Raw genomic sequence first — 59,609 nt, 5'->3', positions numbered from 1 at the left:
GGGTTTGGATCAAGTTGTCTCCTGTACGCGTCCAGCCAGGAGTCGGACGCATCGCGACGCAGGCAGCAACGGGCGACCAAGGCACCGTGAAAGCTGCTCCTTCTCTGTCCCCGTTCTGCAGGTACTTGATAAATACGTCTCATTTTAAAACCAAAACACGGCCCCAGTGAGGTCCACCTCCCCTGGCACTGGCAAAGAGCGGGGCCGGCTCTTCACCCCCGGCCGGGGCTCGGTATGTCCTAGCAAGGAAAGCTCGACGGCAGGGACGCGCTCCCGGCTGCCTGGCAGGCGCGCTGCGGCTGCGCGTAGCTGCTGGTCCGCTGCCTTCGGCTCTGTCCTTCAAGCACGGCTCCGCTGAACGCTTTAACCTGAGAGCCTCCTGCTGCCGGGGGGCGAGGGGCGGTCCCGGCAGCTGGGAAGTGGTGTGACGTCAGGGCGCAGAGTGTGGTGATGTCACCTGCTCCGTGTGCTGGGGCTGCTCCCAGGGATCTGTTCCACGCCTGGCTGGAAGCCGCTGGTCTGCTGACAGGATGAATGTCTCTGAGGTGCCGTCACCGTTTATTCTTTCCTGGATGATGCCTGAGGATGGGATTTCTCCTCCTTCTGGTCTGCAGTAAGGAGTAAAGCTAGGACCCCCCCCCTTGGTTAATATTACAAATGATCTGGTGTGTGCATACGTATAAAATCTGTGCAGAAACTATATAGCTGATGAGAAAGGAATGCTCACTGTTGTATTACGCTGTAAAATCCCTCTCTGCGGCGAGACTTGGGTAGGGCTCCTCTTACTCAGGAATTCAGTTCAAAGCAGTTTATTAATCCCTCCAGGCTCTGCTGGCAGAAGAGAGAATTATTGACTCTGTGGCACCAGCAAAGTATCCAGAATCTGTATTTTGTTTAAAGCAGAAACAGTTATTCTTCAACAGCGCCTTATTGTGTCGGAAGGGTTGTGTGACCTTTGGTGAATTATTTTTCCGCTGAAGCGGGAAGCAGCAGAAATCACCATGCGAGAGCGGGAGGTGCACATCGGCTGCTGAGCCACGGAGAGCCGCCCGGGAACGGCTTCCGGGGGCTGGTTCGGAAGGGTCTTTTCCCCATCGGTGCCGCACTCCCCAGGATCGCCGTTCAGAGCGGGCGGTTCTTGAGCTGCCTGCGTGGCACTGGTAGAGCTCTGTGCCGCTGCAGAGCCGGGCGGCTGGCTCCTGGGCAGGAGGGCTGATGCCAAAGGAGGACGTTCACGGCCCCCGGGCCCCCACGCAGGTGAGGTGCTGGGCTGCCGGGGCTCGGGAGCCCCGTGAGGGAGCGGCACCACCAGCACCCGACCAAATCCTTCCACCCCGGAAAAAACGGTGTTGGCCCTTGAAGCCACGTCCGGTGACGCTGCGACTGGTTTGTTACGTTGTGAGGAGGCCTGGAGAGCTGGGGATGTGACCGCGGCACGGCTTTTAGCATCCGAGAGGCAGTTTGTGGGGACACGGCTGCGAGATGCTGACGTCCTTACAGGTACGGTGACTCGCCCTGGAAGCGCTCGCGCCTCGCCGTAGGTGTGGAGGGTGGCGAGGTCGGCGTGGAGCGCAGCGGCAAGGAGATGCAGGTCAAGCAAATCCTTGAAAGGGAGCTGGTATAAAACAAGGCAAAATGGTAGCGCTAATCCCGTGAATGTTCTTTCCTCCTCTGGAAGGTCACTCTGATGCGTACATGTGATCAGAGAGAGACAGTATCTTTTAATTTTGCGTGTTCTGGTTGCTTTCTCCAGTGCGTAGCAAAGCACCAGGGGAGCCCTGAGGAGCCAGCCAGCGTGGCCATCACCGCTGCCGCGGGGACGGGACCACCGGCCTCTCGGAGGTCTGCCGCAACACGCGATTTGTACGCGTTTGCGTGGCTTCTCGTTACTCCCCGAACACCTCCGTAGCTCCCGCAGCAGAGAAACACGGAGATACCAGCACGCTCGGACCTGTTCCTGCTGCCTGTCCCACCCGCGGTGCCGCCACCAGCCGCTGCGCGGGGTGACCCAGGCGGGGCCGGGCAGCGCCTGCCGCGGCGGGGCCCCGTGTGCTTCGGGGGTCGGCCGTGCCCCGCGCGCGGGCAGGGGCTCTGGCAGCGAAGCGGAGCTGCCTGCAAGGCGGGCGCCTCGGCCGGGCACCCGCGCGTCGCCGAAAGCTGCGAGGAGGTAAGTCCGCGTTTCGTCTGTGGCGTAAAGGGGATTCGGCTGTTGCTCCTCTGATCTTTAAGCAGTGGCCGTTAGAGTCATTTCTGATCCGTCAGGCAGAGATATACGTCTAATAGGAAGAATTTTTCTTTCTTTTGATGTTTTATTTCTTTAGTAGCAGATTGGGGTTTTGCCTCCTTTCTCCTCTTTATTTGGGCGGGGGTCACATTACTTTCCTCCAGGTTTCTTTTATGTCTGTCACAGTGTGTGAGGAGGAGAAAATCAGCACCGCTAATTTGCACTAAGGACCTGAGTTAGATTCAAAGGCACGGAGCACTTCAGCAGCGCTTTCTGAAAATAGTTCTTCGGGTTTTGTTCTGACGCCACCTCTAAAAGCTGGGCTGCTTGTCTGATGGAGGGAGGCTTGTGATGCTCCTTGGCTGAATGCATGGGAGCTGGGGTTCGCAGGTGTCTGCTGGACCCGAGCCAGCCACGGGGGCGAGGCAGCCCAGGCTGGAGCGTCTGCAGGGAGCCCGGCAGCGCCGGGGACCTCGGACCCTGCTCTGAGCAGCAGTTCCTGCCTCGCACATTCCCGGCTCCAGGATCTTGGGTGGAGAAGGCAAAACCAGGCTTCTGATCAGTTCTTCTAGCTGATGCTTTTTTTGCTTTCCATTTTTGGCTGGATCAGTTGGATCATGAGAATGTGCTACAAGTGCTAACTACTTAAAACTGGGGTCACAGCTCTGACCTCCAAACCTCCGCTCTGTACCACCTAAAATATCCTTCTTCAGTGGGTTTTGAGTCTCTTGCCGTGCCAGCTGCTCTGCCAGGTACAAATCCAGGCAGTCTCCTCATCACGGAGTGGTGGGAGGGCTGAGGGCCGCTTATTTCCCAGCTTTTGGCAGTTTTAAAGAACGTGTGTAAGCACTGCAGGGATCTCACGAACAGGGGCGTACCAATGAGCTAGCGGGACGGGAAGCATTGTATGTTCTAACGGTAGATTGTTTAAAGCGCTGCTGCTATAAAGTAGCTTTAAACGAGGTGGTTCCGCAGCAAAGGCCCGAGAGCTCCGGTTCTGCTGGAGGTGGTGTGTTGTGCCGGGTGCGCTCACCCCTGCACCGCGGGCAAAAGGCAACGCAAAGCGCTCCTGAACGTGCTTCAGGCAAGAGCAGCGAGGCAGAAAGCGAACCGCCGGCGCGGGCGGCAGCGCTGCCCTCCTGGCTGCCCCGAGGGGGCGCAGCTCGGGAGCGACGCGTCGCAGGCGCGGGACTGTCCCCGCTGCCGTCGGGGCGCGGCTCGCAAAGGGCTGTCGTTCCTCCGGGCGCCGGCACCGCTTCACCGGGCAGAGGCGGCACCTGCGCCCCGCGTGTGCTGGGGCTCGATCCGGTGCTGGAGACGGCGTTTGCCATGAATACGGGGGTTTGGTGGAATCGAAGCGAGGCTCAGCAGTTAGAAAACATCCCTGTCTTCCTCTGGTGTAAATCTGTTGGGCACCTGAGAACCTCACCTGGGGTTTTTCTTGTCTAGCAGCCTTAAAATTTTGGGGACGTGCAACCGTGCAGATTTATCCCCCAAAGGCGGTTGCCCGCTGTGGGAGCTGGGCTGCGCGCCCCAGACGCCCTCGGCTGCGGGTGCTGGCGGTGCCCTGGGTTCTCGGTGCCTGGGGCGCGTCGCGGCGGTGCCGGTGCCTGCCCTGCCGCCCCGCGGGCTGAGAGGGGCCGGGCACCGGCCCGTCTCCGCGCGGGGGGCCCTTCCCTCGCGGGGGGCTCGCTCGGGGCACCCGTTGCCGGCCGGTGCCACCCTCCCCAGAGGCGCGGCTGCGGCTCGGTGCCTGCGGCCAGGACCAGGCCCCCGGAGCGCAGCGCCGGATAGCGATCTCCTTAAAATGGCGCCGATGTGGGAAGTTCATTTGGGGCTCAGGCCTGGAGAAGACGGACGCCCCCCGCCCCTGGCTGTTTGCACCGGTGTAAGGGGTGTAAGATCCGCAAGGATTTGTACAGGATCTTGCAGCCAAATTCCTTTTTGATCTGAAAATCTGTTCTGTTACCTTGATGCCTTTTTAAAGCAGAACTAATGTATTAAATCTAAGGAATCGCCCCGTCTCCTGCGCAGAGCCAAAAGCAGCGTTTGCTTTATAATGGAACGGCAACTCCAAGCGACTACTCGTGTTTTGAAAGTGCTTTGCAGGAGCAGGGTTGTGTGTGTCTGCGCAGCTGCTGCGGAACTGCGCAGCCCGCGGCGGGCGCTGTGCGACGCACGCTGCCGTGCAGTCGCGTGCAGGGAGCGAGGCGCCCGTTCAAGCCGAGGGGCAGAAGCAGCCAAGGGCTTGTGCGCACCAAGCGTCCTCGCATCCTGCTTTTAGCAAAATTTGTGGGTGTCCAGCACCCCTCAAAACCTGTCTTCCCTGTGCTGAAGGTGTCCTGGGCAGAGGAGTCCAGCTCACAGGCTTCTGAAATGAGCTACCCCGGCTCCCGAGCGCTGGATCGGGTCCGGATCTGGCCCGTGAGTGCGCCCTTGCTGTGGAGTGGTCCCAGTGGGACGCGCGGGATGAGGTGGAGGAGCTGGTCCTTGGTCGTGCCGCTTGTGTAAATGCTATTCACTCCTTCTGGGGGACCCTCGGTGGAGACTGGGCAGCGCTCCCGGCTACCGGCCGCCTGCTGCCGGTCAAGTGGCCCCAGAGCCGAAGCCGTGGGCTGCCACCGGACCCTGCAGGAGCGCTGCCGCTTCCCCGAGGGTGTCCTAGTTAAAAAATCGGGAGTCATGATTCTTCCTACCCATCCAGTCCTTCTCCCTCCCCACCCCCCATGCAAAATGCCTCGTTTTTAAAAATCAGACGCATGAGTGTTTTACAGCAGTCTCTCTCTCTGCTGCTGCTCCTCCCATTCGGTACATTAAACCCGGACAAAACGCCCAATAACCCGCTCTTTTTCTGCCAGGTCGTCATGTTACGGCGGTGTCCTGATCCCGCGGTGGCTTTGCGAGTGCGATCCCGACTTGCCGTCTTCAGCTGGGGCTCGCGATCTGAGAACTTAGAGCGGGTTTATTCGCTGTTCTCGGGCGAGCAGCGGCGACCCGCTCGTCCCGCAGCCGAAGAGTTTATCGCGGAGGGGGGGTGCCACAGAGCCGCGGCCCGGGCCGGGACTGGGAGCAGGACCAGGGTCCCGTGCCTGCGCTCGGGCTCCCCGGCCTCCCGGGACTCGCTTCCAACCGAGTGGAGCGGAGTAAGGTGCCGTGCTCGCCTCTTGGCCAGAGACCTCAAAGCTCTTGGGGGAAAAAAAAGGTCAAGCAATACTTAGTGCTAAATATTATCATTCCGTTTGCTTGTAGGCTGCTGCCGGCGGCAAAGCGTGTCAGAAGCAGAAAGCGGGAGCTTTGAACCCGAGCTCACGCTGGAACCTGGCTGGGGAGACGGAGAGCAAAGCCCTTGTTCCCAACCTCGGCGCCGGTGACCCTCCTCTTCCTCGCCGTGTGTTCCCAGCTGCCAAGCAGCAGCCCGAAATCAGAAAGTGCAAATAAACATTCCTGTTTTCTTTTTCATGCAAAAAGTTTTAATGGTAACACAGTAGCTTCCATGGGATGGAATACCGCACGCGTCGGGCGCCGAAAGCTTTACCAAGCCCCGCCCTTCCCCCGTGGTGACCCCGGGCTAGCCGGTCAGTTCGGTACTGGGCGCGTGCTGCAGCCCCGGTCTGCCGCTTACGCCGCTGGCGTATGCGCTGCCACAAACCATTTGGCTCCAATTAATTTAATTAATCTACAGGCTACGGATCTAAACATTAGTGCTACAAACTTAGACAAATAAACTCCTGAAAACTTAAGATGTTTTGAAACCACTGTTTTTCAGTTACAGAAATAAAAAATAAATATCTTGAAGATTAATACAAAACAGAAAATGAATATCTTCGTGTTTATTGACTTCTTTCATTTCCCTAGTAATATGCTAAATTGAAAAAACCTTTTTAAAAAATGAACTTCACGTCATGGAAAAAATACTAAGCGTCACTGAATTTGTACAAGTGTCTCTGAACAATAAACTAAACGTCTGTATTTTATTTATTCCTCCTACCCATCACCAAATAAGAGAAGATTATATATCCTACTATTTCCAAACATATACATGTAAAAATAGTAATTTCCATTTTCTCATTTATAACAACATGGCTGTAACATTTCATTACAACGTTTCCTGGGCTCAGTGCAGAAAGAAGACGACAGAATTCCCTGGTCTGTTACGTGGGGGATCAAGGTGAATTACCTTTTGTTGATCCCTACTGCCTTTAAAATTTATTTCAGCTGGAACTTTGGTATAAATAGATCTTCCTCCCACTTTTATTACACGTACAGTCCTCGCCAGCCTGACCACCGCTGGGTCCCTCGTGTGCCAGCCCACAGAGCGGTTTCCGATCCCTCCGCAACTTTCCCTTGGGAACAGGTACAACGCCATCAGCTTGCGCAAGCTCCCACTGACCCCACCGGTAAGTCCCCGCCGCTTCACCTGGACGGTTTTGGGTTCTAAACGCTGTCATTTCATGACCATTTTGAAATGTTACTTTTTTTAAATGGGGGAGATACTGAGACGTAAGGCAAAAAATCTGGAAAACTTAAAGTCTATAGCTATTATTACACTTAAAACTTGTAGTTGCACAAATGAGCTGCAATAACTATTGGGCAATGAATAAACTTCCTAAAATACTGATAAATGTACATATGAACTTACACGTTCCCGGGCTGCTCCAGTATTTCCAGCTTAAATGTTCTGGGGCCAACGTTCGCATTCCTCTTTCCTAGAGCTAGGGACGGGGCGGTGGGCCCCCCCTCCCGCCGCTCTGGGCTGCGCGGCGGCAAAGCTGGCCGCTGCGGGGGGGGTCTTCAGTAAAGGCGGCTTATTTGCTCAGGTTTTCTTTTCTCAAGCTCATTTCTTGGGTTTTCTGAACCTAGAGGAGATGCTTGGTGTTCTATCAGTTCTTATTTTGCTTTGGTGGCTTATGAAAAATTAAACGTGAGGAAGTCAGGAAATAAGATGCTTGGAAATAAGTGTTCATTAAAACACCCGGTGTTTGACCAAGAATATAGCGTAGAGTGGAAGTCTGAATGCACAGACTTAACACCTTAAAGGTGTTTTCCTAACGTTAGTTTTAGATAAATGGACCTTTACCAAGGGGAGAGCAGGGGTGTTGGGAAAGTGAAAGAAGCAAATCTCTGGTGTCCTGCACACTGTGGTCTTTCACTAACTTACCAGGATTGGGATACTTTTTCCTAAAGCCCCAGGCTCTTGGAATCATGCGATCATGTTAAAAAAAAAAAAAAAAATCCCCTTGATTTCCTTGTAGAAAGAGGAGCCCTCGTGGCTGCAGGAAAAAACTCTTGAGAACGACCGTCAAAGGCTCAGCGACGGGACGACGACCAGACATCCCGGCCCGGCAGGGTCTCGCAGGGTTCCTGAGCTACCCCGGCTCTCCCCCTCCCCGTGGGTGTCCGGAGCCGCCCGTGCCCCAGCACAGCCTGCGAAGCCGCGAGCCTGGCCGTGCCCCACTGCGGGCAATGCGCTTTGTGGTGGCACCCGACAGACGTGGTGCTAAATGCTTTGTGTGGCCCCAGCGTCCTCCTGTACGACTCGTGTTTTCCAACCGAGGGATCGTTAGATCCTCTTTGTCACAGAGCAGGGGCTCGTCCCAGGGGACTTTCTGTGGGCGCCAGCCTGGCTGTGGTCCTCGAGCTCCTAGGAGAGCGGCGACGCAGCAGCCAGCTGCCATCTGAAGCAGCCTTGCAGAATTCCCTCCTGAGCCTGAACATCACCGCTTCGACCTTCCCTGTGGCGAGCGGTGAGAGTCCCCTCTGGGCCCAGCGCTCCCGCTCGCCGACGGACTGGGATGGGAGGCTCCTCCACGTCCTCCGCTGTGTCTGGGTCGAGTTGCTTCTGGCTGGGGCAGGGAGGCATCCTCCGTGTGAAGGATGTGGAGAGAATGAGTTAATGTTACGTTTTCTCACCTCTGCTGCCTCTGCTCGTAATCTATCAGCGAACATGACTGCAGTCCAAGCTCGGGGGGTCGGCTGCTTAAGCACTCCGAGGTTTCTGCCAGGCTAGGCAGGCATTAAAGCTGAGCTGATGAATGATCTGATTTGGGCTCCAATTCATTAACTAATCATAAGAAACGAACAGATAGGAAATAAGCCCAATTCAAGAACTTGTGAGAGATTCATTGTCCCTCTGTCCCTGCGTGCTGCCTTATGCACTGTCCAGAGCTCCTTTCCTGCGCTCTGCTGACGCACGCGATGCTCCGGGCGGGCAGAGCCCGCGTCAGCCCGCCTGCACCTTCAGCCGGGGAGGCAGAGAACAATGTATTTTCATTACAGAAACACATTACTCTGCAGTACGCCTGCAGTTGTATTTTGCCTTTCCCGATGTCGTTTTCTTTGCGCTCTGTGCTTCCTGTGATGGTTTGTGGTAAAACAGACGACTGCAGACTTGGTGGTTCAGCAGGGCCAGGGCTCGGACCAGCCTCTCCGTACCGTTGAGAGCGCAAAGGGGAGACGTCCCTGGTGGGGAAAGGGGTGGCCTTCCCCTGTGGGCCTCCTGGACAGCTTGGGAAAGACAAAACGGGGTCCCAGTGCTGATGTCTAACCTCTCTTCACTGGGGAAATGGGCTGAAGAGAGTCTGGAGGGTGGGAAGGCAGGAGGGGAGTTATATATATATATATAAAAAACATATTATATATATAATATTAAAAAATATATGTATAATATATATTTTTTATATATATAATAAAGAACAGAAACCCTAGAAGAGCTTGCCCACTTCCATGTAAAGCTACCACCCTCCTGCCAACATGTGATGCCTCCCTTTTCATTGCTACCCAATTAAAAAAAGAAAAATTGGATGACAGCCGCCAGAGAGGACAGGGGTTTGGAGCAGATCCTCATGGAAGATGCAGTGTGCTTCAGGTCAGCAGCCCAAAGCTGAAACAAAAAATACAAAGTTTGCTCATGCTCCAAGAACCCGGCATGGTGATTCGGCTCACAGAGTAAAGGTGGTTGGAGTAGTTGTTCCAGAAGAGATGTTTTTAGTCTGGTGCACTTAGAGAATTGCTCCCCGACAGACCCAGTCCATGTCTTCCCCAGCATGATCGGCTTCTCCCTGTAGACAAGGGCCACTTGTTGGGCTGTGCCTCGCTCAGGGCTCGTGGCTTGGTTAGCTCCAGGTTAGCTCCAGGTTAGGTTAGCTCCAGGGGGGTCTGCTTTAGCCTGGGCTTTTGGAAGAAGGGTCTGAGTTCTAGTCCCTCTTCCTTGGGATGCTCCCTGGTGAAATAACGCTTCCAGATGCTTCCTCATAGGTGTTGCCAGGGGAGGAGTGGAGAAGGTGAGAAGGACTTGGTAATTTTGCCCAGTGGGCAGGTATGTCTGTGGGAACAAGATGCTTATTAGAGCTGTTGCTTTAAAATACGTCTTGTTTTCGGTTCTCTCTCCCTACATATTTTGAAGATATTTAGGGCACTTATCACCATAGAAGCACGGAAATATCCTGTGCAAGAGACTGAGATCTGTCTCAAAATAGCTGCCTGCTCTTTTGCCAAAGCACCAGTTTCGCTGTCAGTGCTTCCTTTCCCTGCCATTGCCTGTGACCGTGTGTGTGCATGAGTGTCAGGGCTTTCTCTGTCCCCATCAGCCTGATGCTGTCACTTGTTGTCGTAACGCAGCGGGCTAAGGGCCAAGTCTGGGAGACATTTGTGGTGCTTTTTTGTGTATTTAGTCTTAAGACTTCAATATCGTGTTACGGGCTGAACGGTTTTGCAGGCTTCCCTGTGTGCACGGGTGCTGTGAAACCTTATTGCTGTTTATCTTGATATGAGTGGAAAAGAGGGTGGTTTTGTTCCATGGAAGGCAATATGCTGAACTGATAATGTGAGTGGGATTTGGCTGTTGTGAGCCCAGGTGTGCAGAAAGACCTTATGGCTTGTTAAGTCTTAAGGCATGCTGTGCACCTTTGGCTTTTCCTGACGCTCTTGGTGTCCCCTGAAGCTTAGCACATCTGATAAATCGGGCCAAAGGAGGTGCTGTCTCTCCTTGTATCTGGGCTTTGGTGGCAGGACTGAGGCATGAGAAACTGCAGTCACTTCTGTCTGTTGCTCTCTGGGCTTTTCATTTTGCAGCCCAAAACTGAACTTCAAATTCTTCCTTGTTGCCTGGCCTCACACGCCTGCCTCTCATGGGAAAACCTGCCCCACTTGTAGATTACATTTACCAGGTGACTTACTTCAGCCTGCGCACGGTCCCTGCCAAGCATTCAACTGGGCTTCATGTTTCCTACTGCTCCTTCTTTGCCAGCATTGCCATCTGCATAATTAAGTCTTGTGGAGCTCCAAGCACCCATGCCTCCGTCTTCCGTGAGCCTCATGGGAGGTCAGCTCTTGAAATGCGTTAGATGCTTCGTCCACAGATTACAGGTCAGGTCACACCAAGCCGTGGTCCTCTCATCAGCAAGCAGTAAGGGATCGCATCTGGAGCCAGGCGTGAGCAGGCAGCCCCTCCTTCTCCTCCAAACCCACACTATAAATTACTACCCGAGCTGGTCCTGGATATACTTAATGCAATTCTATTTGTTTCTGAATGTGCTTGGGAGAATTGGAGGTGTTCTTGGCCATACAGCCAGCTTATGAGGCTTTCTGGTTTAGTTTTCAAGGGATGAGAGAAGTCTTCAGCAAAGAACAGGCATGTCTTTGAGATGTTTAACCGTCTTTGAGGTGGCATTGCTGAGACTCAAGCTTGCCCTCTTATTTGCAGCTTGCACCACCTTTTATACCTGGGCAAACTGCACATTTTCAGTTTGTCAGGATTTTTCTGCAGGAGCCTAAATAGTGACAGGGAGCACAGGGTGAAGAACTTATCTGTGCCATTGGTGGTTTCTGTGCTACTGAAAATCCCTGCAGGCAGACGCCAGCTTCCTGCTCCACAAACAGAAAAAGTCTGGGCTGTAGACTAGTAAATTGTTTTACCCATTCCCTTTCCTTAGTTCCAGAAGAAAACGTCCTTCTCTGAGGCTGTGCCAATGCCTCAGAGAGTCTCCGCTGACCGGTGGAGTTAATTTCATGGGCTTTGTACGCAACTAACCAAGGATGAGATTTTACGGCAGCTTTGGACGAAGCACAGCTACCGCTGTTAGGAGATCTAGCGGTTGGTGGTTGTGGCTAGGATGGGAATTGCTGGACTATAAACCAGCAATAAAAACAAAGTGTGAGAAACAAAAGCTGTTGTGCACGGGTTTGCTGGAGAGTGGTCCCAGCTGGCGAGCCGGGCACGGCTCTCCGACTCTGCCTGCTTTTCCGTGGATTCACAGGATCCATCCTCCATCACAGGAGGATGCTTGAAACAGGGTCAGCTGAAAACTGGTGCTTGTGCTGCCGTGGCGGAGGGGTGGTCTGTGGCACGGTGAATGCTGAATTCTGCGTTCTGTTTCTTGGACAACGTTTCATGCAGCTTAATGTAGACTTAAACCCATGAATTCCACATAGGGTATTTACAAAAGCAATACCTGACTGGGTGGGTGGTGGGAAGGAGCTGGAGGGAGCTCACGGGCTGCTTAGGAGGTAGCTGACAGGTAATTAGAGGAAACGGAGCTATGAGGAGAACCAAGATTCGATACCTCTGTCTGCAGAGTCTAAGTGACTGCGGTAATGGCACGTCCCTTTCTATTGTCCCTTTCCTCTCCAAATTACCTTTTAAACTATATTCTGTGTTAAAACTCCCGGACTAAAACCAAACAGAAAAGCAAGCGAGCAAGCAACCTAACAAAAAATCTGAGTGAACCCTCCTCAAAAGGCAACACGAACTGTCAGCTAGGAACCGACTGATTTTGATTTATGGTTTCTTTATCCTGCAGAAGCAGGAAAGTAATGAACCAGTGTTTTGATCTCTGTGGGCTTTCCTGCGGCAGCAAGGAGATCAAAACAAGCTTAACTATTTCTGATGCCTGTACGCTTTCTTCCCCCTCCCGCTCCTTCTCTGGTACCCTACAGGCAGCTTTGCCCGACGCCAAAGAACGTGGGTTTTGTGGATACCACAAGCACCGTTCACGTCTCTGGCAGCAGCCCCCGGGGCGGGGGGGCTCCCCCAGCCGCGCTGGGCACAGCCGGGGCCAGGCCGGGACTCTCCCGTGCAGGGACAGACGCCGTCCTGTCCCGTCCCGCCCCGCTCCCCGGCATCTCCCCCGCTTCTCTGCACGCCCCAGCCTCGCGGGTCCCGCGGCCGCCGGCGGCGCGGGGGCTCGGGGAACACCCGCCCCTCGCCACGGGCGCGGCAGCGGCGGAGGGGCGGGCTGGTGCGGGGCCCGGGGCGCTCGCCCCGGCGGGAGGGAGGAGGGGGCAGGCGCGGGAAGGAAAGCGAGCGGAGGAGTTACCCTGTCAGTTCGCAGAAATGCTGCTGTAGCTCTTCTTGACAGGGAAGGTCAGCTGCCCGGAGAGGTCCAGCGACAGCGCCTTGGGGTGCAGCGCCCGCCGCTGGTGCAGGGGGCTGGAGCCGGTCCTGGGCGAGTAGAGCACGGCCAGCTCGGGGCCCGGCAGGCTGGCTTCGGGCAGGAGAGCCTCCGCCGCGGCCGCCGGCTCTGACCTGCCCCGCGGCAGGCTCGGGGAGGGCTGCAGGCTGTGCCGCTTGGGCGGCGGGGGGCTGTGGTTCTGGAACCTCACCGTCTTCACTTGCTGCAAGGAGAAGGGGACCAGAGTCAGTGTGGGGAAAGCAGCCACTCGCCCTCCTGGCTGGGATCTGCCCTGGAGAACCGGGAGGGCGAGCTGAGGGGGCGAATGGCTCCTGCCGGGGGTAGAGGATGCCTGTGGAGAAGGCTGGGGCGATGTGTGGCATAGAGCGGGCGGAAGAGAGCACCGGGGAACGGCCGAGCGTGGGGCAGCGGTGCCGCCCGGCGCCACATGGGTCTGGGGGAGTGGGCGCAGAGAGACATCACCCGGGGTGGTGGGGGAGAGTGGGGGGGAAGGGCAGGTGGCAGCACACCGCGAGGAGGGAGGGTGGCCTGTCCTGCCGTGCCCCTCACGGAGAGCCTGTGGTTTCTCTCCAGCTGGTGATGTTCCTCCTGGGAGCTCCAACGTCAGCTGGGATTTCAGGGACTCGTGAAGCGACTTACTCTTTGAGTGCCACGGGAAGGGAACGTCCTCACTGGGACAATTTGCAGAATGATTTTTTTCTTTATGAAATTTCCCTCTGGCTGCCGGAGGGCAAAGAAATTTCCTTTCCAAATGGCTCAGCCAAAGCAACACGGGGGAGACGGGGGAAGCTCTGTAGAGACCAGCCCGACGTATGGTCTAACCCCCGGGTCTGTGGCGTTGGCTCATTTGTTCCCAAACTCTCAGGGACCTCGGTGTGATTCTTGCCTGATTTAAGACTTCAGAAAAGTCTCAAGATTCGATCATGTCTGAACATTGGTTTACACCGCAAGAGCCCCTGCAGCATCTTGCCTTTCTAAAGGGTTTACTCTGAACAGCAGAGTCAGCAACACAAGTATCTGATTTCTTAATGCAGGTACCAATCCCGGTGATTTCTATCAGAAGAAAACCTGGCGAGGATGGAGTGAAGCCCTCAGGGGGTTTGGCCCTGGTCAGTACTGGGCTGACCGGGAGACCCCCTGAAGCAGCGGGTAACCGCGGGCCGTACCTTTTCGGCGCTGTTGCGGGAGGTGTCTGGTTTCACCAGGATGGATGGTGGGGCTGACGCCGGCGGCTTTGGAGCTGCCTCGCTCTTCGCTGGAGGGTCTTTGGCATCCAGGATCACCGAGCTGCACACGGAGGGAGTTCTGCTTTCCCCTCCTCTGACCACAAGCCCCGGTGACGCATCGTGGGAGAAGTTTGGCCTCGTTCCTGCCTCGGCCATGCCAGCTCCGGGAGGGATGCTGTGCGGCTGGGGGCTGATGTGCTGGCAAAGCTGAAACTGCTGAGGTCGCACCGCAGCCGCGGGAGGACGCCTGAGGGAGCCGGCAACCTGCACGGGGGTCCCTGCCTGCCCCGGCCTCTGCAGGGATCCGTCTGGGGAGCAAGAGCCGTTGGAAGGAGGTAAGTCAGCAGGAATCCAAAACGGTACAGCCCAAGCAAAGGGGCAGAAGCGAGCAGTGGTTGCAGCCCTGCGCTAGCAGCCCTGTTCACAGGGATGCTGCGGGGTTGTAGCTCCCGGGGACTGCCACACGCCTACCCCCCCGCACCGGGGCTGGGGTGCAGTAACGCCGTCTGCCTCCGTAGCCTCGCCTCGGCCCGCGGCCGCTCTGCTGGACACCGGCAGGGCCAGCGAAACAAAACCCTCAATTCCCCACAGTTGCACACCGACTCATGCCACAGAGATTTTTCTGTCTCGGGTAGGATCGATTTGGTTTCTGAGACCTTGCCCTGCCTCTCCTGGGCTGCAGATACTGTCGCTGCAAACACGGAAAGGCATTGACGCCGAATGCCGGCTTGCACAGCCCCAGCACGACACGGTGGGATTTTCCTGCCCGGCTCCCGAGGCGAGGAGTCGCGGCAGCGCTGCTGCGCGGGGGCAGCCGCGGTGAGCGGGCAGGACCAGGGGCAGCCCCCCGGGAAGGGGTGAGCGGGGTGACCGTGCTGGGTGACACAGGACATCTGTGGTGCTGGGGAGCAGAGAGCGTGACGGGGGCCCGGGGCGCTCCCTGCCCACGGCTTCTTTGCGGAACGCAGGAACTGCCACCCGGAGCCCTGCGGCCGGGCCCGGCCGCCGGCCCTCGCCCTGCCGCGCTGTCTGCCGCTGCTGCGCGGCTGCTCCGTCCCACAGCTGCTCTCCCGCGGGAAGCCGCACGCTTTGTTTCTCCCGCAGTTTCTGGCTGTTCACAAGATTGATTTTTTTTTTTTTTTAAACAGAGCCAGCAGAGGGGAATGAGTCCTTTACAGTAAAAGAACTTTTAAGGTAAATCCAATTTCGAGTCTAAAAACATGGACAATGGCCCTTGCGAACGTGCCCCCCCCGCCGGGGCCCTTCCTGCCTGCAGCAGCAGCTCTGCCTGCAGCAGCAGCTCTGCCTGCAGCGTTGGAGAACATGCCACTTAGTTGCCCAAATACGCTTGGAAATGGTTTCCAAAGCAGCACGTATGGGCTGAAGATAAACCTTGCCAGCCTCGTTGGAAAGAATATAACCATCTGAGCTCCGCTAAACCTTCGCAAAGAGTTTTTCTGTGCCAAGTCAAAAAAAGTAGAATTACCAAAATAACCACAGCTGGGGAAAACCGGTGGTGTGGGAGCCGCGGCTGCTCTGCCAGCCTGGCGGGGGGGTGTTCACTGGGGCTCCCGCTCCCGGCCCTCCCTCCTTTGGAGGGATGTCTCCTACAGTCCTGGGCGCGTGCGAATGAGAAGCACCTTTTGGCTCTTCGTGGAGGAGAAGAAACAAAATAGAGCTGATGTGGAGAATTTTTTTTTCCTCTCAGCTATGTCAAGGCTTTTGACTTCACAATTTCACTGGGTAACTCCTGCTTCTTTTTTTTTGGTGAAGTATCCTTTCTCACCTTCCGGCTATTCATAATTTTATGCAACTTGGATATTTCCAAGCTGAATATTTTTTTTCTTCTCCTGCAATAGAAGTTATTCTATTCTGCAATAGAAGTTATTCTAGTCTCTTGATCATCATCCTGCATACTTTTCCTGATTTTACTAAATTCTTTTTGAATTACCAGAAATACGTGAAGTAGTCAGGATATGAATTTGCCGTAACTCCAACAGCATAGCTGAGTTTTAGTCTCTTATTCTGCGTTCCTCTCTTAATAATGCCTAATAATACTCTAAATTAACCTTTTTTAAAATTGCTTCTGAGCATGCAGTTGGCGCTCTCACAGTAGTCTGTGACAATTCCAAAACCTCTCTCCAGAGCGACAAAAGCTAATTTAGGGGCCAAGGTTGTGTGTATATAATTAGAGCTTATTCTTCCCCATACCTGTGCTTGACGTTTCAGCTACCGTTTTGTGGACTTCAGAGGTTGGATTTGCTGATTTACATTTTCCAAGATCACTGCAGAAGTCCCTTTTAGAGACTGTGATATTGTCTTGGCACAGTTCACACCTTGCTGGAGTTTGTATTTCATTTCCTCTGTTTGCCACATAAGGACACTTTTATGTCTAATGACCTCCCCTATGCTGTTGTTTAAACGCTCTTGGTTAACCACCGCGTTCTGAGCCGCGTTCCCAGGCCTGGTGAGGACGCGGCCATCGGCTGCTCCCCCGGGAGTGAGCCACGCCGCGCTCGGGTGCGGCATGGTGCCGGGGGGCATGGGCGTCCAGCTGGCATCGCCCCAGCCCTGCCTTTCCGCCCTTGCAGGGGGGTTACCGCCAGGCATGGCACGGCTCTCGCCGCCCTGGGGAGCCCTGGACGTCGCCTCCTCCCCTGCCAGCCTGGAGGTCAGGGCAGGTTGTTCTACGCTTAACCCAGTAAATCGCATTTTCCTTCGCCTGCAGCCCCTTGCCCAGCGGCCAGGTAACACCGCCCGAACTCGGCACTGCAGCCCAGCTGCTTGCAACGAGACCCCTTGGAAAGGCGCTTCCCAAGAGCTGGGCTTACAAGGGGCGTGCAGAGGGGCCGCCGGGCGACGGCTTCGAGTCTGCAAACCGGCGTGTCAGCCGGGGCTGGCGACCCCCCTCAGCTCGCCTGCGGCTGCGAGGAGATGCTGCGAGCGCCCCGGGAGCGGCTGGGCTCTGCTTGCCTCGTGCTCAGCCCGAGGCAGGAGCCCGGCCCTGGCGGGGACCACCCGGAGACCTGCCCGTCTGCCAACATGCATTTCTCTTTTTTACAGCTACAGGGATAATTGCAGGCAGCCAGTACGGTTTGGGGGAATGCGTCTGGGTTCTCCCTCCCAGAGCCCCCCCAGGCACTTACTCTTCCTCGTGCTGCCGCGTCCGCGCCGCAGCGATGCCTGTCCCGTGGCCGCGCTCCTCCCGGGCGAGGAGACGGGCATGGGCAGCAGCGCTGGTTTCAAGGCTCTGCTTTGTCTCGGGCTGTTTTCTGAGATGCTCCCTTGAGAGGAGAGCGAGGAGGTCGACAGCGTCCATGAGGTGTACAGGGAAGGCATCTTCGAGGTGGAGAGATTAGATTTCCTGTTTGAAATGGAAAAGAAAATAAGGTGAGACTAGACTTGTGGTTTTGTAAAGAAAGCAGGACTTTGCCCAAAAGGGAACTCAGTGGTTTTAATGGGCCTACTCTGCTCCCAAGTTAGGGCTTTGATGGGAAACGCTATGGACAATACAGTTAGCTCAGGTTTCTGATTCCATTAAAATGAGGGCTTTCACCTTTCTGCACCTGATTTATAAGGGATTATTCCTAAAGAGGGTTAGGATTCGTTACGGTAACCCATTTCAAATGGGACTTCCAGACACCAGCCCTCCCCCGTAATTTGCCCGGACGTGCTCCCTCCGTCCCGCAGAGCCCGGGTTTGTCCCGCTCGCCGCGTGCTGGGTAGCGCGGGGCGGCCGGGTCCCCGGCAGGGGCAGGATTTCTGCTCCTGTCGTCCCGCTGCGCAGCAGCCGCCTCGGACTGTCCCCCTCCCCTGCCTTTCCTAGAGAGGTCACCTTCATGCTTCCACCTGGAGCCACTGAACTGCCAGAAAAACTGTCAACCTTCCCCAGCAGCACCAAATACCGCTCCAGATTCCTTGAGAGAGTTGGCCCTGGTGAAGTCCCTTTGCTAACTGCTCAGAGGAGGAAAAAAACGTTCCTCGGATTCTTCCTTACCTTTCTGGGCGATGGAGGAATGATTTATGGTTTAATAACTGAGCAGCGATTCAACAAATAACTGAGGCATCAATTTATTATGAAGAAATTTCCTAAGGAGGATAGAATAGCAGCTCCAAAACCGGTGCTTATGGTTGAAGCACTTTATGAGGCTATTTAGGGTGGCTGGGCTGTGCCCTCCGTTATTTGTTCGCTGTGTTTATCGGTGAGGTGGGGCCGCAGTGTTATTGGAGGCGATATGGTGAAGAACCGAGCTGGAGAGACAAAGACTAATGGCCAGCGCTCTCGAATGCAGGGAGTGGGCAGGGGAGCAATGCTGGGATTAAAGCAGCACTGGGACCTCTGGCCCGAACGGAGAGGTTGGGCAGAATAAAATATAAGCAGGGAAAGAGAAGCGACGGGGCAGAAACCAAGTGGCAGCAGGAGTATCTGTGAGCGCAAGGGGAATTTTTGATGTGTCACCTGAAGGCTTTCAGGGAGGCAGAGGCTGAGACGTCCCCAGGCGTCCCTCGGTGCAGCCCGTCAGCCCTGCGCAGGGGCACGGGCAGGCGTGCGCGCGGAGGCCGTCCCCGCCGGCCGCGGCTGCCCTCAGAGCAGAGCTCCCTGCGCCCACCCGTCCCCGCTCCCGCAGCCGGGCTGGACCATCACAGCGAGTTTCCAGACGTGGAAACCCTGCTCCAGATAACGAAATCACAGTCCTGGGAGAAGCGTCCGGACTTATCCCTGCTTTCTATCTGCAGAAGCAGAGCACTACATTTCTAGCTGTTCTTCGTTTCTCTGCCTGTCCTGAGCATGTCTCAGGGGAACTAAGGGCACAGGCAATTTTTTTTTTCTCTCCTGAATTGTATATTTTAATTATTGCTCTTTCTAATGCATGTCTGTTTAGTTAGATCAATGGCATCCAGTGCTTAAATGCCTGCTGTAAAGACAGTATTTTAACTCTAAAAGAGCCTTCAGCTTGTGGTTTCCTTTCTTGGCAAGAAAGAAAAAAAAAAAGACTGGAGTCATCCAAAAGCAATAAAGGCAAGTCCCAGCACAGACATGCTGCCGTTCGTTCTGGCTCCCAGACTAACCCGTCGAAACGGGCCGGTTGTGTCACCTACAGATCTCTGCCAAAGCTTCTGGACTGAATTAAACAGTCACGGGAGAAGCTGCTGATGCCTCCGACATCCCAGGTTTAAAACAAGCGGATGAAGGCTGGTGTCGTGCTGTTCGCTCACCCGGACTGCCTGGCCCCTCTGAGGGGAACGCTGCTGGCCCCCTCCGCTCCCTGACCTCTCCCTGCCACAGCAGCCGCTGCTGGAGGGAGATGCGATTCCCACGTGGTGCGTGCAGCCGAGCCAGTACACGGAGAAAGGAGAGGAGCGGGAGCTGGCGGGTGTCAGCCCGCCCAGCCGGCGCTCCCTGCCCCTGTTAGGGCTGCAGGAATCCCTTGCAGTGATTTCTCTGCAGGAACGAGAAGACCCCAAATCCTACATGTTACCCCCTCCCCTCGCCGCGCGTTTTTGTTTCACGTAAGAAAAACCAGACCTGAAGAGGGGAGCGACGTAGTTGCTGGGGAAGATTCCCACTCTCCCCGTGACGAGGGACATGCCTCGCAGCCAGCCGTCGTGGTCTTTCCCAAAGACGCGGACCCCTTCTCCCTTCTGCAGCTCCAGCTCGTCTGGCCCGTGAGCCACGTAGGAATGGAGAGCCACGCACCTGGGGAGACGAGGGGTGAGGGAGGGACGGCAGTGACGGCCCCCAGCCCAGCCAGCTGGTGCGCAGCCTGGAGCCCCTGGGTTTGGCTGTGCTGAAGAGCTGATGCTGCTGGCTTTGGGTGAGCGGCGGCTGTTTGCCTGACGCCTCTTCAGCCGGCACTTGCATCAGATATTTGGGTGCTGCCGTTATCGTGGAGACAACTCACAGGGAAGAATCTGCCCGTAACTTCAGGCCAAAGGGGATATGAATAAAAGAAGCACCAACAGGAATGGAGAACAAAGCAGATCTCGTCGATGGTTTCTGTCCCAGAAGTGCCAGCCAAGCCAGCCAAGGGCGACAAGCGTTAGGGAGGAGAAAGCTGCTGTTCTCCACCTCACACGGTGAGTGCTCCGTTGAAATAAGTGATTACGGGCTAATGTGTACCTGCCCTAAGGCGAAGCAGCACGGAAGAGTGCAGGTACAATGCTCTGTCCGAGCGATAGCATCAAGAATACATTCAGCACTTTGAAGTATGTGGTGAGCCAGAGGCCTTGCATCTGCCTGCCTTGAGCATCATCTGGAGGTGTTCGGAGGCGCGGGGAGGAGCACTGCTCAGGCAGCAACGCGCGTGTTAACCCTGTCTTCCTCCCTTTCCTCCTCCTCCCGCGTCCAGACCCTGCAGAGACTGACACTGGGACTTCAGTCGCTGCCACGGGGGCCTTTGAGAATAAAGCGGACAAAGGAGGAGGCAGATGGCTCTGCTCTGGGCTAGTGAGGAAACTGGACTAGAAATTCATTTTAGATCCCCTCTAGACCCCTCTGTTGTGATTCTGGGACTATGAGTAAGTAATGGAGCTTTGTTCTCCATAATGAACCGTGTGTGACCACACAGCAAAACAGGAGCAAAAGAAAATGGCATATTTTTCAAAACTTTCCCCTATTTGTTCTTTAAAGAACTGTGGTTTGTCTCCAGTGTAACACAATTTAATTGCATTGTTGTTTTTTTTCAAGGGGAATGTGATCTGCTCCCGAATATTAACGAGTTACAGACCCATACAGCAATTATCAGATCTTGTTTAAGAAACAGAAACAACAGACTAGTTGTCTACGTAGTCAAGGACGATCCCGTAACTTTTAAAAAGGTTTCTCTCTCCCTGCTGTTCAGAACACTCACTTGAAAGTTTGACTTGAAACATCTGCCTTTTTAGAAAGTGACTTCTCCTTCTGTTACTTGCACAGACCAGGTGAGGTTCAGTGTAAGGGTGTTCTAATTCTGCAACAGTTTATTGCTTTATACAGGATTCATCTTGAAGGGCAGGACATGCAGATACTGGTTTGATATTGTAGGGTTGGAAAAGGAGCTGGGCAAAACAGGCACTGGCTGATTGAACACTTTAACACAATCCTCATTCTGAACATAATTTTTAGCTCTTAGGAGTTTTCTTGTGCTTAGGATTAAGTGTGTGCAATAGCCTTGGATGACCTCTGCTAATGCATGAAAATAGCAAATACCATGAATGTGGCACAGATTTATAGGTACTGCTCATGCGTACTGATGTTTCCCCAGGTCTGGCTCCATACTGTGGAGGTGGTAATTACCATGTAGACAGCTTGTTGCTATTTTGTTGTTATTGGGTAGGTTATTACAGTGCCAGGGTGATGAATCTTATCTGGAGGAATACAAATCATCACAACATATTATCTGCAAATTTTAACTCTGGGAAAGTTTTAAGATTGGATCATTCAAAACACCAGTGACCACCACTGCCTTACTTAAATAACTAGAGGCACTTAAGGAGTAATTAGTTTCTTTATATTAAAAAAATTAAAATGTCCTGTTGACAAATGGGCAGAACTATATAAATAGTTGAGTGAGGTAGTAAGGTGCAAGGATGGTTCACCTGCTGGAAATATAGGTCAAAAAGTTGATCATCGTAATTTGGATGAGGGAATGATCAGAATTGATCTCAAGTGTTTCCAGTAGTGTACCCAAATTCTTCTATATCCCTTGATTTTCCTAAATTTAATCTTTGAGTTCAACTGTGATAAGTCTCTGTGACCCCCTGCTTAGACCAGCCAAGGACATTCCTACGTGGATCTGCATTTGGGTCCGGACACACGGGAGCTGCGCTCTGGTCTGCCTTTACCTCCCGGCTCGCAAGAACCTTTGGCTCGAGCAGCCTCGGGCGAAGGTGCAGAAAATGACACGACCCCCCCGTGTTTCAGCTTCCTTACGTACATATAAGCTGACATGTGGTGCTGCAGATGGGGGAGAGCGACAATGGCTGCCGAGTGCCCCAGTGATCCTGGCGCAGGATAGCAGGATGCGCTGACCTACAGGGAGAGAGAAAACGATAAATTAATTGGAATAGAGACTTATTTTAGCCGCTGGAAGAGCAGCTAAAAACATCTGAAAGGTTTCACCCACCCTTCAAAAAACCCCCAAAGACATTTCAGGAGAAAGAAGAGTTTGGAGCATTTGCCAAAAAAAAAGATGAACGGGCATTAAGAGGAAGACTCGTGGTCCTTCCACTTCAACACCGAGACGCTCTCCAGGGCATGGCCTGGTTAGACTGAGGGTGCTTATCCTGTCCTGTAAATAAGGAACTTCTCAGGTTGGCTAACCGGGTGCGTGAGGAGGCTGTCAGAACAATGATGAAACAGGATAAACGAACAGCCGCAACTTCCAAGTGTTACGTTTGAGCCCTTAAACCTGTAATTGTTGCTAATCTCATATATATGAGATCCACTCTAGTGGGAAGACACTGAGTGTTTTCTCACCCCTTTTCACTTGGTTCTGAACGAGGCGAGTACCTTTGACTCACTCACTGTTTCTGGTGCCTGCTTCAGGAAGCAAAAGGAGTCTGAGAAAAGAGCGTTTCAAGTCCAGACTTTGCTAACCAGGAGGAGACAGTCGCGTCTGCCAGGTGAGGACTGGTGTAATCATTGCTGTTTCACTGGTTTATTTAGCTCCAGCTGGGAGTATTGGCATTGTCTAAAACCTAAATAATATAGTCCTTGCCCCAGTGATCTTTTAATAACTATTATTAAAGCTATTTACCATGTCTATGGTGTCCCGAGGAGCTCACAGACCCGTGTGCACACACAGCACAGACCATGCTGGGCAAGGGGAGTAGCTGTCTGCTGCAGTGTGGGCAGCGTGAGAGCACGGGCAGAGGCGCCTCGCTTGCGTTTCCTTTGGTTTGGGGTGGCCCTTTCCCCACCATCATTTTGCATCTGGGGAGAGGCACCAGCCACCCTAATGGCACCTCTCTCCTCCTCTCGTGGAGGTCTTTCATGTTCCAGGGAGGAACCTCAGCCCCATTTCTGCTGTCAGGGTAACTCTGTGCCTTGAACACGCCGTTCTGGACCTGCTGCTGCAGTGGGTGAGCGCCCATCCCTGCTGCTGCCCACTGAGGGTGGGAAGGCGAGTCCTTGGACCTCCCTGTCATCCCGGTGAGGGTGCGGGCGGCATGCTGGGCTGTTCCTGTTCCCCTGTCCCTGCATGTCTCGCAGGTTGTGTGACATCCACCCGCTTAGGGGGTTTCTGAAGAGAGCATCCTCCGCCCGGTGTCCTGCTGAGTCTCTGGCTGTTACTCCCTGACCCCAGAAGCTGCCTGTGGGGTGTGTCTGTTCTGGGTTCGGTTTCGGCTATGCATCCTTTGTGCTTGCTGCGCTCTGGCATGGTCCCACCAAGGGCAGCTGTACCCCCTCACATGGCACTGATATCTGTGGAGGCTTCACCGCCACGAGGGGACTCTGAGGAGACCAGGGTTTTGTTCAAAGGGTGAAGGCCACCCAGTGGAAACAATTAGAAGAAATTTCTACAGATGCCAGCTTCTCAAGGAGGAGCAGTCCTGCTCGCGCGCCCCGCAGATGGAGAAGTCTATACCCAGTGGCTGGGTACCCCTCGCCTTTGGTATCCACGTGCTGCTGAGCCTCCTGGACACGGGTGCCTTGCCCTAGGGCATGAGGCAGCGTCCGTGTGCCCCAGGGCCCAGGGCCACACCATACCGGGGCCATCCCTCCTGCCCGCTGCGTCCTGCCAGGCACAGGCAGGCAGGGCACGTGTCTGCCGGCTGGGGGAGTGCTGGGTAGCAGCCCACGGCCATCCATCCGGCTCCTCCTGCCCTGGGGATTTACTGCTTGGCATCAGCCAGGGGCAGCTGTGGGCTCTTGGACGCCGCCAAAGGTTGGTCGCTGACCCACCTGCCCACCTGGCCGGGCCGCGTGCCGCGGTGCAGCGAGCCCCTCGGCACTCGTCGGGGCGGCGGCGGAGCAGCCTGCAGGCACCGAGCTCTGCACCCTCCCGGCACCGCTCGGCGATGACCTCTGCCGTCCTCTGCTCTGCCCAGGCCCCCTCGATATTCGGCTTTTAGAACTTAGCAGGGTTTCAGTAGCTGCGTGTGTCGTACACTGCGTGAGCAGGTTTAGATGTTGAAGACAGAGGCAGCTATTGGTTTCTTTTGAAGTGAATGTCATGATATATTGACTGAAAAGCGATAGTTCAGCCCCTTGGAAAGCGAACGTGTTGATATTCCTCAAAAACCAGCGTGTGTCTTACTGTGTGCACCCTGGGATTATTCACTGGAGATGTGGAAATCGCTCCTACTGCGGGAGGGGGTTTCTATCCTCCAGGTTGCTTTTTGTTGAGGTCAATACGGTGTCCTGAAATCTTGCTGCCGTAAGCTTTGCTTCCTGCTTGCTCCGAGACCCGAAGAGGTTAGGAGCTCCGTGCGTGTGCTTTGGCAGCACTGCTTTGGCTTTCCCCAGTGCTGCTGCTCACTGCGCCATCAGCTCTGCTCATCTGCGAGATGGTGAACCAGGAGATGGTTCATCCTTCTGGTGATTTTTGGCTGTTTGCAAACCAAGTGTCTTTCTGCTCTGCCAGAATTTTTCCTCCTTTCCCACCCACTTGCATGTCCTCACCTTTTCCAGTTGCTGTATGTACGTAGTGTTTAATTCTGAACCGTTAACCTCCAGCACCGATCACAAACCTCTGCCCAAGAGGGCAGTGAGGCACAAACACAGCAAAGGGCATGTGGGGCGACACTGAGCTCCGAGCTCATCCTGTGCGGCTGCAGTAACTGAAGCTGTGCTGTTGCATGGTTGTCACGCAGACCGCGTTTTGCTGCTCGTGCCTCTTGGTGGAGGAATTAAATAACGCAACCGTTTAAGACAGGTCACTGGGAGGAGGGGGGACGCTGGCAGTGACCTAGCTGTGTCTGGGAGGTCACTGCTGTTTGATTTCCCACCCTGAGCTCTTCTGGCCACCATTGTTTTGGGGGGGTTCAGCTCTCCGCTGGCACGGAACTGGGCTCGGGTACCTTTTCATGGTCCCAGGTGGGATATTGCCGCAGGACCCCCATCTGCTTGAAGGCCAGGCAGAGGAGGAGGAACCTGAGCACAAAGCTGATTCATTTTAATTTGTGCAGAGCAGACGAACTGCAGATGGGGTTCATCAACTCAAGAGGCGGTGGCACTCGTTCTCCTTATCTGGAACAGCCTCTGTGGCAGTGCCTCCTGCAGAATGAGCCCGTGCTCCGTTAGCTGCGAGCAGATAACAGATGTTGCTTGCTTGCCTTGGGAGAAAACATTTGCTGAGCAGCCTGGCCAAGTTATCTAGGCCAGCGCAAGAGGACAGGCACCGCGGGTTAGAGGCGCTCGCATCCTGGAAAGGGAGTTAGAGAGATGGTGTGGGTAAATGATAGAGGAAACTACTCATGGCTAATGAGAGGGCTATGATTAGTAATTTCATTAGTTTAGCAGTTAATTTCAAAGGCGTAATCCTGGGTAAATAGGATGACCTCCTTGAGGCTGATAAATTCTGCACCTCCATCTCCAGTGTACTCTGCAGGCTGGAGGGAGCTTCCAGATGCCATGAACGAGACGTGGAGATGTTTCACTTGGTTGCCGGTGCAAAGTGGGTTAGCACTTCATAGCTGTCTGATTGGTAAAATCAGGTAAAAAATTGGTACTAGAGCTACTAGATATGGGAAATGGGAATCCTTTTCCAAAAACATCTAAGGAACATGCAGATAAAACCCCCTGAAGTATACTGGCCAAGTGTACAAAGTACTTCCACTACGAAATGCTGCTAAGTGCTTGGTGGAGGCACAGGTCTAAGTGTGTGCCTCCTCCGCTCTTTTCCCCTGTGTTGGGGCCATGTCTCCTGGAGTGTGTATTGGCCTCTTCCCCCTTGGCCAGGAGACCCGCAGTGCGGGAGGGTTATCTGATTGGGGAATTCCTGCCGTACCAGAACATGAAGGCGCTGGACTAGATCCGGCTGGGAGCTGTACGACAGCATGCTTTAAAGGACGCGTTTGCCCTGCCGGATGCAAACTTACGTAGCAGTCAGGGTCTTTCAATGAAAACTGAGAATTTTCTAGGGAAGGTGGACTCTTCCCTTTCACGTGAAAGCACAGCTATCTTTCAATTGGCAAAAGCAAAACAGTTTAAGCTGAACTTTTTTGACTAGTCCTAGCTGGCCGCCTTGTTTACGTGCCCAGCGGCGAGGCAGAGGAGTAGCTGGAACAAGGACACCTCTCTCCTCCAGAGGTGGTCCCTCCCGGCGGGCCGGAGCCATGGCAGGAATACCCTGCGCTCCCTCTCGCCTTGCTTCGGAGGCTCTCCAAGGGCTTTGCGAGCGTGAGGAGGGTAGCGCGGCCTCTCGGCCCCGCGGAGGCGGGCGGGTTTGTTATCTCAGCTTCGCAGGCAGGAGAGCGGGGGTCCATCACGGGGGACAGAGGGGCAGTGCTGCCAGGCCTGGCGCCGCAGAGCCCCGGGGATGGGACGGTGTCCTCGGGAGCATCCATCTGCCACCTTCCACCGGCACAAGCCGTTCCTGGAAACGGTGAGAACCAGCGGTGCTGCTGAGCCAGCCCAGGAAGGCCCCAGTTACCAAAGCTGCTGGCCTGTGCCATCCCTGCACACTCCTCCTCGTCCGTGTGGTTTCTGCCTTTGCTGTTCCGCTTGTCGCTGCGCTGGCAGCACAGCGAGCCTCGGGGCCGGGAGGCGAGGAGGGAGCGGCGCGCGCGGCCGTGCTCAGGCTCGGCCCGCGGCCTTGGGGGAAGGGATGGCAGCGTTCAAACCGGCATCCTCCGGGTCGCTCTCTTCTGCGGATCTGTCCCTCCTAAAGCACAAAACGTATCCCGGGGTGAACTGCTGTGAGCAAGCAGGACATCTCCGCCCGAAACTCAGCGCTGCGCACGCCGCAAGGCGTGAGCCGTGTTGTGCCGCTGCAGGAGCGTGGCTGCTGTCGGGGGAAACAAAGTCCCCAGCAAGGCAGGGCGGCCGCAGCAGCATCCCTGCGGAATCTCGGGCCCACAGGGAGTCACCGGGCCAGGATGTGGCTGGCAGTCGTGCTCTCCAGCACAGGCCGCAGGACCTTTAATGACGCAAGTTGTCGGGGCTTTAATCTCTTGCTCATTTCAAATCTAATTTCTAGCGGTCGTGTCTGTAACACGGTGCTGGGGCACTGGCTTAGCAGGGACTTGGGGAAAAGAAAAAAGTGACTCGCCAGCTCTGTTGCTCTGTGGTAAATTAAGCTAATTAAAAAACCCGAGCAACTATAGCTTCTGCCTCTGGACCTGGAACGGCAGGTAAGCTTCAAACCATCTTTGCGTTCCTCGTTTTCTAGTCCAAGTAGGGTCAGACCAGCCTCTCATATAAATGAAGTTGACTGGAAATTATAATTCTGTTTTCATACTTTTGATAATCAAAACCTTTGAAGTTTGGGGATCTGGAATTCCTTTTCCTGCATTGGAGCAAAATGAGAACCTTTTGCTGGTTTTCCTGATGGAACTGTGTTGAAATGTTCCGTTCCAGGTGGAAAGCTTAATGTTTTTCAACTCTCTCTGTTGCCACTCTGCATGGAAGCAGAGATCCTTCCAGCGCCTACATCAAAGCTGGGTTTTGTTTTCAACAGAGAGGAAAAAAGACTGAATGCAATATTTTCCAGCCAGGTATAAGTGATTTCAGCGTTCGCTTCTGCTGATCTCCTGTGAGCGCCTTGCAAGCCCTTGTAAGTACAAGGAGTTTCATGTCCTGCCTCTACTTCAGTCCCTCTCTCACTCCATCTAGCTTCTTGCCAACATGATTTCTAGCTTGGCTCCTCTCTACAGTGCCCTGCCGACACAGCCTCCCTGTCGAGCGCGTTCAGGAGATGCCTCGTGGAGAGGGGGATTTTCCCCTTTCCGTCGCGGGGCAGTGGGTGCTACTCAAAGCTGGGTCCTGCAAGTTTCAGATCATCTATTACCTAGAAAAGCCAGATGTACTTGATGGCTGGTGTCAGGTTTATGGGCCCACTTTAACGAGCGGCAAAGGGTAGCAGCGGCTCTTGGCCAGATGTTCCCTGACCCAAGTACCGCCAGGCCCAGGGGAATAAGCTCGGTTGTGCCCGGGAAGGGGTTCCTGCAGCTGCTGGAGCTTTCTGCTGGAGGCGGCGCAGCCCAGCAGCGCCGCGCTTGCACAACAGGCATGTGCACAGACACGGTGCCCACAAGCCCTGCGCACCGGTTCTGGCTCCTGCCTGAGCCTGACCTGGCACCACGAAGGGGAAGGAAGAGCAGAGGAGGGCTCGCGGCAGGGCCGCCCGCTGCCCGTTATTCCCTGTTATGGGCCAAAATGAGCCCGACCTGATCCTCGCTGGTGGAGGTGCCAGGCAGGCGGGCACATCGCGCTTTGGAAAGCCCTACAACCACCCACCACAGTCTCTTCACCTTCGCTTCTTAAGCCACGCTTTGCTGCTGCTCCTCTTTGTCTCCCTCCAACGTATGTAGTTTCAGAGTTTAGGGCAAGCATCACGTAACTACTGGACAATTCCCACTTGTTTTGACCCCCACCCCAAGGAAAGCAGTGAACACATCTATTCAAAACATGTAGATTTAAAAAAAAAATACTAGATCCAAAAGTATATTCAGTACCTGTTGGGAAGCCTGTCCTTGCAGAGGAGAGGGACTTAAGGGCTCGGACAGGAACAGGGTCACTTGGTTTCTGGTTTGATTGCTAAGCTTGCTCTGCTGCCCCATCCCCGTGTGATGGCGGCTGCCAGGACCCTCCTCCTGTGATCCCAACCCTTGCTAGTGTCAAACCCAGTTGCGGCACAGCTCCTTTCCTTCCAGCTGGTCTCACGGGGCCTTACATCCTTATCTCAGGCAGGGAATGAAACTGGGTCATTGTCTGAAAGGACAAAGGCACCTCCGAGCGCTCCGTGGATGGCGTGCTCCCGGTGAGCGAGTGCCTGCTGGGCGTGCAGAGGTGAGCGAAGGGCTGGGGTGCTGCTGGTGGGGCAGTTCCCTTCACAGAGGGAGAAAAGCTCCGGTGTTTGGGTGTGGAGCCTGGGGGCCGTGGCTGCTCGCAGACTTCTGCGGGCTCTGCGTGGAGCCCCGGCTGGGGAGGTGGGCTTTCCCCGGCTCCCAGGGAGGGTGGACGCTGCGGTGTGCACTCCTCCTGCCCGTGATTCACCCGCTAACCCCGCGCAGCCTCCGCGGCTTCGCCTGCTGCTCGCCGTCTTAGGCAGACGCCTGCTCCCTCCCCGCGCCATCCCTCTGCTCCGCGGAGGGCATCGGCACTGGCGGCCAGCCCCGTATGCCTCACCCTGCCTGCCAGCTATGGTTATCTAGCCCTGGGCTTTGTCTCCTGGGACGACTCCCACTCAACAAGCGGCTAAGTCCTCACCTAATTCTCAAAAATTGTCCAGTCTTGCCCACCAAGTCTCAGAAACTCCCCCTGAGAGGCTGTGCTGTCTGGGGCTAGCTCCTGCACGTTCGAGAGCTGCCGTCACTGCTCCTTACACGGCATGGCCGTGTGCGAGCGCAGGCTCGGCACCTGGGAGAACCCTGGTGAGGACTTCAGCCCGGAGTCAGGGAGGGTGAGCTGAGCTGTAGACTTGGCTCCCTCTGCGGCACCATATTTATGACCACCTGCAAAGATCCAGGCTGCTCAACCTCCGCAGACTTACGAGGGAGCACAAAAACACATGGAAGCAATTAAGGATGTGATTCAACCCACTCTCTTCTTCACTGTATTGCTTAGTAACAGCAGACCCCAGCCTGATACTTGTTACTCCGAGGCTGCGTTTTCAGGGCTGGCAGTAGGCATGCAACTGATCATGACTTCTGAACTTGTATTTTATCTGGAGTAGTTTAAACCCAAGAAACACAGATCTCTTCCTTCCAGGTAATGTTGTGTGTATAAAATTAATTGCCATGGAACAACCACACTTTCGGAGATGCACCGCTGTCCTTCTGAAGCCTCAGCACTTACTACCAAAGCTGAAGTTCCACTAGAAGCAGCTGAGCAGGGTAGACCAGCCCTTGGGACCAGCATCAGCTCTCATCTCTCCCATTATCCCTCAATCCTGCAACGTTGTTCTGATCATGAGGGCTCCCTTATCAACAAATTCACCCCCGCAGCTTTTCCATCTGATTAATACTAGGAAAAAGGACGAGCGACCTCAGTGGGATATGGCCAACGTGGTGCAGCCTGGAAGTGCGTATCTGGGCTTGCGAAAGAATCTCAACTTTGCAGGTCAGTCATCACAACTCCAACCCAGAGATGGAAAAAGGAAAAGCTGCAACCTGTGTGGCCCCGTGAACAACACAGATCCTCCTGCAAACCTCTGGGAGCAAAACTGTTGTTTGGAAGAAAGGAAATTCCAACGCTTCTAAAGCAAAACATTAACACGTTCGCTCTGTTGCTTCTGCTGTTGACAATAGTTCACACTGAGACATTTTTGGTAAAACTATATTGGGTTCAAGAGACATGATACCATTTCAATTGAATTATAGTTCTATTGTAAGGCTTCATTTCCTCACACATAAAACAGGGTCTAACATCCAAGGCTCTTTGCAGGCTATTGCGAAGTACAAAACGCCTGCTGGCTTTTATTGCACAGACACCAAACTACCGGGGGCTGGCTTATTGCTTTGTAAAACGTTAGAGGAACCTTGAATATGAAATATGTCATATAAATCTAAACAAAACATTTTTTCTCCCATTTCAGATGATCTGTGAAGATTCTGTATTGGGCTCTTTAGTCAGAGTGTGAAGAAGGAATAAGACTCTTTTGCCTCCTAAAATAAAGAGCGAATATAGTCCAAAGGTCAGTCTACGTTTATTATCTCAGCCCCAAATTCAGCTTCTCTCAGCATAGTCCCAGGTGTAGATTGCAGACCGACAAGGACTCCCAGTAATTGTCCTTCCCTGGCAGAAACCATTCATCTGGACCTGGGTAGACGTGGGCAGAGGACTGATTTACAGTAGGGCAAAGACTCCGATTGCTTTTCAGAAGGGCTGACAGCCCTGCTTGGAGGAAGCAGGAGGCTTCTCCATTGTTGCTGTAGATGCTGTAACACCACTGAACTGGCGTTTTGTGAGGAAGCCTGTCCTGCAGGCAGTTTGCCTTCGGAGAAAACTTTGTGGATTTGGGTACGGTAACAGCGCAACGTGCTTCAGCAACGCCTGCGTGTGCCCCGGCAGGCAGAGGAAGGGTTGCGTTTAGAGATGCCCAAACGTGATCTCCTGCATTGAGATTTTGGGCTTAATCAAGTTTTTCAATTAAGCCCAATGCTTATCATTAAGGATAAGCATCGGGGATGCCGGGGTCTCCTTGTATGCTTGAGACTTACCAGAGAAGTTGAAAAACCAAGCAATAAAAAGAGCAGGTTTCTACTCTCCCTTTCAGCATGGGGGTCAGACGAAAAGGCCGTCAAAGCAATCACTGGCGGTACAGACCTGCTCAGTGCAATGCAGCTCCCTCACGGACCTCACGGGCTTTTATTTGCTCAGGATTCAGGGCTGGATTCTGCAGGTCCTACTGTGCCGGCGCAGCTTAGTTCTGCGGGAGGAGCTCAGAAAGGCTCATCGTCACATCAACACAGGTGAGAGTGGCCAATGGCTGGTTTTAGCTTTAATTTTGCAAATGTGGAGAACTGCCTATTTTTGATCTACATTGTTGTATGGCAAACCAGATGTTTGCCTGCAGTGTGAATTCAGGCACACACACGCGCATCTGTGAATGAGCTGAGGCTCAATTAGCTCCCTTGGGAATTCATGTTCCACGCTACTTTCTAAAATGAAAAATATTTTATTCTGCAAGTTAAGCTCTCTGTTTTCTGTTCTACACCTGGAGCTCACGGCAGTAGGGCATAGATCAGGATGGGAATGTCCTGTATCCATGTTTAGTTACTCTGATAACTTAATTTCTGTTTTTATGAATTCCCTTGTGTCCCTGAACTCTGAAGACAGACCTTCCCAATTCAAAAGGAGAGGAAAAAGATGCCAGGCAGCCTGATGCGGGTCACGTATCTTACTGACGCTATTAGCATGGGTGCTTTGTCTTTGCACGTTTGTGCTTTAGCTTTTGGAATTGCCGCCTGCGCATCAAGCGTTTCTATCCAGGATTTGCATTTTGGACTCGTACGGCTCCTCCAGCACCCACACCGCCGCATCCTTACCTGGAGAGGGGTGCTGTAGGGAAACTCCGCTTTCTCGCTGCTCTGGGTGGCCACGGTGGGGTTGCTGGAGCTGATGAGCACGGGAGAGCTGATCTCCAGCGCCTGCCGCTCGGCGGGCGCGTGGACCATCCGGTTGAGGGTGTTCAGGGCGGTGGTGATGGAGAACTGCCGCAGGCTCTTCCGCCTGGAGTCAGGCACCTTGGGGAAAGCTGGCGAATCCGTGCCCTTTGCTTTGGGAGACGCCGTCCGTAGGGACGCACATTTAAACTGAGGGGACCAATGGCTTTTGCTGGTCTGCAGGAGTTGCCTTGCAGTGGTGTTTGGCTGGAAGAGACAAAGGGAGATGCGATGGCACGTTTCAGAAGCTACACCGGGTGCAGCCCAGCGACTGCTCAGTTTTCCTTTTTTCCCCTCTTTTCCTATGTGGCAGCAGAGCTGCAGGCAGATTTCAGATGACATTACAGGCGATCTTTAAAACTTGTGGCTCAGCCATTTCCCTGATACGTTTTCAGTGACAAATCCCAGATGCAAAATTACTGATGCAAAGCTGACAAAAAAATTCAAATTGGTTTGAAAAACTTCTTGCTTAGACAACACATTACTGAGGCTGAGAGCTCCCCCCAAAACTTTACAGAAAGTTTCATTTCTTGTGTTTCTTTGGCTTGCAGAGGTGTAAGGACAGCTGGCTGACTCTCTAGCAGTGTTATAATAAAATTAACTCTAAATTAGAAGGGACGTTTGGACACATCTCCCTTTCCACGTGGTGCTGGCATGCTTGGGTGCATCTCGCAGCAGGACATCAAATCCCTGCAGCCGACTTTAAGGCATGAGCACAGAGAAGCCCTCACTGATGGTGGCTTTCCCAACAGAATTGGAGCCACCCACTTACCTTTCTGTAGGCCAAGACATTCATGGCCTGATCCTGCTTCCATTAAAAAAAGCCCAGCTTTTTAACTGTTGGGTTTAATGAGGGAAGAGCCAGGCTCTGAGTTTGCATATGGGCAACGTTCAAACAGTACTTCTTGGAAACTGCTGATCACACAGTATTAATAGCAAAGGGCATGTGGTGACAATGTTTTTTACCACGATGGCTGCCGGAGGAATTAATCATGATTTACTGCTGACACTAACGAATTGCAAAACTTTGAGATTCTCACCCACTCGTGAGGCAATGCGCCTGGCTGCTGGGATGAACAAGGATGACTCCAACGCAGGAGAGGTACAGGTGTCTCTCAAGCGTTATCCTTTTAAAGCAGGGATTATTTTCACATTTCCCTCCTCCTCACTCATTAAAGCCAGGTTTAAAAACCATAGGGTGTCCATATGTGCACATATAAGATGGCACTATTGTAATTTCGATAGGTAATTAAACAGGAAACATTTTCCTGCCTTCTCTAAACACCGGGAGATGTGATAAAATGAGACACAAACCTACGTGTTAAAGCCAAGAAAAGCCTTGCTTCTCCCAAAGCAGACCTACCTTTGCCTTCTCCATAATTAATTGCTAATTCCTTGGTGGCTTTATGTGGCCCTAACTGACTTATTTCTGTTAATGTCAGACTTAAATAAGTAATTACTGAAGCTAAAATGATTTCATTAAATGACAAGACATTTTACAAAATATATTAGAGCTTCAAATAAGACGTTTTACTAGTGTCCTTTTATAAAATAGCCACAAAGAGGTGCTTGCTGTAATTATGATGATTACAAGTATTAATTTTATTTCTAGGAATTCTTGTTGGTGCCATTTACACCCTGCATCTCAAGCTAAACTGCAGGAATACAATTAACGTCTAGACCGGTGCTAACAAAATACGGTCAGGGAGCGGGCGGCTGGAAGGTCTGCAGAGCCGGAGTGCCGGGAGCGCCGCCTGCGAGGCGCCGCGCTGGTGCTGGCGGAGGCTGGGGGCCGCCGTGAGCAGCCGCCCCCCCGCAGCCCAGGAAAGCAGCTGGGGGGCTCGGGGGGCAGCTCCCGCAGCAAACAGAGCTACGCAAGAGCCAATTGCAACGGGACCCCTTAACAATGCGATTTTGATATTTTCCATTTTTGCCCCCAATTTTTTCCCTGCTGTGGAGGCTTCACTCCGGCGCGGGAGAGGGAGGGCTGTTTGCTCGCTGTCTGCAAGGCTGGGAGGCAGCGGTGGGCCGTGCCGTGCCGGGAGGAGCGCTCTGCCCCGGGCGGCGGCACGCGCCGCTGCCCGGCACGGCGTTGGGTGGGCACGGCGAGAACGGGCTGCACCCCCCTCCACAGACGCGGTGGGGAAGGTCCCTGCGTTGGGGCCTGACTGGCCCTCTGTCCCCATCGGCGCTGCCGAGGACGGCAGCGCGCCCACCCTGAAGGGCCGGCGCGGTGCCGCCAGCCCTCTCTTGCGGGAGAGCTGGGCCGTAGGGCTGAGGACGGGCGCGCCGTGCCGCTTCGGAGAGCAGCCTCCTCCACGGTGCTGGCGGCGTGGCCCTGCCGAGTCCCCTGGGACCGCTCCTGGTAGGCGAGTTCTCCCAAATGCCAGCTCGTCTGGCCGTGCCCAGCACAACGCTCAAACCTGTCCTCAACTGAAAGGTGCGAGCGTGGCTGAATCGGGACCGTGGACACGAGTCTGATGGCGAGGACATGAAAAGCCTTTGACTTGCTGGGTGGTTTTCATCGTGTGGAAATGCCTCTGTAATTGCCACGCGCACAGCTAATAATAAGAATGGCGTTTTCGCTACAAACCAAGCGAAAAACCCCCATGTAAGCGTCGAGGTACTTGGTGCCACGCTGCCAAGAAGCTCAGATCGCTATTTCAGGAGCTGAAATAACCTGACATTGCCGGAGTGCAGGTGTGTTTGAAATATGCCTGAGGAAAAAAGCTAGTTTGTACTGGCTGATAGCTACACCTCTTTGGAAAGACGTATGCTTCTGAGCAACCCAGCAGAACTACATCTTGTTAACTTTTAAGATGTTTTGGTTTCATCTTTTTTTCATCTGCCACGTGTGGGGGGGGAAACAAGAATTTTACAGAAACAAATTTATGTTTTTCTCTCTTCTGAACTAACGCGCAAAGTTTGGGGCTAATGACTCCAAGGCTAAAGGGGTCAGAGAAGGCTGATTTCTGCTGGCCAAAACATTTACACCTGTGCAGAGTACATGCATAAAGTTTCCATCTGAATTGGCGGAAATTTTGTATTAATCTTGCAGTAAGTGACTCTTAGCTTTCATTTGTGTGTCTGAACATTATCTGCTGGCTGCTGCCTCGAAGAACGAGAAGAGATTGCTATGTGGTGTTGCACTAGAATCTCTGCACAGACTTCCAGCTGGGCTTGTTGCCAAATTACCGTCACCGTCTCCCGAGGGAGGGCAAGGGCTCGTGGAGGTGGGGCGACGCGGAAGGCGAAGTGGAGAGGTGGGGTATCCCGTCCAGGTGCGAGAGCCGGTGAGGGAGAGAAGCTGCTTGCGAAGGCAGCTGCAGCGTGCAGCACTGCTGCGAGAGCGGGCAGCTGGGCCTTTTTGTTTGTTCTGTTGGTTTTTTTTACAACCAGCTCATATTTTTGAAAAAACTAGATCAAGCTGCTCGCAGCAGAGCTTTGGTCTCAAGCCAGGCTGTGCTGGACAAACGCAACTCCTGCGTCATCCACCCGAGGCTCCAGCATCCCTGTGTTGAGGTTCCCCGCGGGCTGGGGCTCCTGGAGGAATAAATCATCTCTTTACGGTGGTTTGCAGAGATGAGCCCCCCCAGTTACCCGCCTCGGCTGGCGGTCGCCCTGCGCTGTGCCCAGCTGGAGGAGGACACGGCCCTCGCGCTGCCCGGAGGTTACTGCGGAAGGGCGTTACTGAAGTCACTGCTCTCTGTCATGTCGTTCGGTAACAACCCACCGCTCTCGCCAGGCTGGGGGACAGGAGGGTGCTCTTGCCTCTTTGCAGAAGCATCTGTTTGTTTTAGATGTGCGCTGACTCCCCACGCGTGAACTTTGCTGTGGGAGTGGAGATGAGCGCAGCCTCCTAAGGCAAGTAAACAGAATGAGTAAGCTGTGAAACAAAGGCAAATAGTGTGAAAGAGGAAAAAACAACGCAGACGGCAGAAAGCCGAGGAAGGTGCCTCCTGCTAATAAGGGAATCCTAGTGACAAGGGGAGGACTGCTGGCTGCCCGGCTGCCCAGCTTCTCTGCACCTGCGCTAGCAAGCAGAAAGCCCACATTTTATAGAGCTGCTGCTGATGTGTGATGCTGCTCTGAAACGACTTTTTTCTTTTAGTTCCTGCCCTTAGTCAGAAACCACAGCTGACTCTTGGCTGTTTGAATTCTCTTGCCCCCTGCCAGCCACCCCAGATCCAGCTCCGACTGCCTGGGGACACCTGGCCCGGCCCACAGCCTTCCTCTCCTGCCTCCTCTTCCTACCCGTGAGAGCAAGAGGAGCATTGCATCTGTGCTGCCAGCTGGACGGAGAAAGAGGTGACTTCTTCGCGAGGACACCGATGCCTCTGGGCAGCTCTTTCTGTTCTGCTCCGCCATGCCTCACCTCACTTTGACACTACAGGGACAGATGACTTTGCTGGGAGGTGCAGTTACTCAGAAGAGTGTGTCCTCTAACAGAGTAAACACAAGCTCTACAACCTTTGGGGAATAAAGGGAAACACTGTAAAAACTCAGATATTGCTCTGCAAATGCGTGCAGTAGGGTGGGTATGTTCAACCTGCATAAATGATGTAGAGCCAGGCTGGAAGCAATTTTCTTTACTGTGTCACTACGTGTGTCTCAGAGATGTTGGCGTGTTTTGGTCTCTGAGAGCAGACTACCACCACCAGCCACTCCTCATCAACGACAGCAGCACGGGCGAGAAGCTGAGCCAAGGAACTGCAGTCGCTGCTCTCTGGATGCTCCTCGTCCTGCACGTACCCGCATGTGCCCATGAGGAACTCGTGGGGGTTTAACCGCTGGTGGCAGTGCCTGAGGGGCTTGGGAACCTTACTGATTTCCAAGAGGCAGCTCCTGGGGTGTTGGGGAATAGCATACCACCATACGTGCTACAGAAGAAAACAGCCCAGCCTGTGTCGCCCAGCCCCTGGCTGCTGCGGGGTGCTGTTACCTTATGAAACGTCAGGCAGTCCTTGTTTTCGGTCTTATCCCTGCTCTTCAGGTCAAAGCTGTAGAGTGCTCTGCCGAGGGGCAGTGGCAGGGGCAGGTGCTTGATGACTTGCACAGAGCTGGCTGGGAAAACGCCGCTGACACCGTTGACCTCCCCCAAATACCAGTTCTCATCCAGCTGTCGGAGCAGCACGATGATGTCCCCCTTGTTGAACCTCAGCTCCCCGGGATTGTGCCCTCGGTAGGTGTACAGAGCCTTGGCTCGCGGGACCTGTGGGACGAGAAACAGCCCTTGCAGTTTGTCTGTGACAACAATGCTTAACATAGACAGAATTCCCCAAAAGCATTCGTAATTACTGGGAAAAAATTTAGATGTCTAAGGCTTAAGCATGCATTTATTGGTATTAACTACCCACATCCTTTCTTGATGTCTTTTTCTAATGAAGACAAGCTCCAGAATACTTATGCTAAATTTGTATCAAGATGAAAAGCAGGCTGAACTTGTTTAAGAATATTAAGAAACAACTAATGCCTTAAACTAGTCTTCCCATGGGATCTTACTGCCTGCTATAAGGTCTCCTCTAATACAGTGTCTATTTTAACGAACCCAGGTATTTCTATTTCAGAATGACTGGAGGTCGCAGCCATCATCCAGCTGGCCTGACGGCTGTCACCTGCAGCGGCCAACAGTGCATGTCTAGAAGAACGCAACAGGAGCAAGGTGAGTGCGGGTTACCGCTCTCCTGTGGTTATCTCCTTGATTTAACACCATGTGACCGTGATTTTATTTCAGTCTTTAATCTGGTTACAGGAAGAGAGGCTTCTTAATGTTATTGTTGTTGCAGTACAATATGAGAAAGAAGGGATATACCAAAACCAGAAGAGATGAGGAAACTTTACCATCTTGACTCTCATCAAAATGAAACTACACAGTTCACTTAAAATAACCACTTTACTGACCCTTATCTATACTAGAAAACTCAATTTAAGACACAATGCAACAGATGATTTAGACGGCCAAATAAGCCCAGAGCCGTCCCTGGCCTCGGTGCTGTGAACCCACATGGTGCAACTTGAGGGCAGGGGTGTTTTTCTTGTGAGGAATGTAGGTACGCCGACGTTTCTGCGCTCTATGTAGCTGTTCTAGATACGCATTTGGGGGGCCGCATACACTGGAAATCAGCAATAGTGAAGGGCTCAATCTTTATGTACTTGTTTTAAAGACTTGTTTTAAAGGATGGAGATTCCTTCAGCACATTTGTTGGACTAGAGTACTACGTCCCACACAAGTGCTCCCTAGAACGAATAGGCAACTTGTGTTTATGTTTATTGCCGTTTGCAACATCACAGTTGTATATGAAACGCAAACCACTGAGTGTTAAGCTCTGTCCTTCTGCTGGCCCTTCGGCTGGAGACGAATGCTACTCCTTTAGCTTCTGGTCAGCCCTGAAGTGGTCAGGCAGTTGAACCAGGTGATCATTTGTCATGGTTTAGCCCCAGCCGGGAACTAAGCCCCAAGCAGCCGCTTGCTCATTCCCCCATGGTGGGATGGGGGAGAGAATCGGAAGAGTAAAAGTGAGAAAACTCATGGTTTGAGATAAAGACAAATATAAAGACAATAGGCAAAGCAAAAGCTGTGCACACAAGCAGAGCAAAACAAGGAATTCATTCCCCACTCCCCATGGGCAGGCAGGGGTTCAGCCATCTCCAGGGAAGCAGGGCTGCATCACGCGTAATGGTTTCTTGGGAAGACAGACGCCATCACTCTGAACATCCCTCCTTTCCTTCTTCTTCATCCCAGCTTTATATACCGAGCATGACGTCATACGGTAGGGAATACCCCTCTGGCCAGCCTGGGTCAGCTGTCCTGTCTGTGTCCCCTCCCAGCTCCCCGTGCACCCCCAGCCTGCTTGCTGGCCGGCCAGCATGAGGAGCCGGACTGTCCTTGACTGCTCAGCAACAACTCAAAACATCAGCACGTTATCAACATTTTCTCATTCCAGATCGAAAACACAGCCTCACACTAGCTTCTGCGAAGAAAACCAACTCTATCCTGGCTGAAACCAGGACATCATTGTAGGTCTCTTCCAACTGAAATATTCTCCTCTCTCTCCTCTTCTGTGTGTTTGAATGCTGTGAGAAGGTGTGCTGCCTTCCCAGGACGGCCTGCTGCAGACCCCTCATCCCATCATCTCTGCAGACAAGTTAGAAATAATGGTTGTAAGAACAAATATCCTCCTGTGTGTTTGTGAAGCCTTGATCACTTAATGATGCTGTTCTAGCCCAGACACTTGTCAGTACAGAGCATTTCCATCCCGTACCGCATGAGCGGTCCATCCAGTACCACATCCAACGGGAAACAGCGACCAACACGACGTGCTCGGCTCTGCTGCAACAGCGTGCCTCTGGGAGAGATTTCTTCTTCGCTTGAGGCAAACAGCGGTTGTGTCTGGCATGAAGACAGCCGTATATATTCTGAATTATTATCTGAACTGTTAGAGCTGCAGATATTGCTCTTTCCTTCAATCATACCATATTCTTGGCTTCCATAATATTTTGCATTGTGGTTCATTTTCTTTAATCCCTTTTGATTAACTGTTCTGCTGTTTCTGGCTGTGGTAGCTTCACTGCAATTGGTAGGAATCTGGAAACAAGGAACAGTTCCATTTTCTGGTGTCTGTCTGCTTTCCAAGACATGGCAGTGTCTCCTTCAAAGGATTTCTTGGACCAAAAAGGGAATATTTGAATTTGGGACTGGAAAGTAGTTTAAGGATCCTACCTGCCCCTCCTGTGCTGGTAGATGAGATAAACCCGCCATGAGTGACTCCTGGGCACCTCCAGTGGAGGTAGCCACAGCTCCATGCCTCTGCAGCGTGGAGTCCGCTCTGCCGTAGGGCTGCCTGTCCTCACCCGCAGTGACGTCTCCCAGACACAATGCAACCCTAAATTTTTTTGGGGAAAAAAACAAATGCCAAGCTCCATTTCCAACCTCCTAGCTGGTAGCACAGCTGCATTAGATACATGCCGAGAAAAGGGGAAGCCAGGATTGTCCCCAGCTCTAGAGCCTTGATCAGTTTTAAGCAGAGGTGCCAGTGCCTGGGACTGCCAGGGACAAGAGGATTTTCAGCAGCTTCTGTGTCAGCCTCTGCAGATCTAGATTGTCCTTCTCCACTTTTTTGGTTTTGTAATGTCATGTGTGGGAACTACAGGAACAACCTTTGCAATGGCCAGAGGATAGGCAGAGGAGCTCCATCCACAGCCGAGTGCTTCAAATCCAGCACATCTTCAGCTGTGGTCTGCTGGCCGAGATGTGTGGACCACCATGGGGAGCAGGGGCCCATCCACAAGGGTCCCATCCCACGAGAACTCAGCTGTACTGGTGCGAAGGGAAGGATGCTGGTGGGGCAATGGGGCCGCTGGCTCTGCATCTCCCGTGGACAAAATGTGGATTTTTGTCTGTTGGCTGCCAAGTGCTCTGGCCTTGTGAGTGGGACCCTGCATTGCGGTTTTCCCAAGCCATAGTCACCAAACGCCCACTGACCTCGCAGAAGATGTCACTTTTGTACCAGTGACCCATTCAGGCTTTTCCTGCCTTTTTCTGTGGAAGCAGATAAACCTATTTCCTCAAATCCACCTGTGTCAGCGCCCAGGGCTCATGCAGGATTTCTGCAGAGTTCAGCCACCATCAGCCACTTTTGGGAGGTCAGGAAGGTGCAAGAGAGAAACTCGACGTTAGTTTCCTGAAGTGTGGAAAAGATCAACTTTTCAATGGAAATGGTCTAGGTTTTGGGAAGAGAATATCTTCTAGCACTCCCCAACACTGATGCTTGGTAGGAAAAAGGAACCAAGAAGAGAAAATATTTATGTACTGTGTTTACTTCAAAGCATTTGAAACAGGAAGCAATTAGTTTAATGTTTAGTTCCAATTAACTCATTTTGTCTGTTAATTTGTGCTAATAGCAAACATGCACTCGCTTTGGTGACACTGAACGTACATTGCTGGAAAAAAAAGGAAAATTATGAAAGTGAGACTCAGGCCAGCTTTGCTCTCCATCGGTCCCCGGAGCTCGCACGGGAAATACGGACCGTGTCAATGCCAGGACCACAGAAACTCTCACTACCAACGTGTGCCTGGACGCACACACTTTCTCATGCAGAAGAACAGATTGTGGGAAACCAGGATTATGGGAGGGCCAGTTCTCTTTCAGAATGAGTCACTGGTGTTAAACGTGGACAAGGAGGACAGAAAGAGACCTTTGATTGCCTCAGGAATGACCAGAAAACAAATAGGACTCATGCAAACTATGGAAACAGGGCTCATGAAGGCGGAGCACAAATGTACGGGTTGATGAGAGAATGGTTGCCCAGCAAAATAAAGCAAAACATAAAAGGCATCAAGAACGAGTTATGGAAATATATTAAAAACAAGAGAAACTGAAATGAAATGCATGCCTATTACTAACTGGGAAAAGGTGAACAAGCAATGGGATGCTGGGAGTCTGGAATATTCTTTCTTCAGCAAGAAAAAGGATGATCAGATACTCTGTGAGATTAATTTTAATGAGACAGGAGGGCAGGCTGGAGTAAATACCTGAGAACTATGTAGGATAGGCCTGCTTGTGACATTAGGGCTTGCTGAAGCTCACCCCTCCATGCTTGGATGGATGGACTGTTTCTTCCTCTGACCATGGTCACAACCTTCATTTCTTTACCTCTTTAACCCTTTCCTCCCACTTCCGTGCCCTTTCAAATCTCACGGCCCATTCTGTTTTCAAGTTTTCTTTCCCCTTGATATCTCCTGGAGTTGCAATGACCATTGGCACAATCTCTCCCCTCACTTTACAGAGCAGAGCACTTGTATTCACTCCTTGAAATCTGATGCAAAACTTTTGTGGATCTAAGTGAGTAACAGTTAATGCTTCTTACATGCTTCTTTAGCATCCAAAAAATATTCAGAATGTTGGACTTTTGGGGCTTGCTAGTAATTTTGAACACTCACAAGGTAACATTGGTGTATTCCTTAATGGATGTTTTGTCAAAGAATTATTATCATGTCGGTGGTCCTTTCACCTGTACGATTTCCTCCCCGCTAATGCTCCCGGGAAGGGCTCTGCGGCTCCCCGTACTCAGGGTGGGGAATGGGGGAAGCCGGCAGCCTCTAGCCCGGGTGCAGGCACGGGGCACAGGACCCCACGCCTTCCGCCTGCCCCGGGAAGGGATGAGGGAGAGGAGAGTGGTCTTTGTTTTCCATAAGCCTCAATTAAAACCAACTCAGAATTAAGTGCTTCAAAGGCACGGGTGGTGTTACGAAGGGGCGTTGGACTGGATGTGCGTTCTGGTTGTATGACAAGGAAAAACTGTAATCACGCTGGACTGTTCCAGCACATGATGACTGACATTTTCAAAATCATGTTCTTTGTAACTGCCAAAATATTTTTTCCAATATTTTAATACTCTGCTAGCAGCAAAAATCAGCACGATTTGGAAAAAAGAGTAGTAGTATTAAGAACAGCCAAAACAATACAAAGCATTTTGTTTGTTTTGGAACAAATGGAAATTAACTGGAAATTAGGTTTTTCAAGATCTTCACTTCATTTAAAAAAAAAAAATCATTCAATTCAGAGTAATTTTTAAGGCCCAAGTCCGTTCTCTCTTTGTTGCTTTTTTTTTTTTAAATTTTGTTTGCCTGTTCAGATACTAAGCCAAAACCATCCCATTGATTTCCCAACTTTATTTAGGACTAAAACAGGGCTTTATCTACCCACACGGAGCCACCAATGTGGTTTTTACTGTGCGGCGTGCTTTCCTGCTTCACAGGAATTTCACAAAATAAATCTTCAAGCTGAAGTACTTGGAAAGGCACATCAGGGCCACCGTTTTGTAACGTGTTCCTAAGTTGTAGGAAAGACAAAGAAAAGTAACTAAAGCACCCCACGGCAAACCACCCTGCTGAGGCTGGGGGAAGCCAGCAGAAACCCTCTTCGGGCAGCTGATCGCATTGCTTATCGTTCCTCGTGGTGCTAAAACACAGGCAGCTGTGGGCATACCTCAAATCTGATTTCTTTCTCAGGCTTTGGCTGGTTTCTGTCTGCTCTTGATGTACTAGATCCTCTGTAAGGCATCTGTTTTGCTTTATTTAAAGTAGGTTAATTGCAATGGCAGAAACCGGGGTGCTAATTAAACCTGGTGATAAAGACAAGGTGTGCCTGGAGGTAGTTTGCTCCAGGCTGAGGGAGCGGCTTTTCCCAGGTGAGATGTGGCCCTGGGGTGAGCAGGGACCGGGGGTCTGGGAAGGGCAGTAGGAATGGGAAGATAAAGCTTCCACACTGGTATTGCTTGGTGGTAGCACAGATCTCCTGAGTTGGAGGCAGTGTCCTGCTATTTTGTTTGTTTTGATGGATTTTTCTCCCCTTACTATGTCCAGTCACTTTTTTTGTAAATCCAAGGCAGCATTTTATTTTAGTGGTGCGGTAGTGGCAGCAAACTGTTCAGCCAAGTATTGGCATGCTCCCTAGCTGCAGGGTTCAGCATGTGTCTTTAAATTCAGTTGGAAAAACACTATGAGAAGCTCTGTGAAAAACTCAACTAAAGGTCGTTGAAAATTGGTGTAGAATATTTGCTGCCTGGTAGCAAAGAGGCAGCAACTACAAAGAAGAAACACCACTGGCGAACAAAAAAGGCTTTTTCCCTGGGATGCCATGCAATACTGCAGCTCCAGTAGTAGCGCTAAATTAAATAAATAAAAGAGGAGGAGGTGAGTCTTTCATGTTCTCCTATGTGAAAGCCTCTAAAGATTAGTGGGAAGCCAAGTAGAAGAAGGGAGTACCGTAGTACATTGAACTGCCTGCTGGTGCTTTTCAGGCTATCAAGTGGAGGGAGACCAACCGGATGTTTTGCCAAGGGCAGTCAGAGCTCATGAGCCCAAACCCCTCTGGGGTTTGGTGCTGAGGAAATGCTTTTTTCTGCCTGTGGTGCCTTTGACCGCTGCAGAGCGTGCTGCCTCTCCCGGGGAAGCCTGTCCCTCTCTCTCTGTTTCCTGGCTTTCTGTTTCAACACTCCTCATTTTTCTGATTCCCCCCACCCCGTTTCTTCTCCAGCACACCCGAGTGAGCCATGACCCTGCTACCCCTGTGCCGCCAGGAGCTGTGTCAGGTGCTCAAGTGGATAGAGACCCCAGGTGCCCCCCTTGCTGGGGGCTGGTGCGTGCCCTGCGGAGCTGCCTGCAGAGCTGTTGGGAGAGCCCGGGTGAGGAAACGCAGCGGGAAACTGGGACGTGGAACCAGAAACTCCCTCTCGCATCAGTGCAATACGGTGTGCGGCCCTTGGGCGAGATACTCTCTCCTTGGCCACTCTGCCAGCAGGGATGGTCATGGCAGATGCACCTCAACGCCTTGTCCCCATTGTTAGCGGATAACAGCCTGATAGGGGAGAAAAGATTTTTTTTTTTTTAAACTATTTTTGGCATTTGGCATCAGCTGTGCTAGGGCAGCCATCCAATACATCTGAGTCTCCCTCTCTACAAAACAAGCAAATATGTACGTGTGTGTGAGGAAGCAATTCTAAGCATCTCTTTAAGCTGGGAGAAAAGCACACTATAATTATCTTAAATGAGCTAGTTATAACTTCCTTGTTATTGGCAGTAGATTAATGTAAGACCACACACTCATAGCACTGGTGTTTAAAAAAAAAAAGTGTGTGAGGCCAGCTGGGATGGGGGGGGTCACCAGGGAGAGACATTAAAAATTGTCAAGAAAGGAGGAAAGTCAAGCCAGGGAGTGCAAGGAGAGATGTCCGATGGAGGATGTGAACACCCACAAACCTTGTCCCAGGAGACTCCATTTAAAACCACCCTGAGGAGCAGCATGGCCCCGTGGTGACACTGTCTCTGCATGAGCAGACCAAACCGCTGCCTGCGATACTCCAGGGTGAGGATGAGGCTGTAAATGCCCCTGCACTTGGGACTCATTTACTCCTTCACCCATTCGCAAGCAAGGCTCACCGCAAACGGCTTCAGTGAGCCACAGCGAACAATGTCAGATAGGTTCCTCCCGTCTTCCAGATGCTCCAACTTCACCAATGTCCACGACTGCACAGATGAACATGCGGGCTGAGTGACAAATTAATCCTTGGAATAGCTTATTGCCGCTGATGTCCGGAGGTGCTTCCATCTGATCTACTGCATGCCAAAGGAGGACAGCAGGAGCTGATTCGGCAGGAGCGAGGCCCAGGCATGCTGCCTGCTCCGGACACCCCTGTCCCTGCACTTCTGCCCAACAGCAGCACTGGACCTGGCCCCCCCTGAACCTCAGCGAGCGCCCGGCTGACTCCAGCAGCGGAGGCAGGCCCGTGGGGCTGAGGAGGCTGAGGATCAGGAATGGCCTCAGACAGGTTTGGACCTGCACCCAGATGGTTTCCCAGCTCTGATTTTCATAACTCCATGCAGGGAATGCCCTGGAGTCGCTCTTCGCTGCGCCTCGTCCCTCGAAGGCACACAGCCACCCCAAGCACAGGGTGTCCTCCTGCACTGGACAAATGTCTTTGCAGTAAATACCAAGGGCCTGATCCTGATCTGGGTTTCATGGGTGTTGTCCCATGTGCAGGGAGGCAGTCACTCTCCGGGACCTTGTGCAGGAGAACCGGCTCAGGCATGGGATGGCTGGGGAGCCCCGGCCCCCAAGTTGGAGTGGTGGTGGCACTGCCAGGGATGTCCCACCTTGGAAGAAGCTCGTGACCAGGAACAGACCCGGGGAAGCTGCAAATGAGCTAAGACAAGCTGGGCCATGTCAGCTGCGTCAGCTGGAAAGCCTGAGGGGATGGAGATGGTGCCAAGGCGAGACATGGTCTTCCTTGGTGCATGGTCTGGAGGGCCCACATGGGAGACAGCGCAGCCCCATGCTCCATGTGAGCTCTGCCTTCCCCTCCCACCCCCAGCACTGCGTTATTTGTGCAGAAAAGCTAAATATCTGTGCTGTGCAGAGGCAGCAATATTCCTGTAGATACATGATTTCTGTAACACATAACAGCCTCCTTGAGAAGAACAATTTATTTCTAGGATAGTGCTAGGAAGAAGAGAAATCCAGTCCTGGATGTCTTCCAGTTTGATTTTTCTCCTACTAGGTACTGTGGGTTCAGTTTGCAAGTGTTTTTTGATTATTTGTTATTTTGGAGCTGTTTGGAGCAGGACTGGTGTTGGTTGGAGGCAACTGGCCCATGGGTGTGTTGCACGGGATGGCATCAGGGGTGCCGGAGCCAGGATTCACTAGGACTTGGTCTTCAGGGGTAGGACTTGGTCTTCAGTGTCAAATTGGGTCCTGCAAGCCTCTAACTCCATTGTGCCGGCTCTACGCCTGGGTAGCGGGAGTACAAGTAACAGCCTAAATATTAAACTATACTGAGGTGCTCAAAAAAACCTCCCACTCAGAAAGCTGCCACTGCAGAGCAAAGAAGGGCCCATACCAAAGGATGGAGGAAGCTCTTCCTACCAACCCTATCTCCTTTTCTTTAAAGAACTGCACGGGGTGAAGAGGTGGTATGCAGTAGGTGAGGGCACGTTTCATTGCCCATGATCCACACGTGAGCACTAGAGGGGTACCAGGGTGCCTGAAGAAACGTTAGAGTGTCTTTGCTCTCGACTGTGGGCCAGGGCGACCCGTCCATCTCTGCACAGAGATGCCTGCATCTTCAGTGCAGCGACCCCACAGCACGGGGATAGCTGTTCCCCAGCACACGTGGAAATATCCAGACTAGCTGATGTCTGTAGGAAATGGAAGGCTTGTGCGCTGACCCCACCGAGCAGGTGGGGAGGGTGGTGAGGGCGCGAGGGCCAGCGGTCCCTGCTCTCGGGGACGGTACGCGTTACCAGAGGTGGCTGCTGTACCGGGTGCTGCGCAAACGCAGCAGCGATTCCTGCCCTGGAGAGCGGGCGATCTAAAGGGACCACACAGATGAAGGGTGCGGCGCTGGTGGAAATACTAACCCTGCTTTACCTGTGGGGATAGGGCCGGGGAGAGCGTGACTGACTCACCCAGAGGCAGACGGCGACTCCAGGACGGATCTGAGAGCACAACCCAGGCCACTCTCCTGATGAACAGTGATCTACACGCCGTGAATGGAGAGCTGGTTATTATCTACGTACTGACACCAAAGGACATGCTGGCTTTTCATAAAGAGAGAGAATAACAACTGCCATCCATTCTGATTGCTAACTTTCTGCAAGCTGCCTTCAGCTCCCTGCCACCGACTGCCTGCATTTCGGTGGGATGAATGAGGCCCACATCGTCTCCTTTGTGTGCTCTGCTAGCGCAGTTTCAGGGCTCGTAGGCTCCAGCTGGATGAAAAGAGTGATTTGAATGTAAATTAATTGCCATTACCATTCTGTTTTTCTGCTTTTCAGCAGAGGAGATAACTTCAGCCTTCTCACGGAGAACAAAACCATCAAAAGTGAACTTGTCATTTCAATCTCTTCATATAATTATATTCTGAGGATTCAGACAGTTGGGTGGTTTCTGCATTATTTCTCCCCTGAGGAGGATTGCTCCTGTCTTCCAAGCACAAGTCGATTTTGTGCACCAGGGAGAAGTCAGTCCCTTCCTGCTCATGTCGGTACTGGAGCCCACCGGCTCTGCCCCATTCCCTCGTGGGTTTGCCGGGATGCAAGGCCAGCCTGGTCGTGGCTAAAGCTGGCGGCCGCCCTGCACTGTGTGCCAGCAGGCCTTCGTGGGGGAAGCCGGCGCTGTAAATTGTATGGGTTTAGCTGGGTATGGAAAACCTCGTCTTAAGTTACAGGTGCAAGTGGGTGGCACTTACAGACCGAAGAGATGAAAAGCAACCGAAGGAGTCCGCAGAAGCAGGTATTAGAGCCTGTCGCTGCCACCGCTGGGGCTGGTTTCTGTGCTGCTACGTCTGCGCATCCATGGCTGCTTGGTGGGCGATGGCAGCGGTGAACGGGAGCACTTACACCATCCGCTGACTAACACCCCTTTGATATGCCACCGCATCGAGGCTTACGCCACTTCCAAACTGCCTATTCTCACTCTGGCTTTGTAATAAAGAGGTGAAATGGAGAATGGGGAAAATGATTAAAGAAAATAGAGCCGCTTATCAGGGAGAGGCTGAGGGGATGCTGCACCGGGGACAGCTGAGGCACCACCGCAGGTGCCCAGCCCCGAGGGGAGGGCCCAGCTGCATGTCGGTAGCGTCCCCATGGCTCTGGAGGAGGACAGTGCCGGGTCAGGCTTTACTTTGCCTGTATGAAACCACAAGAGAGATTTTGGTGGGCAGGAGGAGCGCCAGGGCGCATGCAAGGCAGGGGTTGGGCTTTGCTTCGTAGACGCCCGCTCCTTGGTGCAGGCAGAGTCGTGCAGGCGCAGGCAGAGCAGGGACAGGCCCGAAAAGCCATTCTGTGAGAGGAAAGAGGGGAGGCTGGCAGGGGCTGGTGCGGGGCACAGCAGAGTGATGCCGGGGACCAGGGACTGGCGTGTGCGAGCTGCAGTGTCCGCCCGAAACCTTTTCACGCCTCTTCCACTCATGGTTGCTACTATCAGATGTTTTTGTCTCTGCTGCAGTCAGCAATCTCAGGCAGTGGTTAAGTTGTGTGTCATGGTTTTAAGCCGCACAGAAAACAAACTGTGTCAGCCCTCGGCGTGCCCGGTCATGATGCTCTGCCTCAGCACCGCGGTTCTCAGAAGTGGCTGTTTACCATGCAGGGAGGAAACCTGCATCCCACTCCCTCCTCCTGCTGCTCCCGAGCCCTCTCCCCGCGGACCGAGTGCCGTCCCCGTGCTGGGAAAGGCAGCGTGCTGACGCCGCCCGGCACCCGGCGCTGCCAGGCCCAGGCGGCAGTGCCGACACTGCCCGTAGGCAGGGGGGGCCGGGTGCTCTGCGAGTTGGGACGGTGCTGGTGGCAGCAGGGAGGCGAGGGGCTGTGCTGGCCACCCCTGCGGGCAGCTGGCCGGCCCACGGCAGGCGTCTGTGCTGCGTCCCTGCCATGGTTCAAAGCTGCCAGGGCCCCGTGCCTTACGATTGCCCAACAGCCCAGGATTTAGTGTTCATATTATTTCAGGGAAGCACTTAATTAGTGACGGTACATCTCTCCATTAGCCTGACACCTCCGCTTAGCAGCCATTTTGATGGTAAACTAATGACTGTCATGAAGTGATGGCCACCAACTGGGCCTTGCCTCAGCTGTAGGCTGAGACCAGGGAGGACACTGTCTGCCTGGCCTTGGGCATCCTCATCTTGCCCAGACCTGGGGCTGGAGAAAGGAGCCGCTCTCCCCGTTCTCTATTTCCATTTCCTAGGGGAGACCAACCGACTCCGTAGCCCAGTTACGCAAGATACAGGCCGACGTGTTTTCCCAGCAGGCGAGGCTTGTGCTTTCCTCCCTGCAAAGCCAGTGAGAAATTCTGGGGCCATCGGTTGCTCAGGGCCCAAAGGAAATCCTCTTAAAGGTGTCGGATTGCCAAAGGACATGTGTGTCTTAAAAACTGCCTCCTAAGTTGTGTCCTCTGTCCTGGCATCAAAACAAAATGGAGGTCAAATTCAAATACCCACTTACAAACTCATAAGGAAAAGTTTTTCTTAAAAAAAGTCATGGTTCTTTATTCATTTGCACAGTGCCTTTCAGTGGAGTCCTGATGCTAAGTGGAGTTTGAATGCCTGAAATTTAACAGCAGAACAAAGTCCAGCATTTAAGAGCAAGCACCACAGTTTTCCTTGTGAGAAGGGCAGAGGAGAAGTAAAGAAGAGCAAGACCAGGTTTAGACGGCAGCAGTGAAGGGCTCTGCTCCCTGCCGAGATCCAGCTTCACCTCCCTCGGGATGTGTCGTAGCTCCAGCTCTGGCGTACCAGCAGAGCTGCAGGTGAATGTGCCGCCTCCTCTCCGCTCCAGAGGGAGCGGAGAATTACAGCTCAGGCCAGTGCAACTTTGTGGACCTGAGGACACTGGGCAGCCAGCAGCGGGGAAACTCTGTGAGAAGGGGAGGACTCTCAGACTTTCAGCCTCCTCGCTGACCACGATACTTAGCAGGTGAACGCGCACGCCGAGAAACCCTGCTGTTCTATTCCTGACTTGCCATCTGAGCCTGACTCATTGCCTTGGTAACAAATTAAAACGCTTTTATGTGTTTGCAGCTCTGTACCTAATTTTGTAAAACCAGGGAAACTGGCTCCTGATGTTGGCCGTGGAGGTCCTTTGGCTTTCCCTAGCCCCACGGTATCGCCCGGGAGCAGCCCCTTGCCCCGCCTCGAGCCGTGGCAGAGCTGCCGGCGCTCGGCCGTGTGGTCCGGAGGGCTGCTTTGGGCAGCGGCGCGTGGCTGGGGGAGAGGCTGGCGACGGGAGCCAGCATCGGTGCGACCCGCAGGGAGATAGCCGGGAGCCCCTCTGCGGCAAAAGAACGATAAATATCACTGTTGTGTTTTCCAGGCACCAACACCGGGGTCAGCCGGGACCTGCCATGCCCGTTGCCGTCTGCCCTAGTGAGGAGCCTTGCTCACCCATCGAAAGCACAGGGGAGAGTTTGCCGGTAACTGAAACAGACTTGAACAGTCGTAAGACGATCGTGCACCCATGCCTGCCCTCTGCAAACCTGCCCATCATGCTATCCTGTCCTGGCTTGAGCATGGCAGTACCACCTCGCATTTACAGTGCACCTGGGCGTTTCATCCTTCATCCCATCAAAATGGTATTTTCTTTCTAAGCTTTCTATAGGGAACCTGACATAACCCTCATCCCCTGACTGAGGCTGTGGTTCTGCCTCACGCAGCTCCCCAACACACAACTGAATGGTGTCCTGGTGTGTGCAATACCAACTCTTCCTCACGGCTGCAGCAATGCTTGCAGTTACTGCAAAGCTTCCTGCTTCTGTGCTCTTGAATCTGTTGTTGCACATGCAGCTTTTGGGGAGTGTATGGCCAGGCAATTTGTATCGAGGTGACTTCATTCTCTTTGCAGTAGATAAAAGTGCTAAAACTACATGGAAAGGAGGACAAAGGCATACGACGGAATCCTGTACAGGGTGCAAGCCAGCACTGCAGAACCAGTTCCTTGGGCCACACTCAGCATTTTTTAGAATGAGACAAACCCTGATGGGATGTGGCTGTGGAGCAGAACTGGGGCAAGCCCTTTCTCCCAGAAGGTCATGAGACCGCACAGAATTTTTAGCCAAACAAAGCGGTTTCATTTCCAGCTGAAGGGCCCTGTGGCACAAGCGGCCACATTCCCCATCTCTGGCAGAAAAGAAGCCGGTGCCACCTCGCAAGGCAGAGCCAAGGTGCCTGTGCAGAATCCCTGGGTTTGTAACGTCTGTTCGGCGCTAGTCCAGCCCAAGGTGATACGACTTGCGTTACGAGGTCGTTACTGCGACTGCACAGGAACCATTGGTTTTTTGGGGGTCGGTGGGGAGGGTGGTCAGCAAACGTGTTTGCTCCCGCTGGGTGCAAACATGAAGGTTGCTTTGAATAAGGTTTCAAAAAGATCCAGCAATCCAAGTCCTGTCTGTCAAATTCAGCGAGGAGTTGGTGATGTTTCTGGAGGAGAAGAAAATACCACGACAGAGGCACTATATATAGACGTCCATGTGAAGGTGGCGACGTTGGAGTGCAGTGTATTTTTATCCCAATAGAGGTGTTATCTGTCTATCTCCCATGAAATGCTGGAGGGCGGTGTTTCAGCACCCCGTTCATGCAAAGAGAAAATAGCCGAAGTCACAGTTAAGTTCGTGTGGTCTGTGTTTTCCAGAGGCAAGCTGTCATACTTGGAATTTTTCTCCTCTGGCTCACTGTCCTGTATTTGTTGCACGACAAAGTTCATCATCCAGGTAGCTGTTTAGTGGCCTGGATGGATTTTTGCCGTGTGTAGGGTACAGTTTAGCTCTGCTACTCATCAGAGAAGTATGGGAGTTTTGCGTATACCTCAGCACACACGATCTTTCTGTTCTCTCACCAGCGGCAAAGCCGTGTTTAGCTTACGCTGGGGCTGAAGCCAGATAAGAACGATGCTTCAGCACAAGAGGTAACCACATCTGGCACATGCCAGGGGCGGTTCCTAAGAGTTCAAAGGCTTCAGCGTAGATTATTTACGCATTCCCCTCCTAGCAAATCCTTTTATTCTTAAATTCCAGACAGTTTGTTACGTGGAGATCCTGAAAATCCAAAGTCTTGTCCTCTCTGCATAGATGTTAAAGATCTGAAAACCTGGCCAGACATTCCGGGAGCAGCTACCGGGCCGTGCCAGTGCCTCTGTGCAGCTCTCTCCGAGCGGCCGCTCCCACGGCGGCTGCTCGGGGCCCGTCTGGCCCCTGCACAGGCACCGCCTGGGCACAGTGGCACATGTACGTGCCCACGCGCACAAACCCAGAATGTGCCCACCCCGTGTTAGCATGTAGGAAGTGGATTCAAAAGTGACTTAAATGCTAGCAAATAAGAACTAGTTTGGGATGGGCTGTAACTAGAACGTTCCCTGTTCTTTAAGGACTGGCCCTGTGCAATTCCTGACTGCAGACTGAGCCTTGTATTATTGCTAATTCAGCAGCTCTGCTGGGGCCTGCTCACGCTTCCCTCTCGGAATGATACGAATGCTTGACTTGCTTGGTGATGAGGGAATTAATTTTACTTTTTTTGCTTCATGGATGCTCATGAGGACAAAGAGCAAAAAGCTGGCAAGGAACATCTCCGCTGAGAAGTGAAACTTTGATCAACTTGTGATTTTCTCAGCTCCATGGAGTAATGGAAGCTTATTTATAGAATGGCTTCTTTGGTAAAAACAAAACACGTCCTGTATCCTGCTTTAACGGCGTATCTGTCTGCAGCGCAGCATGGTGCACGTTAATCTTATTTGCTTTGTAGTGTGAAGTGGTGTAGAGTATTAGTGGTAATTAGCAGTTTGTGCAGATTGGGGCATTCTTTCTTGGGAGAGCATACAACCTGCTGCTGCAGTTGCCAATGAATACCGCATTTAAGAGTAGCCAGGAAGGTGACTGTGATGGGATTAACTGTGGTGGAGCAGGATTGCACAATAGCTGTTCTCACTGTGATTCTTGACAAAAAGCATCTCCTCTGAGGTTAAGATCTCTTGGGGGCCTCTGATCACCCGCATTACTTCAGGTGAACACCTTGAAACTCAAGCATTCCATGTTGTAGGGAGGCGACAAGCCGTCCTTATTACTGCCTTGCCTCTGCACCACGCAGGCACTTCCAAATGAGTCCTTGCTACTGCCCGGTGAAGAGCCGCTATTACCGGGTGCCAGTTCAGGGGAGGGTCCGCATGCATCAATATCGCACCGGAGCACCTAAAGTAACATGTGGTCCCATCTACTTGTATTTGAAATCAGCAAAACCGAAAGGTGACTAATATGTTGCATTCTTCACCTTGCAGCCCAGGATTCCAAAGTGTTTTATGATTAATTAACTAATTAAGTCTAAAAGCATTTCAGTGTAATGTGTTTTTATATCCCTTCATCAAGAGGCACAGGAAGTCAGAGGGCTGTCTGAGCGCTGCGCCCCAGCGCTGCAGGGAGCCGGTCCGCAGGCACAGCCCTCTCGCCCGGCACTCGCTAGCTCTGCCGATTCCCCCGGGTTTGGTCCTAAAATGCCTTTGGGAGCTGCAAACTGATGGATGTTGCCAGTATGTAATATCAACAACAAGTTTCTGCCTGTCCTGAGAACTAGTAAAAGAAATGTGGAATGGGTGGGAGAAGAAAAACAGATGAGTGTATTTGTGCTTTTTTATCTTGGGCTGAAGGAGTCCAGTTGGAAAAACTGCAAACCTCGTTTTCAGCTGAAATGCCGCCCATAGCGCCTGGCTGAAAACTGTTGCCGCCTGATGCTTCGTACTGCGCAGGAACGGCAGCAGCAGCTCCCCACAGCTCCCCTGGAGAGCCGGTTCACAGCCGAGGGGCCTCGCTGGCCGCAGCTCTGCCGCTCGCAGAGGCTGGCAGCCCTGCTGCAGAGCAGGGTCACCCGCGGCAGAGGCTGCTGAGCCGCACGGGCCGCCGCGGAGGAGCCAGCTGCAGCCCGAGGACCGCGCTCGCCCCCGCCCCGCTCTGTGTCCCACCCGGACACTGCGCACCTCGTGGGTGCTGCAGGCGGGAGCCTGCTCCCGGGCTGTGCCGCGTCGCCCACCCCCCCTGACTGCCCCCGTGCCGCCGGCACAGCATCGCTCAGCGCCTTCGGGGACTGAGCTACGTCGCATCTAAGCTAAAGCACAACTCGTGGGCACAGAGACGCGTGCCGGAGCGCGATGGCCTCTTCCAGGCCAGCTTTCTTGCGTTGACCACCTGGCCCGCGCGCTGCCTCTATGCATGGGCAGGCCTGCCTGCCTGCCTGCCTGCCTGCCAGGCAGGGCTCCCAGGAGAGGCACCCGGTTCGTATGTCTGAGGGCCACACTGCCATACTTTCTGGTGGGAAAACATCAGAGAGGAGCTCCTGAGAGATGCCTGGTTTTGATGTGCGATCCATCCAAGATGACCTATTGATGCCACGGAGTTTCCCTGGAATTCGCACACCAGCTTGCTCCCGCAGGACGCAGGGGATCCTCCACAGCTCCCCAGCAATACCTGCACGTAGGTACCTCGTGCGTAGAAAACCCGCCCGATGTCTGCCTGGAAGTTTATAGCTCTGCAATTCTGCAAAATGCTCTGAGATTTAGCAGCCGACTGAGTTAAGATTTTGAATGTTATGAAAAGGTTTGTAGAGACATTGTACAGAAGAATAGTTCAGGTGGGAGAAATTAAAATCCATTTATATAACACAGGAAAGGTGAAGCCACATGTCAGTCTCTACCCCAAATTCAGTCTGCACCAAGCTCCTTTAACAGGTCTAATATCGTGTCCTCATTATTTAAGAAAAGCTTTTATACTGTTAAAGAAAATGACAGAAACTACTTAGAATTTTAAAATTAGCCTCGTAAATCATCCCTAGGTAAAGTTAGTAAGTTGAGTTTAGTATTTTTCATTAGTGAACCTCAGAGTATTTTGCCAGGGACATAAGCATCATTATGTGCTTCCTTCTCTTTCAATGGCTGGGGAAACTGAGGTGCAGCAACGGGCAACACCTTTCTCCACCTCTAACAGTTACAGCTTTGCAATTACTGATTTAATTTTACTATCAGACAAAAAATTAGTATATTGCCCAAAAGTTGAAGCACCTGAAATGCCCCACAAAAGTCAGGAAGCACCTGAAAACTGGGAAAAACAGCTGCTGTGAAGTTTTTGCAAGGAGAAAGGCAATCTGGTTTTGTCTCAGCCTGAGAATCAATGCAATTACTGTTGTGATGAACTTGAAACAGTCAAATACCACAAGGAAATAGCAGACAGATTTGCAAACAAAACAATCGCTCTTACTTCAGACATTTCTGCAGCACTGCTAACAGGAAAGTTTCACAGCTCTTGGCACACAAGAAGAAAGCTTTCTATGCTGACGGACAGAGTAAAGAACGTGGACCCTCCTTACCCCTTCCATGTGGATCCTGGGATTTGTCGCCAGCCGGTGCTGATGAAGTTGCAACCCCCTGGGGACTCTCCTGATGGAGGCAGGGGAGGACAGGACCCCTGACCTCTGGATTGAGCCAAACCTGGTAACGTTTTGTCCACACCTGACTCCATCCAGGAGGCGAATGAGGAGCAGGTTGGAGGGCAGCTGCTCGATGCCGCAGAGGACGAGAGTCCTGCACTCGGGGCACCTGAGCTCCTTCTGGGATTTCAGGATCCTCTGCAGACAGGGCTTGCAGAAAGTGTGCTGGCAAGGTAGCACCTTAGCTGTGGCATCGAGCTTTTCAAAGCACACAGGACATTCCAACAGATCAAGGAGAGCTAAATCATCCATCTTCAGTGCAGAACTCTGTCACGAGCAGAGCCAGAACCATCCGCATGCCACGTCCACCGGAGCGGGCTGAGACGCCTTCCTGCGCCTGCGAGAACCACACCAAAATCCTGGGCTCAGACAGCTATCCTGCACAGCGGGAGAAGGAGGAGGGAAAAAGAGCAGAACTTGACTGCTGGAGTATGTAATACATCCCACCTACATTGCAAAGCAGTGCCTCACCAGCCAATTTGCAAATGTATACTTTGCGTTCACATCCAAGTTTGAAGTGAGTCACTTGTGACTCAGTACGCGCGAGGGGACGGCGCTCGGGCTGACGCCAGAGGCAGGAGCCCCAGGTCCTGCTCGCTGGGCAGACAGATCCCGTAGCTCCAATGGGGCGAGCTGGCTCTGGGCCGCCGGCCAGGGCAGCGCTGCTGCAGCAGGACAGGCATGCTCAGCTGTACGCAAAGTTGTCTTTAATGCTCCCTGGTCTGTGGATCATAACTGACATGACAGTAAAAAATTTACCAGCTCAAGAATAAGAGTCCCTGATAAACATCAGACTGGACCTGTCTGTGCTCAGCTCCGGCTGAAAGCAGCCGCTCGCTGCACACATCCCTCGCACACCTACACGCCGCCTCGCTTTTCAGATCAGTCCCGATTAAGCTTGCTCTCTACCCATTTTGACAGCAGTTCTATAAAAAGTCCTTCAAGCACAAACACTCTCCGGAGGTACCTGGCAGAGACGCGAGGCGCTCCGCGGTGCCATCCTCGCCCGGTTTGGCTGCTTCAGCTCTCTGAAGCAACCCAAGACGATTATTCCTCCCACAGCCTGAAGTCACTCAACCTGTTCAGCTCCCCCGGCGCTGCATGCCGGTTGAGACCGAAGTGCACGCCACGTCGGAATTCAAGTCCGGACTTGCGGCAGCCGCGCGGCCCCGCAGCGCAGACGGGACGCCCTGCGCCCGCCGTGTGCCGGCGGGGCCGAAGGGGAGCCTTCGTGCAGGGGAGCTGGTGCGGCAGCTGCTGGGGCGGGCAGCATGTACCAGACCCAACCCGGCCTTGGCTTTCTGCACCCAGTACTCGAAACGGGAAGCGGCCGCTCCAGCTGCTGATTCCTACGGATGCTCAACCCAACACCAGGCGCCCCTTGGGACGTGAGGGAAAAACGGAAAAGCATGTTTGTTAGCAGGGCCGGGGCTGACTCCCCGTGCCAATTCCAGCGCTGGCGCTGCGAGCTCCAGCAGCTCCTGGCCGTTCCCGCTCCCGGGCCGGTGGTGCGGTGGGTTCTGTGCTGGGGGGAGATGGCCACAACCAGGTGCCGAGCGCACCCAGCTCCCACCACTGCTACCCCGCGGGAAGCGTGCCCTCGTGCTGCAGCGAGACCCGAGCCCAACAGCAGCAGCGTGGGGCTTGCCGTGGGCACCTTCTCACCCCAGCGAGGCACTGGCCGTGGCACGGGAGGGCCAGGGGGCATTTCATGGTATCTGTAATTTGCATTCACTTTATCAGCTGAATTCCTATCTCGAGGTCTGCCTGGCTCGTGCATACCGATGTGTTGCCTAACGAGAGAGCAGTGGATGTAGCGAAGATCCGAGATCTTTTTCGTTACAAACCCTGCGCATTTCAGTTGTGTGTTTACAACCTACAAGTAGTACAAATAGTAGAGAAGACTCTAAATCTGAAGGAACAATTTCTACTTGGTCGTCTCACAGATAATGCCCTCGGACTGTGCATACGCCTCTTCCCTTTTCTCGGGAGGACTCGTTCAGAAGTACGGAGTGGAAATGGTTAACGTGGCTTTTTTTCAAGAGTTCTTCCCCACAGATCTCATGATCTTTTGTCAAAACAAAGTTTTTTCTATCTTTTTTAAAAATGGTGTCCATTTGGCTGAATTAAAATGTTGACAAATATCTTCAGGATAATGCAAGAAAGCAATGACCTCACTCTGTTTCATCTCAAGTTTCCTTTTACTTTGGTATTTCTTTGTAGTCTGTCATATGTTGATTTGTGCTTGGCTGACTGAGTGCACACTTTTTAATGAATGATGTTGCAAATATCATCTCATCTATGCGTGACAAACTATATTGAAAAGAAAGGTTTTGAAGGTTGTTTTTCTTTTTAACATATTCTTCCCTATTTGTGCTCTGTGATTAACACTCATGTTGTATTTTCCTCTGATGAGAAAGGAAACAGAATTATGAAATATCTTGCAGTGGGCAAGTGGTGGAAATGAAGTTGACTGGCTGGTTTTGTGCACGCCAGTTAATGCTAATCTCTGATCAAATCTGGTTTGCGAGTACTTCTTCAATTTTTCCCAAACTTTAAGGCCAGTCTGCTTTAGCTGTACTATCAAAACAGTGGGCGGGACTGGCTCTGCTGGGGAGAAGCGCTTGCATTTTGCAGCGCGTGGTTCCTGGCGGATTCCCAAGGGAAATCAGCGGCTGCTGCCCCAGCACCCGGCCGCCTCGTGGGGCACCTCGGAAGGGCCCAGGCCAGGAGGTCCAGTGGTGCTGAGCACGCTCAGGGGGCCCGGCAGGCCGGGAGAGCACTGCACCTGCGAGGCAGCCGGTGCAAGGCAGCCGTGACTCTCTGGCCTCCCCGAGGGGCTGGGTCTTACCTCTCCTCAGTGAAACGTGTGGCGGTGGGAAGCATGCCATGCTGCTCACCTCCCGAGCTGCCACCGGGCGCTAAAGCTCTGGGCAGCCTTTCCCTCTGAAGCTGACAGCGACTCCAGCCCACCCTCTGCCTGCCTAGGGCACGCAGGCTGCGGATCACCGAGGCAGGGACAGGGGCTTTTTCCGACCAGGAGTTTCTAAATTGCCTGGCACAGTGAGGTTCTGGGCTTGATTGCAGTCTCTGGGTTCTGCTGCAATACAAAAGCTGATGATGCTAACACTTAGCATTTATATAACACTTTAAATCTTCAAAGCACTTTCCAAATGCTAATTCATCTGTGGAACACCCCATGGGCTAAGCATCACCCCCATTTTACATGGAGAAAACCAGGAGATGAGGTCACACAGCATATCAATGTCCAATTTGGGATCGGGATGTGAGGCTTTCCTGGCTCTCCACTTAGCATTCAGACCATGCCATTGAACTTTATTATCTGCCACCGCCTCCCCTTTGCAGTGCATCTCGTAATTGGGATTAAAAAATAAAGGCAGAGCTAGAAAGCTGCTTGTCCTTCCCTTTCATTTAAAAAGTCTCTGCTTGATGCCGATGTTGTAATTAAGTCCAGGCTGGATGCAGCGGGGTGCCTGGTCTGGAGGACGCTGCTCCTCGGGCAGCAGGCAGCACTGCCACCACAGAAGGCTCCTGCCCGGGCACGGCCACGTGTCGCCTTCTGCCGCCCGGCCCCGCTTGTCTGCAGGAGCCCTCTGCGGCTTACCAGGGGAGGGGTGCCTTGTACCGAAGGGGTGAAACCGCTGAAATAGATATTGTGAGAGTCTTCTAATCAAAGTGGTTTATCATGAAGCTGGAAATTGGGAAACAACGTTGAGAGCAGAAATAGATGCTCTGCTCTGATGCGCCCGTCCTCACTTTGTCACTCAGTGGCTGCGCACGGGTGTCTCCCCAGGGAGCTGCATCCTTCGGCTTCCCTCACCTCCATAGTGGACTCAGAAAAGAGCTCAGGTGGATCCCAAACCAAACAGCAAATACACTTTGTCCCTATCGTGCTGCTGGAGCCGTGCTGTCCAGCGAGCGCTTCGGTCCACCCGGGCAACGTCAGCGCCAGGGACAGGCGGAGCGTGC

General features: G+C 53.0%; 1 protein-coding gene across 1 annotated transcript; it reads right to left on the bottom strand.

Annotated features, from left to right (window-relative positions):
* Window positions 1-12,541: 12,541 nt before the first annotated feature.
* Window positions 12,542-55,880, bottom strand: SH3RF2 (SH3 domain containing ring finger 2; the record flags this gene model as incomplete). The annotated part of the gene is made up of 8 exons (XM_082006417.1): window positions 55,500-55,880; window positions 37,054-37,323; window positions 31,995-32,318; window positions 21,776-21,870; window positions 19,387-19,557; window positions 17,006-17,223; window positions 13,800-14,167; window positions 12,542-12,835 (listed from the first exon to the last, which is right to left on the bottom strand). Exons 1-8 carry the CDS (start codon window positions 55,869-55,871, stop codon window positions 12,542-12,544), a joined length of 2,112 nt encoding a protein of 703 aa, XP_081862543.1. The 5' UTR covers window positions 55,872-55,880.
* Window positions 55,881-59,609: the final 3,729 nt, after the last annotated feature.

This window comes from Phaethon aethereus (assembly GCF_964289735.1).
Source record: "Phaethon aethereus genome assembly, chromosome: 14".
NCBI classification, from domain to species: domain Eukaryota; kingdom Metazoa; phylum Chordata; class Aves; order Phaethontiformes; family Phaethontidae; genus Phaethon; species Phaethon aethereus.
The sequence above is the reverse complement of the archived record's forward strand: the minus strand, read 5'-3'. Positions and strand labels throughout refer to the sequence as shown.